The 60,948-nt window shown below is 61.0% G+C and overlaps 7 protein-coding genes across 14 annotated transcripts in view; 3 read left to right on the plus strand and 4 right to left on the minus strand.

Moving 5' to 3' along the window:
* Nucleotides 1-3,217, plus strand: part of LOC135457161 (gap junction beta-5 protein-like) — an 8,541-nt gene extending 5,324 nt beyond the window's left edge. The window contains exons 1-2 of one of the 3 annotated variants that reach the window (XM_064731556.1): nucleotides 485-571; nucleotides 1,790-3,217. In XM_064731556.1, coding sequence (XP_064587626.1) covers nucleotides 1,814-2,641 — 828 coding nt within the window. In that variant the 5' untranslated portion in view covers nucleotides 485-571; nucleotides 1,790-1,813 and the 3' untranslated portion in view covers nucleotides 2,642-3,217. Of the gene's footprint in view, nucleotides 1-484; nucleotides 572-1,223; nucleotides 1,325-1,789 lie in introns of those variants that run through there. The other 2 variants (XM_064731557.1, XM_064731558.1) reach the window with 2 other exon arrangements.
* Nucleotides 3,218-7,117: 3,900 nt separating this feature from the next.
* On the plus strand, nucleotides 7,118-11,837 carry GJB3 (gap junction protein beta 3). 3 transcript variants are annotated; one of them, XM_064731512.1, is made up of 4 exons: nucleotides 7,118-7,492; nucleotides 8,654-8,789; nucleotides 9,815-10,599; nucleotides 10,868-11,837. In XM_064731512.1, exons 3-4 carry the CDS (start codon nucleotides 9,845-9,847, stop codon nucleotides 10,881-10,883), a joined length of 771 nt encoding a protein of 256 aa, XP_064587582.1. In that variant the 5' UTR covers nucleotides 7,118-7,492; nucleotides 8,654-8,789; nucleotides 9,815-9,844; the 3' UTR covers nucleotides 10,884-11,837. The 3 variants fall into 3 exon arrangements, with proteins under 3 accessions (XP_064587582.1, XP_064587583.1, XP_064587581.1); XM_064731513.1 differs by lacking the exon at nucleotides 7,118-7,492 and adding an exon at nucleotides 7,927-8,165 and having other exon boundaries at nucleotides 10,868-11,546; XM_064731511.1 differs by lacking the exons at nucleotides 7,118-7,492; nucleotides 10,868-11,837 and having other exon boundaries at nucleotides 8,651-8,789; nucleotides 9,815-10,627.
* Nucleotides 11,838-12,776: 939 nt separating this feature from the next.
* Nucleotides 12,777-15,916, plus strand: GJA4 (gap junction protein alpha 4). Of its 2 annotated transcripts, none has more exons than XM_064731764.1 (2): nucleotides 12,777-12,941; nucleotides 13,758-15,916. In XM_064731764.1, exon 2 carries the CDS (start codon nucleotides 13,778-13,780, stop codon nucleotides 14,807-14,809), a length of 1,032 nt encoding a protein of 343 aa, XP_064587834.1. In that variant the 5' UTR covers nucleotides 12,777-12,941; nucleotides 13,758-13,777; the 3' UTR covers nucleotides 14,810-15,916. The 2 variants fall into 2 exon arrangements, with proteins under 2 accessions (XP_064587834.1, XP_064587835.1); XM_064731765.1 differs by lacking the exon at nucleotides 12,777-12,941 and adding an exon at nucleotides 13,094-13,176 and having other exon boundaries at nucleotides 13,758-15,910.
* Nucleotides 15,917-21,793: 5,877 nt separating this feature from the next.
* Nucleotides 21,794-22,807, minus strand: SMIM12 (small integral membrane protein 12). The gene is made up of 2 exons (XM_064731548.1): nucleotides 22,256-22,807; nucleotides 21,794-22,118 (listed from the first exon to the last, which is right to left on the minus strand). Exon 1 carries the CDS (start codon nucleotides 22,670-22,672, stop codon nucleotides 22,394-22,396), a length of 279 nt encoding a protein of 92 aa, XP_064587618.1. The 5' UTR covers nucleotides 22,673-22,807; the 3' UTR covers nucleotides 21,794-22,118; nucleotides 22,256-22,393.
* A 1,210-nt stretch (nucleotides 22,808-24,017) lies between these two features.
* Nucleotides 24,018-52,553, minus strand: DLGAP3 (DLG associated protein 3). Of its 3 annotated transcripts, none has more exons than XM_064731330.1 (12): nucleotides 52,274-52,553; nucleotides 36,496-36,577; nucleotides 32,824-33,898; nucleotides 31,684-31,886; nucleotides 31,062-31,128; nucleotides 30,729-30,963; nucleotides 29,908-30,248; nucleotides 29,716-29,801; nucleotides 27,236-27,660; nucleotides 26,696-26,787; nucleotides 26,359-26,502; nucleotides 24,018-26,024 (listed from the first exon to the last, which is right to left on the minus strand). In XM_064731330.1, the coding sequence occupies exons 3-12, from the start codon at nucleotides 33,841-33,843 to the stop codon at nucleotides 25,806-25,808; spliced, it is 2,832 nt and encodes a 943-aa protein (XP_064587400.1). In that variant the 5' UTR covers nucleotides 33,844-33,898; nucleotides 36,496-36,577; nucleotides 52,274-52,553; the 3' UTR covers nucleotides 24,018-25,805. The 3 variants fall into 3 exon arrangements, with proteins under 3 accessions (XP_064587400.1, XP_064587397.1, XP_064587398.1); XM_064731327.1 differs by having other exon boundaries at nucleotides 31,062-31,176; XM_064731328.1 differs by lacking the exon at nucleotides 52,274-52,553 and adding an exon at nucleotides 47,125-47,298 and having other exon boundaries at nucleotides 31,062-31,176.
* A 2,882-nt stretch (nucleotides 52,554-55,435) lies between these two features.
* LOC135457331 (platelet-activating factor receptor-like) lies at nucleotides 55,436-56,440 on the minus strand. The gene has a single exon (XM_064731862.1). It carries the CDS (start codon nucleotides 56,438-56,440, stop codon nucleotides 55,436-55,438), a length of 1,005 nt encoding a protein of 334 aa, XP_064587932.1.
* Nucleotides 56,441-58,328: 1,888 nt separating this feature from the next.
* Nucleotides 58,329-59,757, minus strand: TMEM35B (transmembrane protein 35B). The gene is made up of 3 exons (XM_064731576.1): nucleotides 59,566-59,757; nucleotides 58,890-59,070; nucleotides 58,329-58,799 (listed from the first exon to the last, which is right to left on the minus strand). The coding sequence occupies exons 1-3, from the start codon at nucleotides 59,737-59,739 to the stop codon at nucleotides 58,669-58,671; spliced, it is 486 nt and encodes a 161-aa protein (XP_064587646.1). The 5' UTR covers nucleotides 59,740-59,757; the 3' UTR covers nucleotides 58,329-58,668.
* Between the last annotated feature and the right edge of the window lie 1,191 nt (nucleotides 59,758-60,948).

The following is a 60,948-nucleotide window of genomic DNA, read 5'->3' on the forward strand; positions in this document are numbered from 1 at the left end:
AGGGGAGCCTCCCAGGGCTTTGACCACTTTGGAGGGAGGGGAGATGGGTGCAGGGAAGGCATGGAGGGACCCCAGGTAGTGCTTAATTAATTGCCAGTGAAATTATCAATTGCCACTCATTTAATAGAGGATGGCGAGAGATAAATACTAAGTTATGGCCATGGTGCAAAGTTTCAATAAAAAAGGATTATAAAGGCTGAGAGGGGAGCCTCCCAGGGCTTTGACCACTTTGGAGCGAGGGGAGATGGGTGCAGGGAAGGCATGGAGGGACCCCAGGTAGTGCTGAGCGTCCCTGCAGAAGCTGAGGACAGCCAGCCCTGAGCTCCCACCCCTTCCCGGCACGGCAGCGCTGCGGGGCCGCCCTTCGCCTGAGAAAATCTGGCTGGAAATCTTCCAAATCTTCCACGGGACACGTGGGGATCCTCCTGGAGCCTCGTCCCTTCCCCCGGGAATCTCCTCCTCGCTCCCAGGAGCGCGGGGGTGACTCATGGGCTGTCTCCGGTGCCGGGTGATGCTCTCCTGCCCTGGGCAGGCACCGACCTGCAGCAGCGCTGCCGAGGGACACCCGCAGGTGAGCGGCGTGGGGACCCCCTCTGCCGCGACCCCCGGCCCCGAGAGGGTGGGGAGGGCGCTGGGGAGGTGCCTGTGCCCAGCCTGGCACCAGGGCACAGGGAAGGAGGAATTTGGGGTGTGCGCGTTCCTCCAGGGAGGGATGAGAACCGGGAGTTCCGTGGCCACTCCAGTCCTGCAGGTGGGTGCATTGGAAGGGGATGTGTTCACCTCTCGGCGAGGGGGAATTTTATTATTTTATTGGTAGGCAAAATATTTAAGGAGATCCAGCGCCAAACGCAGCCCTGGCAGTCTTTGCAGGGCGCGTTTATCCGGCACATGCAAGCCGGGCTCAAATCGGCCACGCAGGTATCTGTGGCTGGTGAAAATCGGGATTTTTTGAATGCTCAGCCCCTCGGCATTGCAGGGGCTGTGCAGCCCCCCAGCCCAGCCCAGCCGCTGCCTCTGCCCTGCCGGGGGCTCCCCGGTGCCCCCTGGGAGCGGCAGCACCGGGCGGATTCCAGCGGTGGGAGAGGACAGCGCAGCGCGGTGAGTCACGCCCCGGCTGCTCCTATTTGTTGTCTGCCTGCGCCAGGCTTGGAGACGTAGGGGAAATTAATAACAAATACCTGGGCAACGAGGCGGGAGCTGGGGCGGGATGGGGGCTGAGCACCGGAGGTGGCTGGAGGATGCTGTGGATGTGGCAGAAACCTCGAGTGGTGTCAGGTGCCTAGAGTGGGGACGGTGCTTGGAGGAGACGTGTCACCTGGAGCAGGTCTGTGCTGTCAGTGGTGTCACCCGGAGCAGGTCTGTGCTGTCTGTGGTGTCCCTTCGTGCCAGCACAGGTCAGAGGTGGCCCCAGGAGCAGCGCTCAGTGCTTTGAGGCACACAGGGGCTCCTTTTGCTGCTGCTTCAGTGTCACTCTTGCACCGAGGTGAGAGGCAGGATTGTAGAAAAGGCAAAGAAGGCTTTATTCAAAAGAGTGGTATGATAGATTTTATTCTATTGGCTAACTAACAGAAACATCTTTCTTTACGCACTGTCTTTGAGAGGAACAGAAAAATAAAGTAGAAAAACACTACTTGCAAATTGTTTATAGTTAACAAGTTACCACATCTTTCTAGCTCCTTAAAACTTCTCACAAGCCGCTGTGAGAAGTTGTTGTTTCTCTCTTGCTGTTTCTCTCCCTCTGTCCCACGGCATCCACACTTCAGTGTCACGGTGTCTTCTCTCTCCCCAGGCTGCCTAACAGGATCGAGGAGCCATGAACTGGGGTTGGTTTGAGGGGCTGCTCCGTGCTGTCAATGTCTACTCCACAGCCTTCGGCCGCATCTGGCTCTCCCTGGTCTTCATCTTCCGCCTGCTGGTTTACGTGGTGGCAGCCGAGAAGGTCTGGAGCGATGACCACAAGGACTTTGACTGCAACACACGGCAGCCGGGCTGCACCAACGTGTGCTATGACCACTTCTTCCCCGTCTCCCACATCCGCCTCTGGGCCCTGCAGCTCATCCTGGTGACCTGCCCGTCCCTCCTGGTGCTCATGCACGTGGCCTACAGGGAGGCCAAGGAGGAGAGGCTCCGTGAGATCCAAGGGGACAATTATCGCCGCATCTACCCCAACCCCGGCAAGAAGCGGGGCGGGCTCTGGTGGACGTATCTGCTCAGCCTCCTCTTCAAGGCCTGCGTGGATCTGGTTTTCCTCTACGTCTTCTTCCACCTCTACAGGAACTACACCCTGCCGCGGGTGGTGAAGTGCAAGCTGCAGCCCTGCCCCAACATCGTGGACTGCTTCATCTCCCGGCCCACCGAGAAGAACATCTTCACCGTCTTCATGGTGGTCACCACCTGTGTCTGCGTGGTGCTGAACCTCATCGAGGCCACCTACTTGATTGGGAAGCGGTGCCATGAGTGCACGGAGATCGAAGGAGGGGACAGCAGGAGGAACAGCCATGACTACCCCATGTCCGGTGCCAACCCCGTGGGCACGGGCGGGCAGGTGTTCCATGGGGCTGACTACAAACCCCCCACGGCCACCACCCCGCTCACAGCCTCCTGTCCCAGCACGCTGCCCAAGGATGAGGCTGGTTCCTAGAGCTGCCCAGGAGAAAGCAGGAGCTGCTCACCTGGCCTGCAACTTCCTGGCTGCTCTTCTTCCTCTGTGCTCCAGGGTAGGAGCCCTGAGGGTGGCAGCACCCTGGAGTTGGGCTGTGCCCGAGGGGTCTCTGCCTCTCCTGTCCTGGGAAAGGCATTTACATCATCCTGCTGAATTTGGGGTAAAGCTGGGGCTGTAAAACACATTCTGTCCAAGGCAGTGACAGGCAGCTGTGAACTGACAGTGGTGCCCACACTCTGAGCCTGTACCAGCCAGGACAGACACCCTGATACCTCAGGAAACCCCTCTCCCTATCTCTCACCCCACATCAGCCACTCAGTGGGTGTCAGGGCCACCTCAGACTGATGCAATTGCCATTAATAACACTCATTAGTTGAGTGGGGACAAGAGCAGGTCCCGGGTACTGCAGCCACCTCAGGCGTGAGGATCCAGCCAGGCAGGATGGATCTGTGGGCTGCTGGATCATCCTGCCTGGCCAGGGCAAAATACCTGAGCAAAACAGCCAAACTCAGGAGAGGAAAACACCCCAAGCATTGATTAAACAATGACATTAAATGGCAGAATCTGATCTCGTTTGTTGTTGTAATCCATCGCGTTCGGCTGTGACACGGGCGGTGCTGCCACTTCCGAGGCCATCGGAGCAGCCGAGCATTAGCTGGCATGAATAATTAACAATAATTTCATGGCAAATGCACTCACAAGTAACATTAACACTGAACATGCAGCTCGATCTGTTACTGGTTTTGCTCTGCTCCGAGGGTGTGATAATTATTTTTTCCACGAGCAGTGACAGTGCCAGCGCTCCCTGGCTCTGTCCCAAAGGAAGTGGCACAGGGGGTGAGGGGACACTATCGCTGTGTCCTTTATGTGACTGAGGCCATTCTCAGTGACAGATCATTGCAGTGATCCAGCTGAGACCCTCCATGGGCAAAACTGAGCTCTTTCCCACAGCTGGATGGGGCTGCTGGGGACAGGCAGGGCTGAAGGGAAGCCAAGAGCAGGTGGGGCTGCAGCACTGCTGGGACTGAACCAGCCACTGGTGAGGATGAGGATGGTGGAGAAGCCCTGGGGGGATCCTGGCCACCAGCACTGATCCCTCTGAGCCCCTTGAGTTTGGGGACATTTGGGGTCAGAGACACAGATTGATGAAATACATCTGCATTATCAGATTACAAATCAAATACATCAACACAGATGATGAAATAAAGAAGTTTTTCCACTTCTCAGGGGAAGTTGTGCTGGCACTGCCTTGCTTCCATCCACTCCTGCTGCTGGATTATCCACCTGAAAGTTTTCTTTATGAAGTGCACAACGTCAGAGGACACAAGTTGTTCTTTGTGTGCGAGCCATTGCCCCGAATTAAAGAGCATGGGCTGGGCTGTTTGTTTTCCAGCAAGGTTGGCCACTCCTGCTCCAGGCTGGAGAGTGAAACCCCGAGGAGTTCCCCTCTGCAGGCACTAATGGGGACTGAAGTGAGCCCCAGAAAAACCTCCCTGTCCCACCTCTGCACACCAAAGCACAGCTGGAGGAGATCCAGTTGCTGGATCCAGTTGTGGATGTTGTTGTGCTGTTTTGTCATGCCCAGAGCAAACATTGCAGAGCTCTGAGTGTCTTGCACCATCCAGGCTTGGGATAAGCAGCAGTCCGCCAGAAAAAGGAGAGCATTCAGCTGCTTCTTTTGATATTGGTGCCAAAAATGGAGGTCTGGGTACTGGGATATCTCCTGGAATGCAGAGGCAGGACCAGAGTCAGCAAACCAGGGGGTGTGTCACAATAAAAGCTGAATATTTCCCAGATTTCGCGTCCTCACACAGGAAATTCCCTGTATTTGCTTGCGAGATCCCAGAAGACCTCTTAAATCTTGGGGTGGGGGAATTTTAAAGAAACTCAGCACTAACTGCAGCCCAGGCAGGGATGTAGAGGGGATTGAGTGCACAGGTCAGGGTAAATTGACCTCCCCAGCTTGGCCTTGTTTCTGCCCTGGCCAAAACCTGCCTGTTTGCTGGGAATTGAGGAGAATCTCTCTGATTTATGTGCAGCCCTGGCTGCCAGCTCCCAGGCCCCATGACTCCTCTGCCCCTGTTCTTGAGGGGGAGTCTCATCCCTGGGGATGTGGCTCTGGAGGGGGACAGCTGTTGGCAGGCAGAAAATCCTGCCATGCTCCATTTAAGACCCTTCTAAAAGGGTTTTATGTTTGAGCTTTTCCTGTTGGTTTGGCATCCACCAGCTCCACAGTTTGGGTTTTTCCTTTATGGAGGAGTCAAGGTTGGGCCTCCCTAAATCCCAGTGTTTACATCTGGCCCTGAGGCCTCTCAGCTGTCCCCCAGCTGTGTCGGAGCAGGGTGGCACCAGGGTGACATGTCCTAGGCAGAATTCTGCCACGCTCCATTTAAGACCCTTCTAAAAGGGTTTTATGTCTGACTTTTTCCTGCTGGTTTGGCATCCAGCTCCACTGTTTGGATTTTTCCTTCATGGAGGAGCCAAGGTTGGGCCTCCCTAAATCCCAGTGTTTACATGTGGCCCTGAGGCCTCTCAGCTGTGTTGGAGCAGGGTGGCACCAGGGTGACAAGTCCTGGGCATAGCCCTTAAGCTCCCAAGTGCTGAGATGTGCAGAACCACGCTGTCACCTTTTCCCTGTGCCCACACTGGCAGCGGGGGCGCAGGGATGTGCCCCTTGACGGATTTATGGATTCACCCAAACACCCAGCTCAGCATTTCCAGCCCTGCAAAGCGTGGAGCTGTTTCAGCTCCCCACCCAACTGCCTGAGGGAGATTTTCTGTCCATGCACCTGAACTCTCTCACTGTGACCACAAGGCCGCTCCAGAAATTCCAAAACTGCAGGCAAGAGGCTGCCCAGGGGGATCCAGCCCCTCTCTCCACCTGGCCCTTACAGGGTTTGGCCGTGGGGCAGGGAGCAGCTGCCTCTGCAAGGAGTCAGAGCTTCCAGTGCTTCTGGCACCTTCCCTCTCTCCAGGGTTTTCCAGCTCACAGCCCCCAGATTCCTGCTGAGCTCCTGCCACACCAGCTCTCTGCATAACATAGCTCAAATTCCTGATCCGGGCAGCTCCGGGGTCAAGGAACGTTCCAGAGCCCCTGCTTGGCTCTCATCTGATATTGGAGTGCCCATGGCTGTCCACTCCTCCAGGCTAAGCCCATCCTGCACCCCCAGGCTGCCACCTGCGTTTGCTTTGGGTCTCCTGGGCTCTCATTTCATTGTCCCCAGCCTGGCAAACCCTCAGTGGCAGTTTTTGCCCTCCTGGATACAAAAAGCCTCGGGGCAAGGGGCTCCTTGTCTGCCAGGAGAGCAGGGAGCGAATCCCTGCAGGCACCAAAGCACCCCGGGGCTCCTCAGCCGTGTCCCCATGGGAGGGGTGGCCCTGGCCGGGTGCCGAGGCGGCTCCGGCACGGCTGATCGGCCCCAGGGTGTGCCGGAGGATTCCAGGGAAGCCTCGGGGCACTCTAGAAACCAGGTGAGGGAAGGGAAGCAGCATTCCTGCCCGGCTACATCGGCACAGGCATCTACCCATGGGATATCCGGTGGGATGGGGCTGACTCAGCCTCCTGGAAGCCCCCGGTGCTCTGGGGAGTGGGACAGAGGGACAAACCCCTTAGGGACACCCTGCAGGTCCCATGGGGGTGCAGCATGTGAAAAATGCATGTATTTTATGATTGGCTTTTCGCAAACATTCAAGTGAATATTATATGTGTTGTGTTAGAAAGTAATGCCAGATTAATGCTCTGAAGTAGTGTGTTAAATATAGTTTTAGGTTATAAAAATTGTTAAAATAGAAACGATGCTATGTAAGATGCTTTGTTTAAAAGAAAGGACTCGCAGCGAGATAGCAGCCACAGGACACCTGAATCTTTCAGAGAAAAAGAATTTATTGCCCTCCTATCAGAAGAAACGAAATTCTTCCCACCTCGAAGGTGCTGTTAGGATTCGGAGGAAGAAGTTGATGATGACCAGACAGAATCCCGTGTTTGAATGGAATTTATGCATCATGTATGAAGTGTATGAATATGCAACAGGCTATTGCTTTTAAGGGTTAATCCTTTGTTAATTTTTCGGGCTCGTGATGCCCAGAAAAAGGTACCCGGACATCCGTAACTCTTTGTTTTTATTGTCTCATATTGTCCTAGTTCAATTTGTCCAAATTGTTATTACTCTAATTGTGTTACTATATTTTTTTAACCATTTTATTACGATTAAACTTTTAAAAATTTTAAAAACAAGCGATTGGCGTTTTTCCCAAGCATCAGGCAGCAGCAGAGCAGGGTCCGGCTGCACGGGGACCCTGGTGCCACCCTGCTCGATGGCAAAGGTCCCACCTGGCCACACCAGCCCCGCCAGGGCGGTGCCTGCAAGTTCCTGTAGGTTGGAGATACCGATGAGCTGTTGCAAAACTATTACTAAGGCAAAATCATTTCAAAAGTGGGTTGCAATTGCGTAATCTGGGACTCTCAGCCCTGTTTGCTGGTGGGCCCGCAGCTGGGGCGCAGAGCGGGGTCCCTGGCCTTGCTGCCAGGCTGCAGAGCCCTGCAGGGATGGGACATCACCTGGAAGGAGTTTCCTGCGGAGGAATGCGTCTGTGCCGATCTCGCTGCGGGATCTGACCTGCCTTTTGTTGTTGGAGCCGAGCGTGTGTGTGCATGTGCAGCCAGAGCCTCTCCGGAGCTGTTTGCCAGACTCACCCAGTTACTGGGAACCAAACCAACCACCCTTCCCCTCCCCTGCTCACACAAACCTGTGTGTGCAGGAGGGCTCAGGCTGGGAAGGAGCTTCCCTGATCCCATCCGGACACCTTCCTCTGGCTCTCCCACCTGGACAGGTACCTGCCGGGGCACTGGGTACTCTGGGGCTGCCAGGGTGGAGGGGGGACAGCCCTGCAGGGTAACGGGGGGCAGGTGGGAGCTGTGCTAAGGTGTAACGGGGTGCAGGTGGCTGCTGTGACAGTGGGGTCAGAAATGGGGATCCCAACATCACACAGTGCCGCACCGGGACCCCACAGGCCGTGCCAGGGGTGATGAAGGGGGATGGCACAGCGTGGCACCCCAAGGAGAGCAATGGCCACCCCATGGCCACCTCTGTCCCACTCCCAAAAGGGGCAGAGACCCCCTGAGAAAAGTGTTTCTGCTGAGTGTGCAGCCCAGGTGGGAGCAGGGCGCTGCCGGCTCCAACGCCCTGCGCCCACACGGGGCAGGACTGTGACGCAGTGGGTTGGCATCCCGGGGGCTGGCAAAGGTGCCGGGCTCTGCGGGAGGCAAACGGGCACTGCCGGCACAGCTGAGCACTCCTGAGAGCTGCCCCTGCTCTGCCTGGCTGCCACCCAGCACTGGGCAGCCCATGGGGGCTCACAGAGTGCTGGACTCACCCACTGCCACGGGGATTGGCACAGAGCTTGGCACAGAGATTGGCACGGAGATCTCAACCCCTTCCTGCCCCACGGCGGGTCCATGAGTGGAGCCAGCGCTGGGCTGAACTGGGCACACAGTGCTGGGCAGGTGGGTTATGGGCAGGTGGGCACTGGGTTGGTCTTGCTGGCACCAGGGTTGGGGTTGTGGGTGAATTGGCAGGCTGGCACTGGGGGCATGCAGAGTGTCCAGGTTCCATCAGCACCAGGTTTTGGGGGAAAACAGCAGCTCCCCTCTCCCAGTTTGAAAGGGTTGGGTGGGAACGCAGTGATTGCTCCCCACCCTGACTCCCGGCCAAGGGTTTGCCAGGGAGGAAGATCTGGTTCCAGATGGGGTGGTGAGTGAAGGTGTGTGGGCATGGGCAGAGGCACAGCCCTGGCACTTGGCACATGGGATCCCAGGGACCCCAGCCTGGGGCCACTCAGCCCAGCCACCCTTCCTGGTGCGTCCCTGGGCCAGAAGTGTGGGAGCACAGCCTCAGCTTCGGGGCTTGCTGCGGGGTGGCCCTGGCCAAGCACAGGCTCCCACAGTGTTCCATGGGCTCCGGGCAGTGCTCCAGGTTCTGTTCCACCCCACAGCCCTGGGACACCGCAGTGCAGTGGATGAGAGGACCCTGATCACCACTCTGCCACCGTGCCCTGGCTATGCCCCGTGCTGGACACTCCCCACCCCACAGCCCCCGGTGAGCGGGGAAGGAGCCTGAGCCTCCTCCAGGTACGTCTTGGAAGGCACTGGGTGGGCAAGAGGCAGCAGCAATTCCTTAAAAGTGTTCTGTGAATCCCTTTGCCAGGGCAGACACCTTCACAGCCCAGAGGGTTGTAAAAACCACCTGGGTTTGTAAATCCAGGTGCAGTAAAGCTCCGGGTCAGGCTTAGCATGTCTCCCGGCTCACTCAGGGCAGCCCCAGGCTGAGCTGCTGAGCCGGTTTGGCCGTCGGCACCTCCGGCATTTCTGCAGGAGCAGAGCACTGGCCAGGGTGACATGGTGGTGACACACACAGACTGTGACACACACGGACTGTGACACACACGGACTCTCACTTTCTGAAGCCCCACTGTCACCTCAGGTATTGCCTGTGAGACAGAAAACAGGTCCCTGGCATGTCCCAGCACACCAGCTGGGACAGGAGCAGCCATTTCCCCTTTGGCTGGTGATCCTGGCCTGCTCCAGCAGATCGTGCTGCCAGTTTGCACCAGCACACACAATCAGGCACGGAGCTGGTGGCAGGGACTTGGCCGGGTGGCTCATCCCTGACAGCAAAGGTTCTGTCAGAAGGAAGTGCAGAGGGATTGAGGAAGTGTAGAGAGATTATCACCAGGAGGGTGAGGATGGGCTTTACTGTCTGCAAGGGTGAAGAGCCCCCATCCTAGATGAGTGTAATGTGGTGAGGGAGAGGAATCACAGAATGGAGTACACTGCTAGGCTTGACATGGCCAGTAGGAAGAGTAGGCCTAGGTTAAGGTCTGCTAAGGAGAATGGTAGGGGTAGTGGGATTCAGATGGAGATTGCTAAAAGTAGGGCTAGTATCGGGGTTGCGATGAATAAGGCTGGGGAGGACGTTGATGGTCGGATGGGTTCTTTGATAAATAGTTTTACACCATCTGCTAGGGGTTGGAGGAGTCCGAATGGGCCAACGGTGTTTGGGCCCTTTTGGCCTTGTATGTATCTTGTATGTAAGTGAGAATTAGTGCAGCGAGAGATGTGCAGTGGGGTCTCCATTGCTCCCTCTGCCTCTCCAGGTTGGGTGACCCCGGTTTCCCTCAGCTGCCATGGATTGGAAAACGCTGCAGGGGCTGCTCAGCGGGGTCAACAAGTACTCCACAGCCTTCAGCCGCATCTGGCTCTCCATGGTCTTTGTCTTCCGAGTGCTGGTCTACGTGGTGGCGGCCGAGAAGGTCTGGGGCGACGAGCAGAAGGACTTTGACTGCAACACGCGGCAGCCGGGCTGCACCAACGTGTGCTATGACCACTTCTTCCCCATCTCCCACATCCGCCTCTGGGCCCTGCAGCTCATCTTTGTCACTTGTCCTTCCCTCCTGGTCATCATGCACGTGGCCTACCGGGAGGACCGCGAGAGGAAGAACCGGGAGAAGAACGGAGAGAACTGCCCCAAGCTCTACAGCAACACGGGCAAGAAGCATGGCGGGCTGTGGTGGACCTACCTGTTCAGCCTCTTCTTCAAGCTTGTCATAGAGATCCTGTTCCTCTACCTCCTCCACAAGATGTGGGACAGCTTCGATTTGCCACGGCTGGTCCAGTGCACCAACGTGGATCCCTGTCCCAACACCGTGGACTGCTACATCGCTCGGCCAACCGAGAAAAGGGTCTTCACCTATTTCATGGTTGGAGCCTCCTCCATCTGCATCGTCCTCACCGTCTGTGAGATCTTCTACCTCATCTTCAAGAGAGTTGTCCAGAGGACAAGGAGGTGGAGGAAATCCAAGCGCTCTGTCAGCTACAGCAAGGCCTCCGCCTGCCACTGCCATGTCAAGTCAGAGGAGAAGGACAGCAAGTCCCAGCCGAGGTGTGTGGCAGCCCTGACTGCTCTCTGAGGGGTGCAGGGGAGGGTGGTGGGGGAAGAATGTCCTGGTTTGTGCCAGGGATGGTTGGCACCACGGGTGACCACCAGACTCTTCAACCAGGACCTCGGTGGCTGTAAGGGGAGGGGGACACATCCAAGGGAACTCTCCTGCTTGGGACCACGGGCACATCCCTGGCTGTCCCAGTGGTGTGGACACGCTTGCTGGCAGGTTGGTGCTGGCCATGCCTGAGTGTGTCTGTTCTTCCCACAGAGGAGAAGAGCTGTGACCTCACATCCATCCCAGCCGGTTCACATTCCCCTCAACTTGGCTTTTCCAGCCTGGCAAATCCCTGAACCCTCAAGAGTCGACCTGTGTGAAAAATTACTAAACCCAACAAAGTAATGTCCCTGGAGAGAGACCCACGGGTGCCTGAGCAGACACAGGTAAGGTAAGGGACACCTGGAGCTCTGCAGGTGGCAGTGCCACAAGCATGGACATCACAGCAGCACACAGATCTTTGTGTCCAGAGCTTCTCTTGGGTCCTGCTGCTCCCATGCTGGGTGTGAGTGCCCCCAGCTGGTGCCCAGCCAGGGCTGGTGTCACCCAGTGTGTGCCAGTCCTCCCAGCTTACTGTGCCTCACTCATGCACTGCTTTCTTTTGTACCAAGAAACCAAAGGAATTCTGGGCTCCGTGGCCAAATCTCTCTTCGTGCACCCAAAGCAATGACAGAGGACCAGGGCTCCAGTCTGTTGGCAACTGTTCTGCTGGCCCAGTTTGTCCAGTTTGCTATTTCTCCCCCCTGGCTCACACAAGCACCAAGCCATGTCTTGCCCAAAAGCTCTGCTGCTTCCCTTGGTGCCTCTGTGTTCCCCCTCACCTCAGATGCACATCACACCCAGCACAAGCTACAGATCCAAAAGTCCAATAAATGTCGTTTTTGGAGACACCAAAATCTGCTCTGCACGCTGGAAACTGGGGGACTGGTGAGGGCAGAAGACATGGATCTGCAGAGGTTCCTCAGGAGCCTGCAGCCAGGTCCTTCTCATCCGCCTGAGCTGGGCATTGGCCGAGCCACAGCCGAGCTCACGTCCGCCCGTTCCGCCTCTCCCAGCTTGTCACGCGTCGTTAAACTTTAATTCAGCAGAACCTCACGCTGGCCCCCAAGGAAATCAAGGAGGGATGAGCATCAATTATTTACTAAACCTTGATAAATATTACAATAAATAGAAATTATTTCCATTTAATCTCTCCTTAAGCAGCACTAGCGGAGGGTCGGCTGTTCCCAGCCCCGCTCAGCCCGCCCGCGTTTCACAGCCCCACTGGGCTGTGCTGAGACCCCCGAGAGCAAAACTCCGTCTGGAACTTGAGCGGGGACTTCCCGGCCGGGCTCTGGTGTGGTTCATCCCGAGAACCAGTGGGACGCGGGATCGCAGCTGGGCTCTGATGGGGCTCAGCCCGGGAGCCTGCGGGAAATGGGATAGGGGCCAGGAACGGGTTGGATTCATCCCGAGAACCGGCGGGATGCGGGATCATAACTGGGCTGTGATGGGGCTCAGCCCCGGGAGCCTGCGGATTACGGGATAGGGGCCACGAACCAGTGAGGTTCATCCGAGGAACCGACGGAATCGCAGCTGGGCACTGATGGGGCTCAGCCCGGGACCTTTCGGGATACGGGATGGGGGCCAGGCACAGTGAAGTTTATCCCGGGGCCCATCCCGGGAACCCGGGATGCGGGACTCCGGTGGGGCTGGGCTCCGGTGGGGTTCAGCCCGGGAGCCTGCAGGGTAAGGGATAGGGGCCAGGAACGGGTTGGGTTCATCCCAGGAACCGGCGGGATGCGGGATCACAGCCGGGCTCCGATGAGGCTCCAGCACCACCCAGCGCCCGCCGCGCCGCACGGACCCTCGGGGGCAAACCATGAGCGCCGCAGCCGCGGTCCGGGCGGGTCGGGCAAGGACGGAACATCCCCGGGACACCGGCGGGGATCGGACGGAGCATCCCGGGGTCTCTGGCTCAGCGGTTTGCCCGGTGGCGGACACACAGCCGTAGATGAAAGTGTGAGAGGCACCCGAGCTTCCCACTGTTCCCCCCCAGCTTCGGCCCCGACGGCTCCGGCCGCCCCCGCCCCGCCCGCCGGGGCCGCCCCCTGCTCCGGGGGCCGCGGGAGGGGGCGGCCCCGCACACCTGCAGCTCGGCCCGGCCCGGTGCTAAGCCCCGGCCCCCGGTTTCCTGCCCACGCTCCTCCTCCGGCTTCCCCGGGCCCCGAATAAGCGGAGGCACCCGGCCCGACCCCGCACACTGAGCGCGGCCCGAGCCCCGCGGGACGTGCCCGGCGCGGCGGAGGTGAGTGCGGGCACCGCCGGGACACCGGCACCGCTCGGGGACACCGTGCTGGGGACAGGGCACCCCACCGCTGCCTGGGGTTCCTCTAACGGCACAGCCGGCACTTCTGTGCTTAATTAGCAGCCGTTAATGAGGAGCCGGGGCTGCGGCCGCTCTGTCCCGCTCTCACAGCCGGGCTGAGCGCCCGCGGGGTGCGGGCTTGGCTCCCCAGAATGCCGGGAGTGGCAGCAGGGTGGTGAGCGGTGCTGGGGATCCCCTGGCCATGGGAGGGGACTGGGGCTGGGCGTCCATGGCCCCGCAGCATGGGGGGCTGTCCGTTCAGTTTGGGGTGAGGCCTGAATAGGCATGGGGTGGCAGCTGTACCCCAAGGGATACAGGTCCCTGGCATGTGCTTCCCCTCTAGACCATCCTGCTCTCTGCTTTTTGGGAAAGCCAGGGCAGCAGCAAATTTGTGAGGCCCCACAGTGCCTCCTCTCCAGGTGCCCTGAGCTCCCTGGGCAGCCCCAAAACCTCACTGGCTGTGGGCCGTCCCCAGAGTGACCAGGAGAGCCACGATCTGTGGGTGCCTCTGGGAGGAGAGAATCCCGGTCTCTCCCAGCTCTCTGTTCCTGCGCTGTGTAGGAGGAGCCCTCTGGGACTCCTAAACGCTGCCTGGAACCCTCCCTCCCTCAGAAGTGGGATGTTCCTCAGAGGGTTTGCTGGGACACTCTGCAGAGCAGCCATATCCTGAAAAAGCAGGGTTTGGGTGGTCACATCTGTGCTCCCCAGCATGGAAACAGGGCACTGACGTGGCCGCTGTCTTCTCTCTGCTGGCAGAGGCAAAGGGTTCCTAGAAGATGGGTGACTGGGAATTCCTGCAGAAACTGCTGGACCAAGTCCAGGAGCATTCGACGGTGATCGGGAAGATCTGGCTCACCGTGCTCTTCATCTTCCGCATCCTCATCCTGGGCCTGGCCGGGGAGTCTGTGTGGGGGGACGAGCAGTCGGATTTCGTGTGTAACACCAAGCAGCCGGGCTGCACCAACGTCTGCTATGACAAAGCCTTCCCCATCTCCCACATCCGCTACTGGGTGCTCCAGTTCCTCTTCGTCAGCACCCCGACCCTGATTTACCTGGGCCACGTTGTCTACCTCTCCCGCAAGGAGGAGAAGCTGAAGAGGCAGGAGAGCGAGCTTCGGGCTGTGCACAGCAAGGACCCCAAGATCGAGCAGGCCCTGGCAGCCCTGGAGAAGAAGATGTCCAAGATCTACATGACAGAGAGCGGGCGGCTCAAGATCCGAGGGGCTCTGATGTGGACCTACATCACCAGCGTCATCTGCAAGAGCATCTTTGAGGCCGGTTTCCTCGTGGGCCAGTGGTACCTGTATGGCTTCTCCATGGTGCCCCGCTACGTGTGCAAGAGGGACCCCTGCCCCCATCAGGTGGACTGCTTCATCTCCCGCCCCACCGAGAAGAGCATCTTCATCATCTTCATGCTGGTGATGGGCCTGATCTCCTTAATCCTGAACCTCCTGGAGCTCTTCCACCTCTGCTGCAAGAGCCTGCTTAGCAACATCAAGAAAGTGTCAGGGCCAGCTGTGCCGAGCCAGGACACCTTTGTGGATGACATGGTCACCAGTCCCTACTCTCCCAAGCACTATCCCTTCCTGCCCATGGCTGAGAGCCACGCACCCTCCTACCAGACCTACAACAAGCTCTCCAGCGAGCAGAACTGGGCCAACTACCGCAACGAGGAGAACCTGGCCCTGGGCGGTGGCAGCAGACCCCTGTCGGACCCCTACGCCCCCGGGGCTGCTGAAGCCTCCGCCCCGGAGGAGAAACCGGGCAGCCGGCCGGGCAGCTCAGCCTCCAAAAAGCAATATGTGTAGTGCCGGGCTGGCCCCGGCCTGCAGGGGGACATTCCTCGCTCCCTTGTGCCTGCAAAGGTGCTGGCTGTGGGCAGGCAGCTGCCTCCTGCCCGGTTCTGTGCTGTACACATTCCCCTCTGGAGGCTCCGGAGACCTGCCCGCCCTGGGATTGGGATGGGATGCTCAGGCCGTGGAGCTCTCGCCGGTTTTCCCCACAGACCCTGCGAGGAAGGAAACTGCACAAAGTTCCCCGGGACAGCGTGTCCTGTGTGCCTTGCCGTGGGAAAGGGAGAAAGCCCTGGAGCCACGGCGTGGAACAGGCTGTCCCCAAGGCATGGCTGGAGGCTGCTGGCCATTGGGAGCTGCGGTTCAGCCAGACCCCAGAGCCAGGAGTGCAGCCGTGGGAAGCTGCTGCTCTGCAGCCTCCACATGGAGCAGGCTGAGCTGGGACTGCCAGGAAAAGCTGGGCTGGGGCAGCACTGACTGATCCTGGCCACCAGCCCCATCCCATTCCAGTGGCCCTGGCACCTGCCCAGGATTTGCTGCAGAGCTGCCTCCTCCCCATGGGACATGAGGGGTTAAGCCAGCTCTGTTGTCACCAGCAGATCCCTGGGTCACTGTGGGTGACCCAGGAGTGTGAGTTCCTCCCCTCCCAGCCCTGGGCTCTTTCCCATGGGATGTGTGCCTTTAAGTTATTTTTAACCTGCTGGGCTGAGCATGGAGTTTCTGCCTTAAAGGTGCAGTTTGCAGGGACTTTGGGGAGCTGTGTCCAGCCTGGCCGTGTGCCTTGGAGCCCCGTGGGGTTTAGGGAGGAATCAGCCCAGCACCTGATAGTTTGGGGGTTTTGGGGTTTTTATTACTTTGCACTAGTCATCTCCTGCTGTGGGCTGAGGGGCTGGGGAGGGGGGGCTGGAAGGACAAATTTGTCACAGGAGCTGTCACCCTGATTTCCCCAGCCCACTGATGCTGTGAGAGGGGATTGTCCTGCTGTGAGCAAGGGGCTGCAGGTCCTGTGTGACCCAGGTGTGAGGGTGGGGTGTGGGCACTGCCCTCAGCACTGTGTCCCTTCCCCTGGCAGATTCTGTGTTGCATTCTTGTTGAATAAAGTTGGATGAATGAGAAAAGGTGAAGGAGGTGTGACTGTGCTTCCTGCAGCCTCCAGCTGCCTCTGGGAGGGCAGGTGAGGGTTTGGGGCTGAGGGAGGGGGAAATGCTGTGCTCTGGGAAGGGAAAAGTGAACACCCAGCTGTGCTGTGGGTGCCACTCACCCACTGAAAGCACAACCCTCCCTGCTGTGGCCTCCTGTCCCCCTGAGGCCAGCCTCAACTCACGGTTTTGACAGAACTGTCACGTCCCAGGCTCGTGGTGGCCCAAAGCAGAGCTCAGCCCCTCTCCCTCCACTGCAGATAAACCCAGCAGAGGCCATGGAGCTGCTCGTGGCTGCATAATAGGTGGAAATGAGCCACAGATAAAGGCACACAATGTGGCTGGGGCTGTTGTTTAGTTTCCCCAGCCAAGCCAGGCCAGAGCAGAGCCTGCTCTGTATCAAGGGCCTCTCTAGTAAGGGTGGGACAGGCTAAAAATACCCTGGAGAAAATGAAATATGGGTGATATGGGGCAGTATCGCTGCCATCGGCCACTGGAGGAAATGAGCTGGGAGGCACCCAGCTGAGCTGCCCTTGGGCTGGGAGCCGAGCCCACCCTTGGCTTCCTCCCTGCTGAGGGTGAGGGGGGTGAAACCCCTTGGGGTGGGGGTCTGGGCACATCAACAGCTCCCAGCTCTTCCCTGTGCCCTCCTGGAGGAGGCTGGGGTGGATCTGCTGTGGGAGGACCCTGCCCTGCAGTTTGCAGGGACTTTGTGGAGTCATGTGCCTTGGAGCCCTGTGGGGTTTAGGGAGGAATCAGCCCAGCACCTGATAGTTTGGGGGTTTTTGGGGTTTTTATTACTTTGCACTAGTCATCTCCTGCTGTGGGCTGAGGGGCTCTGGAGGGACCTTGCCCTGTTGCCCATTTGGGACCTGCCAGGCCACCCCAGCACAATGGGGGCCACATCCCAATGCTCCCCAGGTATCAGCAGAGCTCTGGGGGGAGCAGCCTGGGTGCTGGGTCAGGAGGAAAGGGAGTGAAAGGGAATGGAGCAGCCATGCCATGTTTACCCACCACAGTGTCCCCAGGTCACCTCCCCTCTCCCGGACTCCTATTTTTGTTGGCACAAAGGGAGCATCACGCTTTTCCTAGCGACCCTGCAAGGTGAAAAACAAGACAGCCGAGACCCCCCCTTTCCCTTGCCTGGATTTGCAGTGCCCAGGCGCTGCACAAACACAGCTCCGTGTCCCACCATTGTTCCCGTGTTGTGACAAAGTGCCTCGGGGCAGCTGCAGTGACCCCCCAGCCGCCGGGACGTGCTGCCAACAACAACAGCCAGGGGTTTACCTGCGGGCCGGGCTGGGGAGGGGGCAGCGGCGGGGCTGCGGTTGGCAGCAGCCTTGCAGAAGGTGGGCGGGCAGCCCTTAGGCAAATAAAAGTTTGGAGCTGATAAGAGGCCAGGCTGAGCGCTTTGGCACAGCCCGGGGACAGACAGTGGCCAGACAGGCATTTCTCACACCTCCACACTCCCTCCTGAGTAAACAGCTCCCTCCGGTCCCTTGTGGGAACGGCACTCGCTCCCCCAACACCCGGCCCTGGATGATGATGCTGAGCCCCATGTTGGCACAGTGAGGGGCTCCCATGGGCACCCCCAGAGTTAGGAAACACTTTGAGGCAGCTCTGCCAGTTCTCTCCCCAGAACCCCAATTCCTGCTGGGGATGTTGGTCTAACACCAGTCACAGTCCCCAGGAGCCCTGGGGCTCCTCTGCAGGGAGGTTTCTGACCAGGTTTCTGACCAGTCCATGCCAGGCAACCTGCTCAGCTCTGCCATGCCTGGGACAGAGGGCTGCCCTGCCTGAGGTGCTGGCCAAGCACCAAGGAGTTTATTTTTAACCTTTCCCAGCATGCAGCAAACAGCAAGTGTCTAAATGTGACCCACTCAGGAAGAGCCGAGGTGGGAGCAGAATCACAGCTGAGGGGGAAGAAGGGCAGAGAGCAGGGCAGGAGGGTGCCAGGCAGGGCCACAGCATGGCCACACGTGCCCAGAGGGCCCTGTCACTGTCCAGGTGTGTCCTCAGGGGGAGTGGGAGCAGTCAGGAGCATCCTCCCAGGCCAGGCACAGAGCCCTGACCCCAGCACTCTGTGCCCACCACTGGGACAACCCCAAACCAGGAATAATCCTGCCCTTTCCAATGGTGCACAGTGAAGGAAAAGCAAACCCCACGGTGCTCCCTTCCTCCCTGGGGTTATATTTAGCCCTCCACTAGGGTCCCTCCATGCACGGGCATGGCAGACAATGCAGCCCTGTGTGAGAACTGCAGGAGGGAGGAAATGCACTCAATAGCTGCATCCTGACATTGTCGCTCACCCCCAGCCATTTCCTCGTGTGGAGGCACCAGGACTGCAGTGCCCAGCACCCTGTGCCCACCCTGGCATGGCTCCTAACCCTGCCAGCAGCTCAGGGCATCATCCTGATGCAACACCAGGCAAGCAGAGGCTGCTGCCTGCAGAGCCAGGGGCTTTTTGTGGTATGGGAACATCCATGTGGCCTAAAAACAAGGACCCACAGTGCTCTTGGAGTGCTGGGGTTAGGGAACCAAGCCTGAGCTGTACGTGCAGGAAGATCCATTGATCCCCTCGTTGGGGATTGATGGGAAGGGAAAAGGAAGGGAATGGGAAGGGAATGGGAAAGGAATGGGAAGGGAACACGTTCCCCTATGCTGAATGGGAAGGGAACACGTTCCCCTGTAGCTGTCCCCAGCTAGGGCTCGAGGGATGTGACTTGCTGTAGAGCAGAGCTGCTCCTCTCCCACGGCACTTCAGGCCCTTTCTGGCCACAGAAGGAGCCTCCAGGAGCAGCATGGAGGGAGCCATAGCAGGAAGCGAGACGTGGAGGCTGGGAAAGACTTGGCTGCTCTCAGGAAAAGGGCAAATCCAGAGCCTGGGAAAAGCCTGGGCTGGGAGGGAGCAGAAGTCTCCAGGGGTTGTGGGACACACGCTGAGGGATGCTTTATTTGCTCTCCAGGACAGTTGGGGTGAGCACCCGCCGTGCCCCGGGGCTGTGGGGACACCGTGCTGTGGGAAGATCTGGGTGTCCCAGGGTCACCCCATTGGGGACAGGTCCAGGGTGTCCTGGGGTCACTACACTGCACCCGGATGGGACAGCAGAGTTTGAGTCCCTGCCAGCCCTGCTCCCACCCTGCTCCTCTCCTCCCAAAGCATCATCACTGCAGGCCTTGCAGGAAGGGCCCAGATGGCCTTGGGACATCCCTGTCAGAGACATCTTTTATGGAAAATCCTTTCCTTAGGATTTTTCCTCCTGAGAAGCTGAGAGGCCTCAAGAACAAAATGTAAACAATGATTATCTGCTGCTGTGGAATGCAACAGGTGCATCTGTGATTGGTCTCATGTGGTTGTTTCTAATTAATGGCCAATCACAGTTAGTTGGCTCGGACAGAGAGCCCAAGCCACAAACCTTTGTTATTCATTCCTTCTTTTTCTATTCTTAGCCAGCCTTCTGATGAAATCCTTTCTTCTATTCTTTTAGTATAGTTTTAATATAATATATATCATAAAATAATCAATCAAGCCTTCTGAAACATGGAGTCAGATCCTCGTCTCCTCCCTCATCCTCAGACCCTTGTGAACACCGTCACACATCCCTGTGCCAGCACAGGGTCACCTCATCCCCAGCTGGATCCCTGCTCTGATCTAACCGGACATCCAGAGCAGCCATCCAGGTGTGCCGGATGGCCAGGGGGATGTCACTGTCCCCCAGGCACAGCAGCTGTCCCAGTCCCCTCAGTGAGCTGGGGCACAGCTTGCTGCCAGCATCCTGCCTGAGGAAACCACCTCTCCTCCTCTCATGAGCTGTTCACGATGGATTCCAGGAGCAATGCAGGACCTGGGCAGGACAGAGGGTCCATCAGGAAGATGCAGCTGCCCTCAGGCCATGCCAAGAGCACTGCAGTCAGCCTGACCCCCCTGGTTGTAGACGATAATGATTGCTATTCAGCCTAGGCAGGAGATGGAAGAACAGGCTAGGATTTCTCAGATTTTTGTTTGGTTGAGTCCCATCCATCCTCCCAGGGCTGCTGAGAGGATAGCTAGGATAGTTAGGAGCCTGAGGCACAGCCACCACAGGCTGGGCTGGGATTTGGAGTACTTGTGGCTGCTGGATTCAACCCCTGATCCATGGAACAGTGCAGTCATGGATGCAGGGGCATCCCTGAAGCTGGACAAGCCTGGAGGATGCTCTCATACCAAACACTGACCTCTTGGCCAGGTGTGGGACTCCTTGCCTGTGGACAGGCTCACTGCAGACAGGGCTTCCACAGCAGCTTGGACCACAAACCCCCTGCACCAGACCGAGCATTTGCACCTGAGTGGCTGTGAGCAGGGTTTTACCATAATGGCTTATTCAGCAAAACTTCCTCTGGCTCTTCGTGAGCCGCCACGATTTCTCGCCCTAGCCCTCAGAGCTGCCCACTCCTATTCTTGTCCCGCCGGCACTTCCCAAGCGGCACATTGTTGGGATTCAATGGGAGGAAGGGTGGGTTTACAGCATTGAAGGCTTAGGAGAAAAGGCAGCGAGTCTGGGAAGCTGCTTCACCCCTGTCCCAGCGCCTGCGGGAACGCACAGAGCTGCAGCGGGATGGACGGGAGCCCCCAGACACACGGAAAACAGCTGGAGTGCCACAGGCAGGGATGGGAGCAGGGCAGGGGCTGCCGGCCAGGTGCCACCAATGCCCAAGCTGTCACCGTCAGCGCTCAGTCCTTCCCCTGAGCTGGAGCAGCCTCCCCACCGACACTGCATGGGGCAGGAAATGGGGCAGCGAGGCCCCCCCAAAGGCCGATTGTGCCCCGGCCCTGGGAACGAGGGGATCAATGGGCTGTAAACAGCCGGGGGAGCCGCTCCGGCGCGGGGTGAACAAAGGCATTTCACAGACAGCTTCCGAGCTGGTCCCAGCTGGGAGAAGGAGCAGGAGCATTCCCACCGCAGCACACAATAGGGAACAGCCGTCACCCCACAGCCCGGCTGGGAAAGCAGGAGACAAAGGGGAAGGGGCTACTTCAGGGAACAGTGCCAGCCTGCCAGGGGGACAACGTGGTGGGCTCTGGCGGGAGGTGGCAGTGACACAGGGCTGGGACAGGCTCTAAATCACACCCAGGCTCCTCCTGCACCTTCTGCCGAGGCTCAGCAGCCCTCGCAGCAAAGGTCAGAGTGCAGTGTTCCCGGTGGTGACAGGCCATAAGCCCAGCCGAGGGCAGCAGTCCAGGCCAGGCCACCAGCTCGGGCAGCAAACAGAGTCGGGAGCAGGGCAGTAAAGCTGTCAGCGGGGCAGGAACGGCCCCGGGCACGGCACAGCGCGGTGTGAACGCTGACTGCCTGCTGACCCCGGCTCTCGCACCGGCACGGCAGATTTATCGTCCCCGGGAGGGGAAGGCCGGGCCGGGGCAGAGCCGGGGCCTTGCTCAGGCACCACGGGAAAAAACAAAGCAGGAGGCAGCGATAACCCCGGCCCTGGCCCTGCTCAGGCAGCTCTGGCTGCGGTCTGTTTTTTTGGATGGGACACCAGCCAGTGCCTGCTACCAGCCTGTCCCTGCTCAAACCCCAGTGGGACCCCCGTCCCCTGGGACCCCACCCTGTGCTGTCACAGCCCTTCTCCTCCAGATAAAGAGGTCAAACGGAAGCAGATGACGCAGCTGGGGGAGCTGGGAGGGCGGCACAGCCACAGCACAGGCTGGGAATTGGGTGCCTCCTTCTCCTCCCTGCCCACCGCCCTGCTGCCAGTGCCCGGCCAGGCACAGCAATGGCATTTGTCCCACTGCAGCAGCTGTTTTTGAACACACAGGGAGCAGACACATTCCCTGAGACAGGGCTGGGGCTGTGCTGATGCAGGAGACACAGAGGCCCGAGAACTGACAGAAGTTTATTGTGCAGAGGCAGAGATCTCCCCATTCCCAACACATCGCCACGCTCAGAGCACCACAAGGGAGCAGGACCAAGACTTTCAGCTCCCCCTGTCACCGTTCCTGGGTGGGATGATGCAGGAGGGGATCTCCAGAGAGCTCCATGGCTGCTGTAGTGCATTGTGGTGTGGGGCTGTGTTGGGGCCCATCAAGAGCCACAGGGGATCTGGAAGCAGGGCAGCAGTTCTTCCTCTCACTGGCAGTCAGCCTGACCTCATCCCGTGGCACTCAGGTCCAAACTTCTACTTTCACACCATGGAAGAAATCAAACCTGAGGAGACACAGATGAAACCAGGCCGAGAGTGTTTTGTGGTGCAGGAGCCAGGCCTGGCGAGAGCTGAGGAGTTTCAGCCTCTCTCCATCTCCACACACGGCTCCCTGCCCGCTCTGCCACCGAGCTCTGGGTACCTTGAGCAAATCCATGGGGTGGCAAACCTGACCCTCCGGTGAGGAGCAGCAGGTGCAGGAGGGAGGCTGGTGGAAGCAGTGCAGGTGTCAGGGGAGTCCCCAGCTCCAGGGCACCGCCTTTGCCCAAATCACCCTTTATTAACTCTTTTCGGCCCGGTTCCTGTTGAGCACGGCCCGAGGGGCGAACTCCAGCTTGTCCTTCAGGCTCACCACCTTGGTCAGGTCCTCGCCCACGATCTCCTGCAGCTTGCGGTCCTCCCGCTGCTCCGAGATGCTCTTCTCCTCCTGGGCCGTGGCCGGGGGGTCTCCGCGCAGGAACCACTCCAGCTGGGAGCCCACCAGCCCCACCACGAAGGCCACCGGGAAGGTGACGTACGGGGCCTTGGAGCGCACGGCCGCCCACAGCACGGACCACATGCCTGCCGGCGGCAGTTACCGGCCGGCCTTCAGCAATGGCCGCAGGGAATGGGGACCCGCGTGGGCCGCGCAGGGACCCCCGCCCGGGTCCGCAGGGACCCCCGCCCGGCCCCGCTCAGCCGGGCCCAGCCCCGGTCCCGGTCCCGCTCACCCGGGCCCGGCCCCGCCCGTTCCGGTCACGGCCGTGAAGAGGGCGGCGGGGCGGGGCTGCCCCCTGGCGGACAGCGAGGGAAACGCAGCGCTGGAGGAGCGACAGCGGCTGGGGACACGGGGGGGACATGAATGGGACACGGGGGAGAGACAGAAGCTGCGGACACGGGGGGACACGGTGGGGAATCATGGGGGGACACGGCGGGGGACACCGGGGGACATAAGGGGACACAGGGGGGATACGGGGGAGAATCATGGGGGACACAGGAGGACACGGGGGAGACATCGAGGGGGGAATCATGGGGGGACACGGAGGAGACATGAGGGGGACTCGGGAGGGAGGACACGAGGGACTCGGTGGGGGAATCATGGGGGACACGGGGGGACAATGGAGGGGGCATGAGGGGACACGGGGGGACACAGGCAGGGGACACCCAGGGGGGGATACGGGGGGAATGGGGGCGGACACGAGGGGGACACCGAGGTGGAATCATGTGGGACACGTGGGGGACACCAAGGGAGACACTGGGGGGAAAATGATTGAGGGACGCAGAGGGGCACGAGGAGCAGTCATGGGGAATATGTGGGGGGACAGCGAGGGGGAATCATGAGGGGACATGGGGGCACACAGTGGGGGAGCGTGGAGGGGACATGATGGGGAGTCATCAGGGGAGAAGGAGGAATACACGGGGGAGGACAAGGGGGGAACATGGAGGGGAGCTATGCAGGCGACAAGGGGTGTCACGGGGAGACACCCACAGGGTGAGACCCCCAGGGACAATCACGGCGTGTCACCCATGGGGGACACACAGAGAGGAGCCCCAGGGGAGACGCGGGGACGATTCAGGGAGAGACGAGCACAAATCACAGAGGGTGTCTTGGCCACGGGGAGATGGAGTCATGCAGGAGTCACGAGGAGTGTCACAGCGAGACACCCACGGGGGTGTCACAGGGGAGACTCACGTGGGGAGTCACAGGGAGAGAAAAACCCACAGGGAGAGAAACACCCACAGGGGGACATCCATGGGGACAGACTCAGAAGCAGAGACCCTGCTGGGAGAGACCCGTGGGAGATTTCCATGGGGAGATCCACGAGGAGACCTGCAAAAACCCCTCTCCCACCCCACGGTCACCAATTTCCCGCACCACACACATGCATTTCCCATCCCTCGGACACAAAAGGAGGGGAGACAGCTGAAAGGCGAGCCCGGTGCCGGCCATGTCCCCGCAGGGAAGTGGCCGCTGGCCCGGAGTAACCAAAGTCATCTTTATTAATTGCGGCGGTTCGTTACAATAAAAAGGGAGCCACGTGTCACGGTCACTGCACGGCGCTGGCCGGGGCGGGGGCCGGGGGGCCCTTCCCAGGCACATCCCTAAATTGGGGGTGCAGGGGGAGTGGGGTGGGGTGGGGAAGGGCTTTGTGGGTGCTGCCGTCACGGAGGTGTTTAGCACCGACGGACCCCCAGGAGCGAGGGACCCCAGCCAGGCGTCCCCCGGCTGCCTGTGTCCCCGCCGCCCTGCCTGAGGGCCTGGGCGAGGCTTGGCCCCAGATTTCGGGAGGTTTGGCCCCAGATTTCGGGAGCTACCTGGCACCCACTGGCCCTGCCCTGGGGGTGGCTGGTGATGCTGCGTGGGGCTGCTGGCGCGGCAGAGGGAGGGACAGAGGTGGGATCCTCCCCCCTCTGCCACCTAAAGGGACACTGAGGGAGGACAGGATTGTGGGGGACGGGGTTAAGGACAGGGATGAGGCAGATGCAGCCTCCTGCCCCACCACGCTGCTCTGCCCTGGAGGGAGCTCTCCACCCTGATCCTGGCTCTGTGCACAGTGATGGGGAGCTGGGAACAGCCACATCCCAGGGTGTCCCTTGGCCCTGAGAGGCATCAGGTAGGTGACAGCCCTATCCTGGGGTGTCCCACCCCACAGGGCTCTGGGAGCTCAGGAGGAAGGGGTGTCCCCCTGAGGGTGTCTGTAGCTCCACACTCAAGGGACAGCTGCTGGCCATGTCCACACCCCGGTGCCACCCACTGGTGCCAAGCCCAGCGTGGTCCTTGTCACTGCAGGTGGGCTCACTGAGGAGCATCTCCCACCTGCAGCAAGGCACGGCAGGGGGGACTATTGCCTGTCCCTGGCTAGTGCCACATCGCAGAGGTGCTCCTGGCCTCCAGGCTGGCGGGAGGGAAGGACGGACAGATGAGGGATGGGCTGAGGGGGAGGAGGGCTGAGCGGGAAGGGGAGAAGCGCGTGTGGCGATGCTCCGTGCGAGGGAAGCGGGGCGGCTCGCCGTGACCGGGGGGCCTCTGCTGCTCTGGCCCGTCCCACCAGGCAGGACACAGCGCTGGTCACGTGTAGATTCTGGTTTATTCCTTGGGTTATATTTATATATGTATATAGGGGAGGGAGCCCTGGGTCCCCAGGGCACCTGAGCCGCGGGCTGGGGGGAGCAGCGAGGGGACCCCTTTGTCCCCAGCACGTCCCAAAGCCTCGTCCGGCAGGGCAGGGCTGGGGGGCTGTGGCCGGGGTCAGGGGCTGGGGGCCCGTCCCAGCACACACCAGGGGATTGCACTGAGTACAGAGAGGCGGGGGGGCCTGCCTGCAGCCCCCTCCCCTCCAGCCCGGCGGGGCCGGGCGCTGGAGGTCACCTCTCTTTGGGTTGGGATGCAGGGGCGGCTGTGCAGAAGGGCTTGGGGAGAGGGAAGGGGACAGAAAGCTGGGACACAGCCCCAGGAAGGGCAGAGGGAGGGAAGGAGGGAGAGCCCCGGACCCCAGGAGAGGCTGGCAGGGGCATGCGGGCAGTGGGGGGCAAGGGGACGGGGCAGAACCGGGCTTTGCGTTCGCCCGCCGTCGGATCCACGAAAGGGCTAAGATAGAAAAGAGAGAAGCTGTGAGTGGGGCCAAGAGGTGCCCCAGGGTGTCCCCGCGGCCCCCCATCACAGTGAGCTACGGCCGCGCCGTCCAGTCCGGGTAGAAAAGCGGAGGCTGCGGTCACAGCCGGGTCTGCGCCTCGGGGATGTAGATCTCGATGCTGTCCGCGCTCTCGGTGGCCGAGCTCTGGCGGAAGGACGCGGCTCGCTTGGCTGCCAGGAGCCGCTTGCGGGCCTCCTGCCGCTGCCGGTCCACCGAGTCCAGGGAGCGCTCCTTCACCGGGTGCACCTTGGAGCGCGGCGGCTTCTTTGGTATCGGGGGAGGCACCTTCTTCTCCTCCTGCACAGACAACAGGGGCGTCAGGCTGGGACCTCCCAGGAATTGGCATCCCAGAGCTCAAGCCATGCTGGGGGGCTCCACAGACCCTCCCACAGGCTGCAAGGCAGGGCTGCACATCCCTTTATCCATCCTGTGCCGGGACCCTGCCTGGCCCTTTGCAGTGGGAGAACAGCCCTTCTCTACCCTCACTTTTTCCCAGCTCTGTTTTTCAAGGGTTTGCTAAAAGCAGCCACCAGTGGGAGCCCAGCAGTGGTTTGGGTTCAGATGTGCTTGGGGATGAGGAGGGAGGAAGAGGTGACAGGTACAAGTGGCAGTGACAGAGCTCTGCCCTCACCTTGGGCTCCATGATCTTCCACCCATTGGCCTTGAGCTGCTGGAGCTCCCCAAACTTCATGCTGACATCCTCAATGGAGAGCTGCAGGAGGTCCCAGAAGCCAGCCAGGTCTTGGAAGGTGGGCACAGGGAATGCGTTGGGATCCTGTGGGGACAGAGGGACAGAGTGCCACCCTCACCCATCAGTGGGATGTTGGCTCTGCTGGCCATGGGGCCATCCCAGCTCCCTGTGCTGGCTCTGTGTCCAGCTCTCCTCCATGGTGGTCCATGGCTGAGAGTATGAGACACCCCCTCCCCAGCACAGCTGACCCCTGGCACGCTGCCCTGCCCACACTCACCATGTTCTGCTGGCAGAGGCGGTAGAACTGCTGCACCTTCTGAGACATGAGGAGCTGGGCACTGCCCACCGCGCTCCGGATCTTCTCCAGGACTGGGGGGGAGAGCAGACAGTCACAGGCAGCTCAGAGCCCTCCAACACACCGTGTCTCTCCTCTCCTTCATAGCCCCAGAGGGTTTCCCAGTGTTTCTTGCCCTCATCCAACCCTTTCAACCTTGGCAGGGAAGATGCTCCAAGGTGGGAGCACTGCAGGACAATGACTGCGCCCACCCAGCTCTGCAGGATCAACCTTGGCAGGGAAGATGCTCCAAGGTCGGAGCACTGCAGGACAATGACTGCGCCCCCCCATCTCTGCAGGATCAGCCTTGGCAGGGAAGATGCTCCAAGGTGGGAGCACTGCAAGACAATGACTGCGCCCACCCAGCTCTGCAGGATCAACCTTGGCAGGGAAGATGCTCCAAGGTCGGAGCACTGCAGGACAGTGACTGCGCCCACCCATCTCTGCAGGATCCCCTTTGCTGTGACACCCCACCCGACTCACTCTCCTCGGGCAGGTCATAGTCCTCCGCCTCCCTCTCCATCTGCTGGCACCATCCCTCCATCTTCTCCACCTCAGCCTGCAGCAGTTTGATGAACCACTCCCCGTCGCGGTGGCACGGGGAGGCGCGGCCGGAGTCGGGGAGGCTGCGGGAGCCCCGCTCGATCCAGGCATCCCTCCGGGGCACCTCCACCGTGTCGTACTGCAGCTGGTAATCCTCGCGGTACGCCCACTGCCCCTGCGTGTGCACCGTCTTGTACACGGCGTACTGCCGGCCCGACTCGGGCTCCGAGGAGTGCCGCTGGAAGGGCCGCCCGAACTGCAGCGCTTTGTCCTCGGTGGCCACGGCCAGCCCGGTGAAGCCCTCGAGCTCCAGGTCCGCCTGCACGCCCGCTGTGACGCTGTTGGAGCGCTTGAAGCGCGCTCGCCTGCGGAGACAGGGAGAGTGTGGGGACCTCGCAGCCAGCAGGGATTGTCCTGTCCTTCTGAGACAAAAACTTTAAGGAATTTAGAGGTTTTAGAGGAGCTAAGATTTTATTGGAGTTGATTAAAATAAATGGGTAAGCCCCGATGAAGTTAAGAGTTAGTAGTTGCTGTGACACAGTTGGAGTGCTTGAAACGGAGACAGGGAGAGCGTGGGGACCTTCACTGCCAGTCCCTCACTGTCCCATCCCCTTGAGACATAAAGGAATTTAGAGGTTTTAGAGGAGCTAAAATTTTATTGGAGTTGATTAAAATAAATGGATAAGCCCTGATGAAGTTAAGAGTTGGTAGTCGCTGTGACGCTGTTGGAGCGCTTGAAGCGCGCTCACCTGCAGAGACAGGGAGAATGTGCGGACCCTCACTGCCAGCAGGGATTGTCCCGTCCCCCTGAGACATAAACTTTAAGGAATTTAGAGGTTTTAGAGGAGCTAAGATTTTATTGGAGTTGATTAAAATAAATGGGTAAGCCCCGATGAAGTTAAGAGTTAGTAGTCACTGTAATGCTGTTGGAGCGCTTGAAGAGGAGACAGGGAGAGTGTGGGGACCTTCACTGCCAGTCCCTCACTGTCCCATCCCCTTGAGACATAAACTTTAAGGATTTTAGAGGTTTTAGAGGAGCTAAGATTTGCATCAGGTAAGCCCTGATGAAGTTAAGAGTTAGTAGTTGCTGTGACGCTGTTGGAGCGCTTGAAGCGCGCTCGCCTGTAGAGACAAGGAGAGTGTGGGGACCCTCACTTCCAGCAGGTATTGTCCCATCCCCCTGAGACATAAACTTTAAGGATTTTAGAGGTTTTAGAGGAGCTAAGACTTCATTTGAGTTGATTAAAACAAATGGGTAGGCCCTGATGAAGTTAAGAGTTGGTAGTTAACTGATAATTGATTGCTTGTCAGCACAATGTTTGGTTAGCTGGGTTTATGATGAAGAATATAGAAATTAATAAATAGCTTTTAGGAACATAAGACAATTGTGGCCTCCTCTGTTCTGAAACCAATTGAAGATGGGAAATGCGAGTCCTACCAAGGGTTCATTTGTCATATTTGCATTCAAAAGGTAGAAAGGTCAGAATGAGGAAGACTTCATTTACTTCCTCATTTTGGGACCCCTCCCTATGAAAAGGACCAGCGACTCATTTCAAGGAACAAACTATGCATGGTTAAAAGCTTTTGAACTAATTACCATACAAAGCAGGGAAGGGGATATACCAAAGTTATGAATATGTATTTGTATTTTGGGTATTCAATACTTGCATAGATAAAAGGACTCTGCAATCACGTGTAAATTGTGGTGTGTATTTGGGAGCTATCCCACAATAAACACACACTTTCTAACTCTAAAGTGTTAGAGAGCTTTTGTCCATCACAGTAGGATATCGGTACTAGATCAACATCCATATTTTTTAAATAAATTCCCCCTGTCAGGTATGACAGTGGCAGGGGCAGGGTGAGGGACACCCATGGGTAGGATGGGGCTGGGAATGCTGAGGTGGATCCCAGAGCATTCAAGGCCACAGGCACAACCCTGAGCAGCTGCGATCTGCCAGTCCCTCATCTCCTCTGCTCTCAGCCTGTTTCCATGGCTACCAGTGCTGGACCAGGGATGGAGAGGAGCACCAGGCTGCATGGGCACCATGCCAGAGCTCCCCTCCCGCAGGCCATGCAGGTTCTGACACACCTGGCCTTCCCATCCCAGCCAAAATGTCATGGTTAGCTACAGAAATGCCCAAAGGTTCATCTGCACCTGGCGTGGGCTCAAAGCTAAGGGCTGAGCCCAGCAGAGGAGACAGGAATAGGGCAGGAATAGGGCAGAACCTTCTCTGGGCAGCAGAGAGGACAAAGGAAAGGCCAAATCCTGCTCCAGGTGGGGGCAGCTAGCCTGGGATGGGGATGGTGCTGAACTCTGGATTTTCAACCAGAGAGGAGAGGGAGAAGATGCTGTGGGGTAGCAGTGGTGTGCAGGAAGCCCTCAGGAACCCAATGCCTCAGTGCAGGAAGTGTGGTACCTTTTGTCCTCCTCCACCTGCACCCCGATGGAGTGGAACTCCCTCTGGCTCCGGCTCTCCGTATCCGAGTCAGAGACGGCCTCAACCTGCCGAGGGGCAGAGAGAGCGTTGGAGGGAACCCCCAAAACACAGCGTGGCAGCTCAGCACAGCCCACACCACCGGGGCAGCCCGCAGGGAGGAGCAGAGCCCACCTGCACGCCGATGGACGGACGCCACTTCCTCTGGCGAGCCAAACTCCGCAGCTCCTCCCGGCCTGGGATGGCCTTGATGATGAGGGTGGAGGGCTTGGGAGCGGCACGGGGCTGGACTGGGGGCAGGTCCAGGGCCACGGCCGTCACCTTGGAGCTCTCCAGGCTCTCGGCAGAGTTGCAGCGGGCCGCGGCATCTTTGGACCAGGCGGGGCTGCGGGCGACCTCGCTGGGCAGGTAACTCTCGTGGGTGGACTCGGTGCTGCTCTGCGCCGTGACGGAGATGAGAGGTTTGGCTTTGGTTCCTGGAGGGATGGGAGGTGGAGCTTTTCTGTAACTGAAGGCTGTTGTGGATGAAGGCAGGATGAAAAGGCACGTGAAAACACAGACATTTGTTCATTTCCCGCCACGAACAGGGGCCCCGGGGAATTCTGCCCATCTCCTCCCACAGCATGGGGATCATGGCCCCACAGGGTTTGCCCCTAAGCTGGGTTAGATATGGGCCAGAGTTCAGGGGGACTGTTGGACCAGTTTTTGGGATTGGAAAGCACCCCAGACCCACCCTGGCCACATTGCTGCAGCACCCAGCAAGGGGCATAGATGGGGACAGAAGGAGGGGACGGCAAATGGCTGCTGGGGACACAGAGCACCCCCCTGCCTGGGACTGGGTGACAAACAGGATGCTCACACCCTGTCCTGGGCACTACAGGAGTGAAGGGCCAGGAGGAGGGCAGCAGCAGCCCTTGGCAGATGCCCAGGTGAGCAGGCAGGGAGGTGTGGGGTTCCCTCACATGGCCAAACCCTCACCACCCCATAGGACTCACAAGTGCTGGGCTTCAGGATGCTGCTGGTGATGGGCGGCCCAGGAGGGGCCGACATGGAGAAGAGTGAGAGACAGTCGTCGTCCTGGGAGCAGCCTGCCTGGATGGCCCGCAGGTAGCTGTGGCTCCGCATGCGGAAGCAGCCGGGCAGGTCCAGCGCCTCCACGGCCTGCGACTCCACCTCACCAAACACCGACTCGCAGACGGCCTCAAACTGGTGGTTGAGCTCGTCGTTGATCTGGGGAGAGCGGTGGGTGAGGCTGAGGCAGGGCAGGGGATGCCCAGAGTGATGCCCACCACATCCCTGCCCCGTGGAACCCGAGCCACAGAACGTACCTGGCCGGTGGTGAAGGAGCGCCCGTAGCTCTGTCCCCGCGGGAGCATTCGCGGTGGCGTGCAGCAGCTGGGACAGTTACAGATATATGAATCAGAATAGTGCCTACTTGCAAACCTAATGAGAGACAGTGGGAATAGAAGGGATCGCACCAAAAGCAACACATTCCAGCAGAGCATTGGGAAACGCAGCCGCAGCGATCCTCCCGCTGGCCACTGCTGCTGTCCCCACTCCTTACTGCCCCCAAAATTGTCACCTAGTGGGACTGGAGCACATCTCACTCATCCCCCTTTGAACATGCCTCTTCTCCCCACAATCTACATGTGGCTGCAGCAGCAGGTCCCCCCCAAAAGCCCAGCATAGCCATGTCCCCCCCAGTGCCCTGACACTGAGCAGGGACAGGGCTGAGTGCTGCTGTGCTGGGGAGTGCAGCTGTGAGCAGGGATGGTGCTGTGAGCAGGGAGAGTGCTGTGAGTGGGGACAATGCCGTGAGCAGGGAGAGTGCTGTGAGAGGGGACAATGCCGTGAGCAGGGACATGCCACTCGTCCTCCCAGGGAGCCCTGGCCCATGGCCCCGCTGCTGCCTGCAGAGCTGGGACGGGGCTGGGAGGCAGCAGCCCTTACTTGGTCCTGGCCTGGTCGGCGCTGGAGGAGCGGCGGTAGCTGTCTCGCCGCGTGGCCGCCCTGGGCAGCACTTTGGAGCTGATGTCCGAGTCGGCGCTGTCCTCGTCGCCCATGGCCTTGATGTAGCTGCCGCTGCGCATCCGCCGGCACGGGATCTCCCCGTCCTTGCCCGCCGGGTACCCGCTCCACTCGTCCTGCGGCACCTGGAGCAGGAGGCAAATGTGGGAGGATGTGGTGGCCGGGGTCCCACAGGTGGGATGCAGAGCCAGGCCAAATCCAGCCCAAATCCAGCATGTGTGCCTGGTTCCCCTGTCCTCCCCATGCACCCCAGAAGGGACAGACCCTGGGGGCTCTGACCCTTTTGGAAAGCCCCAAAAGGGACAGACCCCAGGGGCTCTGACCCTTTTGGAAAGCCCCAAAATCCAGGAGAGCTGATCCCTCCTAACAGGCACAGCTCCCCATTCCCACAGCGCGGGGCAGCGCAGCAGCTCCCACCTCACAGCCCCTCTGGCAGGAGCGTCTGGGCCAAATCCCACCCATGCCAGCGCAGCACCCGGCTGACGTATCGGGCACCAGGGCCACCACGTGCTGCTGACGCCAGCACCACGGGGTCCTTATAGGGCAGTGGCAGGGGGACAGTGTCCCCTGGGGCCCCCAGCCAGGGTGATGGGGCCAGCACCCTGCCCCAATGCCCCTGCTGCTAGTGGGACAGGCCCCCACCACCCCCACCACCGGCCAGCACAGCATTGCTGCTCCCTGTCTCCTTCCCCCAGGAAAGGGAGAGAAGAGTTAATTAGCTTTTAATTGGAAGGGGGGTGACCTAGAAGGGAGCCCAGTGATGAGGCAGGCAGTGGCACCCAGCCAGACACACTGGCAGGATAAAAGCAGTGAGAAGGGAGCAGACACAGGACTGCTGGTGGCCCTGAGCTGACAGAGCTGTCTGACCCCAAATGCAGCACAGGGCAGGAGGCAGCAGATGGACTTCAAGGGGACATCGGGGCCATGGGAATGGGGCACAGGTGCTGGGGACACAGAGCAGAGCTGGAGCATCCCCACAGCACCCCAGGCTGCTGGATGGAGGGTCCCAGCTCAGGCTCGCCTCACAGTCACCCCAATCCCTTCATCCTGCCAGCCCCTCACCTGCAGGTACTGGTACGCTCTGTCTTTGGCCTTTGCTTCCTGAAGCATCAAGGTCTTCTCGGTGCCGCCGGCGCTGGGATAGGCTTCACGGGCCTGGCTGACGGTCATGGTGTGCCAGGCACTCCTCTTGAGCGTCTGGCCGTCCAGAGACATGGACATGCCGGCACAGGCCAGGCATTTTCCTTCCCCGCCGCCCTTTAGACTCTTCAAGGTCAAGTCTCTGAAGGCACTTTCGGGAGCGTCCACGCAGTACTGGGTGCCCTGGTCGGCGGCGTGCCGGCCGGACACCATGTAGCTGCTGTCGCTGTCCAGGTTGTCGTCGGAGCTCCACCAGCCCAACATCTTGGACCGGTGCCGGGAGTCCACCTTACGGTCCTTGCTCTTGCTGCGCTTGCCGTGGCGGGACTGGTGGTGGTGGTGGTGATGGTGGTGGTGGTGGTGGTGGTGGTAGCCGTCCCCGCGGCCGTCCATCTTGGCGCCGTTGTAGTCCCGCTTGGCCGGCGCCTCCAGGGAGTGGGACTTGGCGAAGAGCTTCTGGACGGAGTGGACGAGGTGGCGGATGCGGCTGGGGCTCTCGCTGCGGGGCTCGGCGCCGCCGGCCCGGGGGTACTGCAGCGTGTGGAAGCCGTCGTGGTGCAGCGGCAGCTGCTTCTCGAACTGGTCCAGCAGCGTGGGGGGCAGGCGGTTGATCTTGCTGGCGGGGTGGGCGGTCGCCATGCATTCGTCGCAGGAGTCGTAGTGCTGCTGCTGCTGCTGCTGCTGCGCGTGATGCATCCTCGGGAAGGTGCTGCTGGCGCTGGCGGAGGGCGGCTCGCTCAGGGGCCCGCCCGGGCACTCGCTGCCCGCGCCGGGGCAGTAGGGATGCTCCAGGGAACACGGCTCGCTGGGGCTGGGCAGGTAGGGCGGCCGGCCCTCGGGGATGCAGTCGGCGGGATGCTCGCAGTTGTCAGGGATGCAGCGGCAGCGGTGGCCGGAGGAGGGCTGTGTCTGGCTACGCTCCCCATGGTAGCCCTTCATCATTTCAGCACCCACCCCATAGCCTCGGCATCTTGCCGGGATGCCCCTGCGGGCTCATCTGCAGGGACAGGGACAAGAACAGTGTCAAGATCCCCTCTGCACACCCACAACCAGCAGAACATTGGGGGCTATCTTACAGGAACCAGCTGAGAAGGTTGGGAAGCTTCTGTGAAATGCCAGAATCCTGGCTTTCCATGTGGTGACAGGAGCACAGTGCCCACACCAGGTACCTGGGGTTACCCCCAGCCCGGGTGCTTGGAGGGGGCAATGGCAAGGAGAAGGTGCTGCCAGCAGCCATGCAGGCAGCAGGGCCTGCAGACGGCGAGGGAGGACATGCTGCCATCAGCAGATCCTTGTTTTCTTCTGCAACACCAAATATTATGAAGTGTTTCTCCATTAGAAAGCGGCTCTGGCTGAGTTTTTCAGCCGTTGCGTTTCACAGCGCCGCTAATGAGCTGCCGCGGGGTGCAGGGGGGGCCCAGCTCTGATGTCTCCATCCAGCCCCACATGGAGACCCACGATCCAGGGTTCTCCTACCCTACAAACCCTCTGGATGGGGAGCCAGGAGCAGAGGTGGCTGTGCTGCGTGAGGGCAGCCCCAGGGGAAAGCAGGAGGATGGACAGCGGCGTTGAGCCAGGCTGAGCCTGTGCCAGCCAAGGCTGAGCTGCCTGCACCCATCGAGGATTGTGTGCCTTGCAGCCCCTCAAAGGCTCTGTCTTTGGTTGGACTGTAAATGAGGAAATTACTTATTCTCCAGAGTATCTCTGCTAATTAACAGGCATCGTTAACGCTCTTGTTGTCATATTTGAGCAGGGTGCTGCAGGCAGCACGTCTCCCAGACTGGCTGCAGGGAAAGGTGACCGTGGGATGCCCCCTGTGGCACGTGGGGATTTGACCATGGAGACTGGAAACGGGGGACACTGGGAGAGCTGGTGGGACGGGGTTGTGCCCCCAAGCAGCCCTGGAGGAGAGAGCGAATTGGGGTCCCCAAGGGATGTAGGAGTGGGCAGTGATGGCGTTTTGGTCCTGAGCAGCAGACAGGGCCCTGGGAACACATCTACCCTAAGCCACCACCGCCTTCCTTCCCAGCTGTTTTGAGGCTGGATTGCTCCATCCTGCGCCGCTCCCCATCCTCAGATCCCGCTCCTGCTCTAACAAGGCTCCCTAATTGCTGAGCGGAAGGTGCAGCTGGTGCAGATGAATCCTCTCCCCTCCCCAGACAGCTGCTGCGGGGAGCAGGAGCAGCAGCGTGGGATGAAGCTGCCTCCCTGGCCTGGGATCGAGCAGCAGCACGGAAGGACAGACAGACAAACAGGCTCCCAGCCCAGCTCTGCCTCCGCGGGCTGAGCTATCATCTCCTGCTCGGGGAGGGAAGCTCTCAGCTGATCCAAATATTGCTGCCGCGGCTGCGAGAAGGAGTCAAAATATCTGCGGAGCCTGTCAGCACGAGCCCGCCGGGCTTTTGTGCTCGGCAGGTGCAGGAATTCAACAGAGCCGGAACCGCGGGCGAGGCGAGGCAGCGCCGCCGCTCCCCCGCACCTGCGGAGCGCCGGCAGCGGGTGGGGACACGCCGGGCTGGAGCATCCGCGTCCCAGCTCAGCAAGGCGACACAGGCGTCTGTGCCCTGCCCAGGGACCTGCCGGGATCCCTGAGGGCAGCCTCGGGATGGAGAAAGGGTTGGGAGAGACCTTGTGGGGCTCAGAATGGGTGGCACAGCGCCCAATGGCCTCATGCCATGATGAGAGACCCCACTGCTGTCCCCTGTGCCAGGAGGGCAGTGTGGGCAGGCTGGCAGTGCCACTGGGGCAGGCTCATGGGCACACGGCCGGGAGCTGGAGCTGTGTCCCTCCAAATGCACTGAGCACCTCTTGGCATGGAGGGATTTGTGCCGCCAAAGCGCAGATTTAAGTCAAGGGGGAAAAACCCAGCCCAGCTGAATTTTGTGCCATTTAACACCAGGGTAATTACCACCAGTGGGAACCTACCGCCCACACAATTATGTGCTAGGATAAACTGGAAGAGCATAATTACCATTACAAATAACTCACTCCTCGCCTTTATTGCTTCCAGCCTGGAGAAACTCCCACCAGTGGCTCCCCATCACCACCTCCCTCTGATGTCTCCCCATTTCGAGGGTCAGCACAGGGAAGAGAGGAGCTTGAGGGTCAGCACAGGGAGGAGAGGGGCTCGGAGTCCCTGGTGCTCCAGGCCATCCTGAAATTCATTCTCCTGCTTAATTTCCCATGGCAGCACTTGGCAGAGGCAGCTCCACTTCCCAGCAGCTGCCCCATGAGATCCCTGCTTTGGAGGCAGCTCCATGCTGAGCCCCAGGGCTGCAGGGATTCAGGGCAGACCCACCAGGAGCCTGAGCTTCCCTGGGACCCCACAGCACCCAGGAACCTCCCATCCTTCCTCCAGCTCCAGGAACACCAGCGGGGATGTGAGAGGACAACAAAACCCCACCACAATGTCTGGGTCTGGCAAACCACCCTGACACAGGGCAAGAGTGGGTTTTCAACAATTCCACGTCTAACCCCAAGAGCTGGGGTTGATGGCCTTGCATTCAGGGGGTCCTGGCCCCCTGTCCTTCCCCAGCAGCCCCACCATGGGCAGCCCATGCTGGTGTCCCAGTGACGGCTGCTGGTGGCACTCACCGCCCGGCGCTCAGGGGGATGCTGTCCTCATGGCCTCACCAGCAGCAGCTCCTCCACGCTGGGAATCCCTGGGCCAGCAGCTCTGGGGGAGGAACAGGACGGGGATGAAGCCAGAGCAAAGGTGTTCCCCCCCAAAACCAGCCTGAGCCACCTCCCCGTGTATTTTTTATCAGCCCAGATTTCCATTCTCCCCTGAGGCCGCCCCACACCAGCGCAGCAACGGGGACAGCTCCGCACGGCCAAGGACACGTGTTTCACCCAGTTTAGCCCCAAAACCATCCCCAGTCCCATCCTGTTATGCAATCTCCTGCCAGCGGGTGCCAGAGCCGGCCCAGCGGCCACCTCGCCACCGACTTTCATTCGCTCCGGCTCCGGCCGCCCGCTCCACAAAGCCTCCTCCTGCCACCCCGCCTTCCCAGCGCCACCAAAGGGGCTTTATTTCCACCTTCCAGCCCGGGAGAAGTGCGAGCTAGGCCCGTTCTGCAAATTAATGCGAGGTTCTGCCAGCTTGGGTCCTGCTGGGGACCTTTACGGCTTGGGATGAAAGCGGGAGAGAACAAACACGCAGCTTGAGCGAGCTGGAGCCGGGAAAAAAAAATAAAATAGTGGTTTTCCCACTTAGGGGCTGAACAAATTTGATCTATGGTCGTCGGAAGAAAATAAATATGGAATACAGCCAGGTCGTTTCCACCGTGCTTTTAATCTATTTACTCTTTCCCTGCTCGTTGTAAGTGAGAAGGATTGTGGAAAGCAAACATTTTATTTTATTACTAATTGCTCTGTTATTTTATGAGTCTGAATTAGTAAAATTTACACTGTCTGGAGGAAAAAAAGAGGGGCTTAGTAAGAGATCACCTAATTTAGAAGACAAAGGGGAAAGGTGACGAAAGGGAAAGGGAATAGGAAAGGAAAGGGGAAAAAAGAGACGAAAAGGAAAGAGAAAAGGGGGAAGGGGAAAGAGGAGAAGGGAAAGAGGAGAAGGGAAAGAGGAGAACAGTGTGAGCAGGATGCAAAGATCACAGAAATACACTGGCTGCAATCAGGAAATCAAAACCAATTACTGTTAATAAAAGAAAGCAGAGCAGCTGCAGGCAGGCGCTGCCTGCAGAGGGCTGTGAGGGGCAGGATCCAACCGAGCACCGCTGGAAAAAAGGGATGAGGCAAGATTTGTTAAAAGTCATGAAAGATGAACACAAGCTGAGGATTTGCAAATATGAGTGGAGCAGGAGGTGTTTACTGAGGCCACTGGGAAGGCCACAAAAGCCAGCACAGATGGCTGGGACCCCAGCAGGGCTGGGGGTATCTAGCACCCCAAAAACCTGGAAGATCCTGACATCCTGACATAACTGGGGGGCTCTGGCACCCCAAAGTCGGGGGCATCTCCCCTGGTTCAGCCCTGCTCTGACACATCCCTTCTCACCTAGAATGGGCACTTCCCAGCACCAACCCCAAATCCATGAAGCCCCAGGTCCCCAGCCCAGCACAGTCACCCTGCTCCAGAGCCTGGAGGCTGAGGACAGGCCGTTCGACGGGCTGGGCACGTTATTAAGCACATGATTAATTTTGGCACCAGCCCCAGCTGCCTGACAGCTCCTTCTCCAGGGCTGGGAGAGCGAGCGCGAGAGGTGCTGCCTCTGCTGATGCAGCGGTTGGTGGGATGAAAAATCCTGCAATGCAGCACTGCTTCTTAATGAGCCATTTGTCTTTGAGTCTTCTTCACTCATTACCATGCCGGGAGAGGGATGGGAGTTGCCCCACGTCCCCGTCTGAGCAATTACTCCTGGAGCAGAGCGAGGAAATACGGCCACGAGGTGCCCACAGCTGCCAGGGATCCCGCACGGCCGCCAGCGCGGGGACTCCCCGCCACAACGGCACTGACTGTGCCTGCTGCCACCTCGGGGGGACAGGAACCCCCTCCCTGCACTGCACACACGGCCCAGGACCACCCAGCCCGGCCCCAGACCTGATTCTCTGGGGGCAGGAGCTGCTTTGCTGGGTGTGCAAGGGAGCTGGAGCATCCTGGAGCCGCCAAGGCAAGGAAAGGAGTTTGGCGTTCCATCCCTGCAAAGCCCAAAGCAGATCTTGGTGGAAGAGACACATCTTCAAAAGATCTTTAGGATGGGGGACATCTGGACCTAGCAGCAAGGTGCCAGGAAGATGGTTGAGAAGTGAAGAGGTGGCACAGGGAATGGGCCATGGCAGCTGGTTGAGAAGGAAAGAGGTGGCACAAGGAATGGGAAGATGGTACAGAAGGAAAGAGGTGGCACAAGGAATGGGAAGCTGGTACAGAAGGAAAGAGGTGGCACAGGGAATGGGAAGCTGGTACAGAAGGAAAGAGGTGGCACAGGGAATGGGAAGGTGGATGAGAAGGAAAGAGGTGGCACAGGGAATGGGAAGTTGGTACAGAAGAGGTGGCACAAGGAATGGGAAGATGGTACAGAAGGAAAGAGGTGGCACAAGGAATGGGAAGTTGGTACAGAAGGAAAGAGGTGGCACAGGGAATGGGAAGGTGGATGAGAAGAAAAGAGGTGGCACAGGGAATGAGCCATGGGAAGCTGGATGAGAAGGAAGAGGTGGCCCAGGGAATGGGCCATGGCAGCATGCACTGGAAGGGCTGGCAGGCCTGAGAAGCCAGCAGCCCCATGGCACAGGCACCTCCAACCCCCACAGCAGTTCTCATCCTGCCCACAGGAGCCAGGACATGGCACACAGGGCATCGACTGCCAGAGGTGGGACCCCACATCCAGAGCATCAGGAGCACAGCCAACAGAGCTGGGAGACCCCCATGGAGGGACCCCCAGGCCAGGCAGGGCTCCAGGGACCCCAGCCCCAGCTGGCACAGGGATTGTGGGCACAGAGGCACACGGATGGGCACCCATCAGCAGTGATGCCCACGGACAGCTCCCCTCCCATGGACACACTGACATCTGCCCACACTGCCTGGGGCAGTCAGCAGCTCCTGTGGTGCCTCCAGGGCTTGCTGGGAAGGGGGGACAGGGAGGTGACACCAGGGAGAGGCCACAGCCTGCTGCTCACCTGCAGAGAAGGGAAGGGACAAGCAGGGACATCCCCTGTGCTGTGCTCACCCTGGGGCTCTGCCCATACTGCCATGGGCACATCCAGCAGTGCCCCAGGTGGGCTCCAGCATCTCCCAGGGGTTAAATCTGCCTGTGCCAGAGGCACTGGGGGCCATGGCAGCTCCCTCAGGCCCAGTAACTGTGCCAGGGAGCCCAGCTGGCAACGGTGCTGGATGAACCCCATTTCCCCATCACCCCCATTTTCCCTCCCACCCACGTAGAGCCAACAGTCAGGCCCCAAGGTTTTAAGAGCCACTTACTCCCCAGCTATGCTGTGTAATGACTTAAGCCAGGGATCACTCCAGAGCCTCTTTGGTGAGCTGGGGGCAGCACAGCCTGAGCACTGAGCGTGGCAGCAGTGCCAGCTCTGACCATCTCCTGCCCATTTCCTCCAAGCCCCTGGGCAGGCTGCCCCTTCCATGCCCAGCTCCAGTGCCACTGAGCCCCCAGCAGGCTGGCACTGCCATCCCTGCTCTGCTCTCACCTGTCACCAGCCTTGCTCCTCATCCCGCTTTCCCCAGCTCGAGGAACACTCTGCTCCACCCCAAATGACACCAATCCCAAATAACACCAATCCCAAACAACACCAATCCCAGCTGGTTCCCCTCAGGGCACCACACCCCTCCCAAGGGCCCCGAGTTTCCAGGAACGGGGAGGAAGCAGAGCCCTGATCCCATCCAGCAGGGATGCTCGGGGCCATCACGTCCCATTCCCAGGCTGCATCCCCTGGGGCCAGGGCTGGGATGAGCAGAGCCAGCCCGAGGCTTGGCACAGCCCAGCTTGCCAGCAGAGGACCCAAACTGCCGCTTTAATGGATGGGCTTAATTTGCAAAGCTGATGAAAACCTAAATATTTAAATACATAATTCTGCACAATGCTCTTAGCTCGGGTACAGAGCACGGGGAGGGGGGCACGGCTGGTGAGTGAGGACACAGCAGGCGTGGGGGATGCTCTGGTGGGACCACCTGGATCACCTGGGCCAAGAGCACCTCCATCACCATTTGGGGACCATGCACAGCCTTGTCCCCAAAGCCAGCAGCACCCACAGAATGGGTGCCATGGGGAGCTCTGCTGTTGGCACTGGAGACCTGCTCCACCATCCAGAAGCATCCCAGAGAGAAATGTGGGGAAAAGGGAGCGTGGTCCAAGCCAGGGAGCTGTGAAGGGCAGTGGGATGAGCCCCCATGCAGATTACACCACCGATATTCCTGCTACAACAGCTTAGAGATAAAAGAGATTTGCAGGATTTACCAGCAATACAAATTGAATATTTAATTTTAGCTGCAGGGGAGGAGCGGGGGCTCATCCCAGGGGTGCACGGAGGTGTGCAGGTGGTGGGGTGGGCCTGGAGAGATGTTTCCAGCTCCTGAGGGGAAAACTGGTGTCAGAGCCATCCCCACGAGCCAGAGGGGCTGGGCATTGTCATGGCAGTGGGGCTGGGCACCTCTGCCCAACCTGCCCCTAATGCCACCAGCCAACGGCACAGCACAGCCTCTGCCAGCACATGGAGCTCCTGCAGGATCATCCTTGGATGAACCACGTGTGTGGGTCCAGCACCAGCTCTGGGGGTGCTCAGGAGGGGTCTTAACCCCACACGCTCCCCTGGGCCAATGCATGGATGCTCTGCTGTGCTCCTGACCAGGATGTACCCAAGGAGGCTGTGCCTGGCTGAGGATGCCCCTGGATGGGGCATTTGCCACCCAGGGCATGGATTTTGCAGGGAATGGGGCTGGAGGCAGAGAGAGGAGACACATCTGAGTATCCTGTGGGATGAGGTGGAGAAACCCTCAAGGAGACCCAGCCACCCTCTACCAAACCAGAGCAGGAGCAGCAACAGCTGTGAGAATGGGGCTGCTGCCTGTCCCCAAGGCCAGCACAGGGTCCCCAGGGTGCCACCGAGGCAGGTGCCCATCCTGGCTCACCCCTCCATGGCCTGTGTGCTGTGCTGGCACAGGTGCCAGCGCAGGGAGGGCTGGGGGAGGACGGCAGAAGATGAATGAGGGAGTCGGGAGGCTAATGGCATTGTCTGGAAAGTAGGTCGTGTGCTGAGCAAAAAGATATTTATATCAAAGCTCGTTCCCCCGCAGAAGCTCCCGAGCTGGGTACAGGCAGCACCACGAGCCCATGGCCGTGCTCTGCACCCCCGTGACACCCGTGTGGCACCTCATGGCACTCCACACCCCCTCCATGCCCAGCTCCATGCCCAGCTCTGCCACCCTGGGTCCCCCCCCGCCCTGCTCAGGGGTGGCAGTGCTGGAGGTGAGGTCATCCCGATGGAATGGGAGCCACAGCATCTTTGCCTTTTTCTGACCTGGCTGCAGGCGCTGGGCACTGAACGGCACCGAGTTATTTTTGTTTTAATGCAGCCTTTGCCAAGGTGTGATGCTGCCCTGGATGCTCCTCAGACGGGCACAGGATGGCCATGGAGGGTCCTGCCCAGCCTCAGCTGTGCCACCCTGGCCTCTGCCAACACTCAGCTCTGCCCATGCTCCTCACACCCTGCATCACCCCTGACCTGAGCTTGGGCCAGGTCTCAGCCTTGTTGCAAAGCTCAGCCACCTCCTTTCCTGCTGTGCCCCAGGATCCCTCCCTCACACCTCCATTCTTCCCAGAAAAGCCAAGAAATCACCCCAGAGATGAAATCAAGGGGTTTTGCCCCCTCTGGCCTTGCTGCCCCAGCTGTGGACACGGCCCAGCAGCAGCACGGGGTTATCCAGCCCTGCTCTCCATCCCCATCCCACACCTGGCAGCCAGCACGGGAGCAGGTTCATTTCCCATAATAGCTGTGTCGGCTGAATTTACAGCCTGGCTCCAAGTTATTAATAATAATGGCCTCACTCTTAAGTAGGGCTTTTCATCTGCCTCAGAGCCCTTTCCAGAGGACGTCTGCAGCATTATCACCATTTTATTCTCGTTTCAGTGGGCACAAGTGAGTGAGATGGAGAAGGGGCAGCTGATCTGTGGTGTGCAGTGCATGGTCCCGTGGGGAGCCCAGCAATAAAACCCCCAGGGATGCAGGAATGCCGAGGATGCAGCCACATCCCCGAGGCTCCTGCCAGCGGTGATTTACACCAGCAGCCAGCCCGGGCCCTGCCGCACGGATAAATCCACTTCAGGCAGCAATAAACCAGCGTCACCACATCGGTAATCCGCAGCGCTGCCACCGCCGTGAGGAATCCAGGGGCAACGCACATGTGCCGATAAATCCCGGGTTTGTCTCGGCGGGGAGGTCCCTGCGCTGGAATCCCCGCTGGAGCCGCGGCCGGAGGGGTGGGAGCAGCCAGGGAGATGCACCCAGGATGGATCCAGCACAGGGGGACTCGCAGCGGCCACGTGGGAGCGGGGACATCCCCGGAACGCCCCCCCCGTGTCCCCCCAGTGATGCCCACCCACCCCGGGTGTCTCCCTGCCGTGCTCCGCTCGATGGGCAGATTTATTCCCCTGTAAGAGAGCTTTGATCTGAAGTTATTTTTTGTTTACTAGCAACAAGGTATTGTAAATACATCTTTGCCGATAATTATAGAGTCTGGGCGCACACCTTAATCTCCATAAAATATCAGATGCTACAATTTGCCTGATTTAATGAGATTGGAGGCTGATAAGCCGCTGAGCTAAGCTGTAAACTTGGGGGGGAGGAGGGAAATGATTGCAAATGTGCTAAACCGCCTTCGTCCTCCTCCTCCTCCTCCTGCTGCTGCCACGTGCCCAGCCCGGGAGCGTGTGCCCAGCCCCGGAGCCCCCTGCCCAGCTCCAGGGGTGTGCCCGGGCTGTGCTGCAGCAGCTTCACGCAGGGATGGGCATTTAGGGCAAACGGAGCTTTTTATACAATTTACCTCATTAAAACTCCAGGAGCTAAGCACGGCGCCGGGCTGTGGCCGCGGGCTGTGCCTTGGCACACTCTGCTCCCTGTGCCCTGCCAGGGGGCAGCCAGCACAGCCCCGGTGCCAGGCTGGGTCCATGTGCCAGCTGAGGTGTCAGGACAGGGTCCCCAAGGGGCACAAGGGCATGGCTGGGCTGCATGGGCAGGTCAGGATGGATGTGTGTCCATGTGTCCATGTGGGTCCAGCTGTGTCCAGCTGTGTCCAGCTGTGTCCAGGCATGCCAAACCCTACCTGGCACCCCCAGCCATGCCAAGGGCAAGCTGGGCTGAGGGGTCCATGCCACCCAATGCCACCCTCCTGCAGGTGCACAGCCACGTCCTTGTCACATCCCTCACACACGGGGGGGGTTTGTGCAGCGCCAGGTGCCCGGGGTGGGGATCCCCTCCTGCAGGGATGGGGGCCCTGCCTGGAAAGCAGGAGGCTCCTCCTGGTAACGAGCAGCCCCGTTTCCACAGCAACCTTAAAGGCCCACAGGTGCTGCCTCACCAGCGGCTCTGGCATTTCTGGGGGACACTCAGCCCCCTGCACCCCGTCCCCCCAGCCCATCTCCCCCAGGAACCACCTGGGCTCACCCACAGCCCCCTCCCTGCATTGCAACCCCCAAAGGTGCAGACCCCCTGTAGCAAGAGAGATGGGACACCCCCAAATTAGCCCTGTGCCCACCCCAAAACACCCCTGTGCCCACCCCGACATCCTGAGGAGCCAGTGCTGACCTACAAATGTCAGGCTGACAGGTTAATTACTCTCCCTCTTCCTCGGGCCGTTATCAGATGGAATCAGACGTCACCTGAGACTGTTAATTGGGCTAATTATTCCAGTTTCAGATTTTAAATAATTAGTTACTGTTGACTCCAGCCTGACTTCCGCAGTTTTCTATAAAAAGGTCAAATGGTTCCTGGAGCCCAAAACCCAGGAGATGGGGTGGAGGGGCTGCAGCAGAGGCCAAGCACACCGAGACCCCTGAGCTGGCTGGGGACACTGGGGACAGTGTGGTTCCCACCAGTGCCATGTGCTTTTACTGGAGCTGGCAGGAGAGGGACATCAATGGCAACAGAGGGAAATCAGGAGAGGGAGGGAGGTGTGGAAGCACAGAGTGAAGGGTGAGGGGTGGGAGGGAGCCCCTTCCTCCCTCCCTCCCACCCCCAGCATGGTGAGAGCTGCCCCAGGCTGAGCTCCTGCCCAGGCTGAGCCACAGAACCCCCCCAGCAGAGGTCAGGTCCCCTCATCTCTCCTGAAATCTCAGCCCAGAGGTTTCAGCAGCTGTGATTGTCCCTCTGGGTTTCCCTGTGGACGCTGGGCAGTGGGCACAGGAGCAGCACTCGCCCTTCAAAGGGTTTGGTGGCCTAAGCCAGCCCTGGTGCCCACGGGCTCCCTGCAGGGAGTACCTGTCACCTGCCCAGGCATTGCAGAGGGACACGCTGGGCAGAGGGACAAGCAGAACCAGCTCATCCCCAGGCTCGTTCCCTCAGGAACACCAAGCTTTCTCCCAGCCTCATCCCCGCTATTAATAGCCTTCACTAGCCTCCTCGGGAGCCATTTGCATATTTGATTGCAACTCCGGGGCGGGGCAGGGCCCTTCAATCAGCCGCTCCCGCAGTCTCATTTGCATGGCTTGACATTTTGTTCTGGGAGCAGTGACACCGGCACTGCGGTTGGGGACACGGTGCTGGGGGGCCGAGGTGAGCCCGGTGTCACCAACCAGCAGCGCTGCTCCGGCCACATCAGCCAACCTGTGCGAGCACCTAGCAGGGCCGGCAGCCCCTCGCTGGCTGTCCCAAAGCCGGCAGGGAGTGCTGGAGCCTTGGTGGCCGTGTCCCCACACGCCCTGCCCTGCCCTGTCCCGCTCTCCAGCCCGTCCCTGCCCGACCTGCCCGGCGGGACGAGCAGAGCGCCCGTGGAGGGGCGGCCGTGCCCAGCCCGGCGGGCAGGGTGTGGGCGCCGGGCACAGCGCTGGGGTGAGGGCACAGAGCTCTGAGCGGTTCCCGTCCCACCAGCCCTGTCTGGAGCTGCGCACATCAAAGGGCAGGGGCGGGCGGGATGTCCCCAGGGAAGGGGGGGACCCCGAGCCTCGGTGTGCCCGTGGGTACCCCCGGGGGAGCGAGGGTCGGGATCGCTCCCGGTTCGTGCTGCGGGTCGGACTCGCAGCGAGGGGCCGGGATCAGCACCGCGGACAGCGCCCGGCTCCGGCACGGCCACCATGGCCAGCGCCACCAGCGCCACCAGCACGGCCACCACTGTCATCAGCACGGCCACCACTGTCACTATGGCCACCATGGCCACCAGTGTGGCCACCACTGCCACCATGGCCACCACTGTCACTGTGGCCACCATGGCCAGCGCCACCAGCGCCACCAGCACGGCCACCACTGTCACTGTGGCCACCATGGCCAGCGCCACCAGCATGGCCACCACTGTCACTGTGGCCACCATGGCCAGCGCCACCAGCACGGCCACCACTGTCACTGCGGCCACACTGCCATGGCCATGGCACCACCACCACCACAGCCTCCACTATAAACTCCTATCATGATAAACTCCCACCACAAGCAGCACTGCCAGGGCCACTACAGACACCACTGTCACCACGGCCACCATGGCCACTACAGCCACCATTAGCTCCGCTGCCACCACAGCCACCACTGCCACCAGTGTCACCACAGTGCCCAACACGTGCCACTGGTGTCCCCGGCAGCAGCCCCTGTGGCAGCCCCAGGGCAGGGCTGTGCCAGACAGCGGCAGGAGGAGCTGGGCGGCTCCAGGGCAGACACAGCCCAGAGCTGTGTCCCAGGACGCCCTCGCTCCCCCCCCGGCTCTTGGCAGCGCTTGGCAGGAAAAAACAAGCCAGGGTGAGGCGTGGGATCAAGCCTCAGGATGACAGGGATGTGGAGAGGGCTCTGCTGATTCCCTCCCTCCTGCCTCAGTTTCCCCTCCGAGGAAGCACAGCAGAGATTCAGGTTTGTGTCACGGAGAGGCAGGGTGATGGGGGAATCACGGAGAGGTACAGAGGGACCCAACTGCCACTGTGACTGTGCCAAGGAGCCGACTGAAGACAGGCAGGGCTCGAAGCACAGATGTCAGCACCGGCTGTGCCGCTCCCCGGCAGCGGGGCCGTCTGGCAGGCAGAGCTGGGGCTCCCCAGCTCCATCCCCGGACCGACACACAGACACACAGACACACAGACACACACAGAGGGGACCCTGTCCCTCGCATACACAGAGGGGCGGCCCTGCCCTGCTCCCCACAGCCCCCACTCAGCACATCCCCTCCCCCAGTGCTCATGGTTCCCAACCCCCAGCCCCATCACACACCCCCTGCAGCACAGACAGCCCCCAGCCCCAGCACACACAGCCTCCAGCCCAGCTCTGCAGGGAACAGGAGCAGAGACCTCGGGGCTGGGATCTCCCCATCCCGGTCGGGCGAGCTTCAAGGCTCTGCCGAGGCTCGTCTGAGCGAGGGCTGGCCGGGAGCCACAGGCTGCACACCGAGGAGAGAACGTGGCTGCCAGGGAGGAGGATCTGGCCACGAAAGGGTTAGGGCTGTGGGCTGCCCGGGCCGGGGGATCTCGCTGAACTGAGCACAAAGCAGGGCTCTCCCAGGACTGGGGCTGTGCCAGGCACGGAGCCCCCTGCACGCAGCCAGGCCCTCTCCCCTCCCACCAGCACCGCACTCACCCTCCGCCGCTGCTAAGCCATGAAGTTGCCGGCCTGGGCTGGGCAGGAGCCGGACGATGGATTCCCTGCGATCCTGCAAATTCCCCGCGGGCCGCCCATGCCGCGGCCAGGCCGCGCAGCGAGGCCGGAGGCGTCCCCGGGGTCACGGCCACCCCCGGCAGCGGCGGCGGTGGCGGCGGCGGCGGGCACGCTCCGGGTGCCGACACCGGCACCGGCACCTCGCAGCCGGAGAGAGGCGGTGGCGGAGCCGTCGCCCCCGCGCGCTGGGGACACACCCACGCGCGCTCCCCGGCGCGCTCGGCCACCCCCGCGCACCGACAGCACCCCCGGCAAGGGGCTGCCCACGCCCGCAGCGCCGCGCGCCCACGCACGGCCCCGCACGGACAGACCGACACACAGCCAGACCGACACACAGCCCCGCACGGACAGACCGACACACAGCCCTGCATGGACAGACCGACACACAGCCCCGCACAGACAGACGGACACACAGCCCCGCACGGACAGACCGACACACAGCCAGACCGACACACAGCCCCGCACGGACAGACCGACACACAGCCCCGCACGGACAGACCGACACACGGCCCTGCACAGACTAATGGACACACAGCCCTGCACGGACAGACCAACACACGGCCCCGCACAGACAGACTGACACACAGCTCCACACGGCCAGACCGACACACAGCCCCGCACGGACAGACGGACACACAGCCCTGCACAGACTGATGGACACACAGCCCCACTCGGACAGATGGACACACAGCCCCGCACAGACAGACGGACACACAGCCCCACAGGCCGGCGGATGGACGGACACCCGGCACAGCCAGATGGACACATGGCCTGATGGATGGACAGACACAGGGCCCTGCACACACAGATGGACACACAGACCCACACACTGATGGATGAATGGATGCATGGATGGATGGATGGATGGATGGATGGATGGATGGATGGATGGATGGACGGACAGGACCCCAGACACACAGATGGACACTCAGCAGCTCTGTATCACTGCACATGGCCACGTGCACCCGGCTGCTCCCACTCACAGCATCCCACGTGCCCCACCCCACACACTGCTGTGCACTCACAGGCACCCGAGTGCTGCCCTCGCTCCCCACACACCCCGGCTGCAGGGGAACCATGTAGTTCCCCCACCATGGGGCTGTCCCCAGTGTACCCCCACCCAGAGACGGCCCAGGGGAGCCTGGGGCAGGTGGGTGTCATGACACAAAACATGAGAGCTGAGGCCATCCCTCAGCTCAGCTGCACGGATGGCACCGACCTGGGGTGCATCAAAGGGGTCTCACCCCAGCCCCACGTCTGGGGACACCAACCACAGCAGGGACAGCCACTTCCAAGGCATTCAGTGTTTCCCCAGTACCAACCATTCACCATCCCCAAACAAGTGCCCAGCACCCACTGTGCCACCACAGCACCTGCATCCCTTTGGGAAGATGAGAGGTTCCCAACGAATGGGAAATCAGCAGGTCCTGTTGTGACAGGACTCGATACCTTCAGCTTTTGTAGTCCTCTCACTCCAACACAGCACCCCTCATGCCCACACACAGGCTGTTCTCCCCCTTCCCTCTGCCCACCAAAACTTCAGCTGATTCCCAGCCCAAACATCTCCTGATCCTCCTGCAGGAGAGGGCCAGGCAGGCAGTGAGGCCCCGTCACCACCCGCTGCCCAGAGCTGCCAATTTAGGGCCAAGCAGGCTCCTGGTGAAACACTGAGCTCTGGCAGCCACGCCACAAACATCTGCTCTTCCAACAGCACCGTGATTCACAGGCTATTAATTGGGGCATGGCAGCTCTGGGAATTGTTTGCATCCCCTGGCTTTGCTCAGAGCCACAACTCGCTGCTGACAGGATCTGGGTGCTGGAGGCAGAGCCAAACCTGGCACGGCACTGGCTGCAGAGGAGCCACACTGGGACCAGCCGTGGGGCACCGTGCCCAGCTCCCACACTGGAGTGATGCAGAATGAACCCCAGGAAAGCACAGCAGTGGTGCCCAGTGCTGGGCAGAGCCACAATGCCCGCTGGATGCCTCTCTGATGGGGTTGGCAGGTGTTCCTCAAGTTGCTGTCACCAAACATGTGCGTGTGTCCAAGGGTGTCCCAGCTGCTGAGCCACCGCTCACAGGGCTCCCAGACCCTGCTCAGGCAGCACCAAGCAAAGGCTGAGAGGAGCCTCCAACACCAGCCGAGAGGAATCTGAATTCAGAAGCTGATTAGAAACCATGTCATGGCTTCTTCTTCCTGCTCCAGCATTTTGGGGAGGAGTGAGCTGGGGGGCGACGTGGAAAATCTAATTAAGATTGAGGGCAGGTTGCAGAGGCACTGACACAGGCACTGCAGGAGCACAGCTGCCTGTGGGAGGGGGACAGGGGGTGCTGCAGCACCCCTGGCCCTGCAGAAATTAATTCTCCTCAACCCCATGGGCACTTGCTCCACTGCCACGTGCTGTGGCGGCTGACAGAGCTCAGCTTTTGGACCTGTGGTGGCCTGGCCCTCTCTGTCCCCTGCCAGTGACACTGTGCAGCCCTGGGAATGAGCTGCTGGGCAGGACAGGGCAGAATGGGCTCAATCCTGCCTGGTTTGGGGCAGGTGAGTGTGGGGTGCTGAGCTGCTGCCCTGTCCATGGATTTCCACGTGGCTCCCACCCCGTGCTGCTGCTCATAGAGGGACCAAGCATGACAGGACCATTGAGATGGCCAAGATCTGAATGCCACTTTATCAGAGCAAGCTCTACACCTGGTTCTTGGGGATGGCAAAGCTCAAAGGCCAGGCTGAAGGGGCAATACCCAGTCTGCAGCACCAAGCACCAAGCACTCTCCACATCCCCTTGCCCTGTGCCACCTGCATCACAGGGATGTCCTCCCGCTGGGAGGAGCTGCCACCCCACGGCCGGGGTGTCCCCCAGGGCACGTCCAGCCGCAGCCCCGGCCCCCGCCCGGCCCAGAGTCCCCCTCTGCTGGCACGTCTCGCCTGCTATTCTTAGCTCTCCAGCAGCGCTGCGCTCTCCCGGCAATGGCACCGTATATTACTATTATTGCTGGCTGCCAACGTCTTGAAGCAGGCAGCCAGGATCGTGATGGGGCTTCCACACCCCTGGTGACCTGTCATTCGGTCCCTGCTGGGCTCTGGTCTTCAACAGGCTATTTCAGGAAATCCAATGTGATGGCCAGAAGGAGCACAAGCCACACGTTCAGCCCCTGCGCTGGATCCAGGCTCCTCCTGTTTCTGCTCAGATCCAGATTTTAGCTTCGCCCGTGTTGGCAATAAGGGCCAAGAGTCACCTTTGGCTCCAGATCCAAATTTCTGGCTGGGTGGGATCCAGGGTTTCGGCTCAGCTTGCCGGAGAGATGCGAGCGTCTGCAAAACCTGGATCTGGAGCCCCAGCCCCCACCGCAGCAGCTCCACCTGGCCATGAGACCCCAGCACGGGCCCTGATCCTGCCCCTGAGCGTGGGCAGAGCTGGGGAGACCCACACCAGCTCAGCCACCAGCCACCCACGCAGGCTCTGCATCCCACAGCTCCTGGCACTGCTCTGCCTCTGAGCTGCTGATGGGGAGGCTGAAGGAGGGGCCCCCCAAACACCCCCAGCCTGGGCTTCCCAACACCCTTCACTCATCCCGTGCCTTGCCCAAGCTGCTGGGTGGGAGCCAGGCCCAGCAGGAGGATTGAAGGGACTGGGGGCTGCTCCTCCAAGCCCACGTGGCACAAGCCTTGGCACTCAGGAGGGAGATTTGGGCACCAAGCTCAGCACCACCTCAGCCAGGCTTGGAGGGGGACACCACGGTTTTGTCACCCTGTTCACCACAGCAGGGATGGCTGGAGCTGGTCCTGGTGCTCAGTGGGGTGACAACACCCAGGGTAGCCCCAAAGCTGGCTCACACCAACATCTCCCCACGTCAGTGCTCCCACACTGCCACAGCCAAAAGGGGCCCCTCCAGGCTCGGATGTTCCACGGTCACTTTGATGGCTATTTTTGCATTCCCAGCCCTGCCGGCGCTGTACTAATGCTTGAAAGGGCTGACATGCTCCTTGCAGCCATGCCCAGCTCCCAGTGGCCTTCCCCTGCTCCATCCCTGCACACACAGAGTCCTCAAGGGCTGCGAGCCATGGATGCATTCGGGGGGGAACAGAGGAGCATGGGGGTGAGAAACTGAGAAAGACCAAAAATTCCATCCATTTCCTAAAGGAGAATCTGCACTGCTGACCGGATCCTGCTCCCATTTACACCAAGCAAGGCTGCCTGGATTCCCACAGGGATAACCAGCCCCACCAGCCGGGCTCTGTCCCCTCTTCCTGCCCAGGGGACAGGCAAGGATCGGCTGTGAGCGAGGGAGGTGACATGAGGGGCTGGATGTCACAGGATGGAGACACACCAGCGGTCCCAGCACCAACTTGCTCTGCAGATTTGGCACAGGATGGAGGGACCAGACCGACTCCTCCAAGAGACCCCAACAGTCTGGGGGAAGGAAGGCAGCAGCAAGAGGGAGCAGCCAGACAGGGGCCCCCGAAGCTCTGCTTGCCTGTCAGGCTGGCTGGGACCATGGCTGCACGGTGATGGGCACAGCTCAGCACTCAGCCGGGCACGGTCCTCACCACCCCCTCGGCAGGATGGGGAGGGGGAGCCTCTGGATGAGGAGGGGTCCTGGGCCTGCCCCGAGCCCTCCGCAGCAGCGGGAGAACGCAGGATGGCTGGCGCCGCCATCCAGGGGAGGCTGGAGGGGCTGCGGGCTGCGCCGCTCTCCCCAGCGCCTCGGGCAGCCGGAGATGGGGATGCCCGCTGGGAGATGGGGACCCCCTCTCCCCCACCCACCGGGGAATCCTGGCGGAGCCGAGCGCCGCGGCACCGCTGAGACGCCCCCGGCCATCCCCCGGCTCCTTCCTCCCCGGTTCACCCCCGGACACCGCTCGGTGATGCCGGATGGGTCCGCAGGTGCCACGTCCCGTTCCCGCGGGGCCGGTTCCGCACGGCTCCGGTGCCTCGTTGGTGAGAGCCCCCCCTCCGCACCGAGCATCCCCGGGATCCCTTCCCGCACCCCCCCGCGCTGGGCACGGCCGAGCCCGGGCACCGACCCCCGCTCTGCGCTGGGCACCCCCGGGGCCGCCCCCGCCGCTCTTACCCCGCTGCCGCCTCCTACATCCTCCGGCGGCTCCCGGGCGGTTCCCCGACGGCCCGGCTCGGCCGCCCCCGGCCCGGCTGCTCCCGGCGCGGCTCGGTTGGGCTCGGCTGGTCCCGGCTCGGCCCGGGCCGGCGCCCCGCGCGTGGGAGCGCGGCGGGCGGCAGCATGCGAGTGGCGGCGGCCCCGCAGTGCAGCGCGGGCGGGCGCGGAGCGGCGGGAGCGGAGCGGGGCCGCCGCGGCGCCGCCAAGACACGGCGGTGGATTTTCCCCGGGAGCCAGAGCGGGCGGCGGCGGCGCAAAATGGCTCCGGTGCGGCTCTGCCGCCGCCTCCCGGCGCCCCGGGACCCCCGGGCGGGGAGAGCGGGGGCAGCGGCACGTGGGGCCGGGGAGATGCTGTGGGGGCGAGATGAGTGGTACCCACCCGTGGGCATTCCTGCAGAGCCAGACTGGCACTCAGACAAGGGGTACCCACCCGTGGGCATCCCATGAGGCGCCCTGCAGAGCCGGACTGGCACCGAGATCAGGGGTACCCAACCGTGGGCATTCCTGGAGAGCCAGACTGGCACTGAGACAAGGGGTACCCACCCGTGGGCATTCCTGCAGAGCCGGACTGGCACCGAGATAAGGAGTACCCACCCGTGGGCATTCCTGCAGAGCCGGACTGGCACCGAGATCAGGGGTACCCACCCGTGGGCATCCCCTGAAGCGCCCTGCAGAGCCAGACTGGCACCGAGACAAGGGGTACCCACCCGTGGGCATTCCTGCAGAGCCGGACTGGCACCGAGATAAGGGGTACCCACCCGTGGGCATCCCCTGGATCACCCCAGCGAGCTGAGGGCACCCCGGGACTGTCACCCACGCCTGTCCACGGGCACACAGCCTGCCAGGGAGGGGACAGAGAGCAGGGACAGCCCTGGGGTACTGAGACAGCCTTGGGGTAGTCCCTGAGTGCCAGAACAGGCCCGGAGTGCCAGGACAGCCCCGGGGTGCCAGGACAGCCCCAGGAAGGGTGCAGGGACAGCCCCGGGCAGGGTGCAGCCCCCGAGGCCCAGCCTTCCCCCAGCAGACCCAGGGCCACCCCGCTGCTGCCTGCCCGCTGAGCCACTCACACCACACCCTGTAATTTGATCATAATTATAATAATAATAATTACAGCGAGCGCGGGCTGGAAGTGCAGGAACAATAACCTGGGTAACGCCCTGCACGGTGGCGGGAGCAGCGTGGTGGCACAAGCTCCATCCTGGTGCCAAGCTGAGCCCAGAACACCTCACCAGGCCCTGCCCTGTGCGTGGGGGGACATGACCCAAACAAGTGCCCTACGTGTGTTTTCTATCAGTGCTGTCCATGTCCCAGTGCTGTGATTCAAGTACCAAGGTTTTCCCACTGAACAGGGCACCCTGGCAGAGCCAGAGCTGGAGCTGGGGCTGTCCCCACTCCTGGTGTGCAGAGAGCCCCCCAAAAGTCCTGGTGCCCCCAGGAAGGGATCTCCAGTCCCAAGCCCACCAGGCCCTGCAGCATCCTGCATTGCCGACACGGCTGCTCCTGCTGCAGGCGGGGAGCAGAGCTCTGCCCCCTCCTTCAGCAGTTATATAAAAGGATTAAAATTTAATAGGAACTTCAAAAGGGGAAGAACTGGGTGGTCGAAGGCAGCTGGCCTGGGGCCGGGTGTGGAGCTGAGGCACCTTGGGACACGTCCCAGCTCTGCTGAGCAGCAGCACTGCGGCACATGGAGGCATCACCCAGCCCAGCCATGGGGGCAGAGTGCCCAGGCAGCACGGGCAGCACGGGCACCCCATGAACCCACACTGGCTTCACTGAGCCATGCTGTCCCTGGGTCACAGTGGGCACAGAGTCCCCATTCCCCAGGGTCAGGCCTTGCCCAGCACCCCCACCTCTCTGCTGGCATCCAGGCAGCCTTTAATGATTGACCACCCACAGGCACAGCATCACCCACCCGTCCTGGTGCCCACTGCCGCCCTGCCCATCCCATCCCATGCCAGCTATCCCCAGGCATCACATCCCCTCACATTTCCTTCCATGCACGTGGGTTGCAGTGTGCTGGAGAGCAACACCCCGAGCTGGGGGGCAGCTGATGCACCCCTGGCCCCCAGCACACCCAGAACCCCCCTGACTGCACAGCAGCGGCTCTGCCCTCCCGCCGGTGCAGCACCGGGGCTGTGCTGGCAGCAGGAACGAGCCAGGGCTGGGAAAACACCATCTCCCGCCCACACACCGCCTACGGCCGGCCCCGAGCCCGCTCCGCCGCCCCCGCCGCGCCGGGGCTCACGGAACGGGGGCGGAGGGTGCGGGGTGGGGGCAGCGCCCAGCACGGCCACCCCCGCATGGGCAGGGGATGGGGCTGGGAATGGGGCAGGGGGCGCGGATCAGCAGCCCCCGGTGCAATATCCACCCTGGGACAGGGTCCTGCTGCAGGAGCAGGGCTGGGCTGAGGGCCAGCGTTACCCCATATCCAGCCCTCCCCGGGGCACAGAAACTTCGCGGCGAGGGGCCAGCCAAGAAGCCTTTGGTTCGTTCATTTTTAATCCTGGCCAAGAGCAGGAGGGGCGCAGGCATGAGGTTTAGGGACATTGCAGGACAGGATAGGGGGACTCAAACAGACCCTTCCACAGCCCAGCTGATGCCATGGGGGTCTTGGGTCATGCATGTCCCTGCAGGATGGAGACCCCTGGGAGATGACAGCAACCACTGAGCATCCTTCACCATTCTGCCTTCCCACACCCCTCTGTGGCTCAGCTCCCATTGCTGGGTGAGTCCCTCTTGCAGTGCCAGTGCCACTGTCCCAGTGCCAGTGACACCCTTCCAGTGCCAGTGCCAGTGCCACTCTCCCAGTGCGAGTGATGCTCTCCCAGTGCCAGTGCCACTCTCCCAGTGCCAGTGCCGCTCTCCCAGTGCCATTGCCACACTCCCAGTGCCAGTGCCACCCTGCCGGTGCCTGCAATGCGGGGGGCAGGATCTGTGCTGGAGCAGGAGCTGCCGGAGCGTGGGAACGCACAGGGAGCAGAGCGGGGTGGGAGGAGGGGAGCGCACGAAGCCGGAGCTCCCCCCACGCTGCTCCCGATCCCTCACCTGGCAACAGGGACCGGGTCCCAGCGGGAATGTGGCACCGGGGCAGGCGGGGGCAGGACGCTGGTGCCCACCCCGCTAGGAGGAGGTGAAGGAGGATGCTCGGGCACCGGGAGCTGGCCCAGGCGGGGCCGGCGGGGGCAGGGGGAAGCACCGGCCGATCTTGCGCAGGGTGCGGTGCAGGTCAGCGCGGAAACGCCGGATGGAGAAGCAGTAAATGACGGGGTCCAGGCAGCTGTTGAGGCTGAGCAGGGCCACACTCAGCGTGTGCAGCACATCCAGGGTGTCCGGGGGAGCACAGAGAGGGGCAGAGGGCCGGCTCCCCACCCAAGGGGCCAGTGTCAGGTGGTAGGGGGCTACACAGACCACAAAGACCAGCAGCATCCCCAGCACCATGGCACGGGCCTGCTGCCGGTGCGAGCCTGGCGAGGCAGCAGCGGGCACCGAGAGCGCCCTGGCGATGGAGGCGTAGGTGCCCAGCACCACCAGGAAGGCAACAGAGAAAAACCCCACCATGGCGTAGGCATAGCCCCGCTGCCGCCCGTGCTGCTCGAAGCAGGCGGTGGTCCCGGCGGCCGTGGGGAAGGTCTGGTGGGTGGCCAGGGTGGGCACGGCACAGCCCAGCCCCAGCAGCCAGGCCAGGGCACAGGCCAGGGCGGCACCGCGGGGCCCCGGCAGCGGCAGCACCCGGCGCGCCGCCCGCACGGCGCAGAAGCGGTTAAAGCTGATCAGAGCCATGAAGGTGATGGCGCTGTAGGTCGCCAGGTAGTAGGCAGCCCCTGCCAGGCGACAGGTGGCTTCCGAGAGGAGCCAGTCCCCCCCAGCCAGGTAGTAGTGGATCCAGAGGGGAAGGGTGAGGTTGAAGAGGATATCAGCCAGCGTGAGGTTGATGAGGTAGATGCGGATGGCCTTCCTCACCTTGCCGCTCTGCAGGAAGACCAGCAACGCCACCAGGTTGCCCGGCAGCCCCACACACAGCACCAGGCAGTAGGTGATGGGCACCAGCAGGAACTGCACCGGGTTGCTGGGCACACACTCGCCAGGGTGTTCCACCAGCAGCGTTCCTGGCACTGAGCTGTTCATCCCGGGCTCCTGCAAAGATGGAGACAGTCTGTGGCAACCCTTGGGGACAGGGGAGGGATGTTGGCCTGGACAGGGCAACCTCTCTGGCTGGCACTGCTGGGCACTGAAGGCAGAGCCCTGCAGAGATGCCATCATCTGCCAGAAGGGCTCAGCTCACACAGGAGAGGAGGAGACCCCAGCTCTGTCCCCCCACACAACAAGGGAGCCTAGAGGCCGCTGTCAACTGCCCATCCAGAGCTCCCAGGGAGTGGCAGGCACAGCTGCAGCACGGCCAGGGGACAGAGCTGCAGCCCGAGGCACCCGAAGGTGCCACACTGGCTCCAGTCAGCAGCTGCAGGGCTTAACACCTCCCACACAGCACGTGCCTGTGGGGCCACCCACCCCAGCCCTCTCCCAGCACCCCAAATGCCCCATGGAGCCAGCCATGAGGAAGTCACTGACTGGCTAAGCAAGCTGCAGAGTGCAGAAACCCAGGTAGGGACAGGGGGTACAAACACAGGGCCAGAATCCCCCCAGGCCCCCCAGTCCTGCACAGCGGGGTCTGCCTCTGGTCCTGGCCATGGGAAAGCACACCGTGCTGCAGTGGCTGTATCCAGGGCTGCAGTTACTTCACCTCCCATCACTGCCTGCCCACACCTCGCCAACAAAGGCACTGAGTCACCAGCTGGTGTTTTCCAGCACAGCAGGGCTGGATTCGGCACGCACAGCACCCAGCCCCGGGCTGAGGCACGGAGAGCACGAGCTGCTGAGCCTGGGGGACCTGAGTCTGAATCCCTCAGGGGTCCCCTTTCCCTCCTCCTTCCCCATCACACACACAGGGAATGCTCCATCTCACCCACACCACGATTGTTACTCACCTCGTCGGGTCAGGCAGGAGCGGTTCTGTCCCCTCTGGCTGCTCCTCACTGTGACCCAGCCAGGCTGGGGATGGCTTTAAGTGCTGGGGAGGCAGGGGCTGCCTGACCCCCACCCACCATCCCAAACCCCCCTGTGTTAGTGCCTGTGGCACAGCAGCTGGAGTGGGGAGAGCACCTGTGTGTGTATGTAATGGGGAATTCCCTGCTGGAGCCACCCTAAGACCCCCCTGCGCCGGCTGACGGGGCTGGGGGCATGTGGGAGTGGCCAGAACTGGCCTGGCTGGCCCCCCCTGTGTGCCCCCAGCCTCATCTAATTCCAGTTCCCAGGGCCCTTCTCCCACCCACGCCTGCATGAAAGCAGCAGAGGGTCAAGTTTCTGCAGCCAGCAGCTGGGGAGAAGAGGGATGCCCCAAAGGGATCAAAGCAGGAATCTGCCTCCTCCTGCCTCTTTTGTTGGCTTCAAAGCTGGTTTTAAGGGGAGCAGCCCTGCAGGCCCCCCCAAGATCTGTGAGCGTCTGAGTCGCTGCTTTGTGTGGCCCTGAAGTTTGTGTGTGCTCCTTTGGGACACCAAAGATGTCACCCTGAGGTAGGTGACACTTAAATTCAGGGGTACAGGGGTGTCTTACACACCCCTTGTTCATCCCAACAGCCAGACTCCCCACAGAGCCCCCTTGTTGGGAGACATTTCAGGTGAGCTGTGGTTCATCCTGAGCATGCTGTGCCCATCGGGGTGGCAGAGGGCGGCTCCCTGTGGGAGCAAGATCCACAAAAAGCACATGCCTGCCTGGGCACTCACTCCTGTCACTGCCTGGGTGTGCAGCAAGGGGCCTGACACACTGTTGGGGGGCTGTGGGATCCCACCCCAGATGGGCTCTCCCCTCTGTGCCATCTCCTGCACCAGCTCCCACATGTCCCCAGGCCTTCTGTTCAGGCATTGTCCCCAGGGACTGGGTCCTCCAGCCCCAGGACATCCCCTCAGCCCCTGAGGCTTAACATGGGGGCAAGGCAGAAATAAACAGGGAGGCAAAACATGAAAAACAAGAGGTTTTATTCCAAAATTTGAAAGAGAGCAGAGCCAGCCCCTGCTTAGTGTGGCCAAACACTGGAAAGAACTGGACAGCTCGTGCGAGTTCAGCAGTGCCATGGCAGTGTCACAGCAGTGTCACCATGGTGCCATGGCCACCGTCCCACAGCACCAGCCCAGGTCCCACAGTTTGGGGACAACCAGCACCAGCGTCACAGGCAGAGGCAGGAGAGGACACACTGTGTCTCATCAGCAGGGATGCAACGTCGTCCCTGAAAACACCATAAAGGCGTTGCTCCCCAGCAGCCGCGCCGTCTGTCCTTCCTGTCTGTCCTTCCCGTCTCTCGTCACTCGAACTTGGGCCGGGGGGCAGCTGGGTACCCGCGGATGTTGAGCAGCAGGAGGAGGCCGAGGGACAGGGTGGCCGGGGCACACATGGCCAGCGGCTCCTGCAGCGCCAGCAGCGTGTAGATGGCACCTGGGCAAGGAGCAGAGTGTGGGAATGGGGGTCTCTGGCCAAGGGCGTCCCCAGACCCCACCATGGCAGTGGGTGCCCGCTGGCTCTCACCGATCATGACGACGCTGAGGATGAAGTTGCTGATCTCCTGCAGCAGCTGGGGCCCAAATGCCAGCAACAGCCCGGCCGTCACCTCCACCCAGCCCACGGCCGCCAGGTACCTGCCCGGCTCCGGCACAAAGCCCAGGTCCTTCAGGGGAAACACCTTGGCAAAACGCACGAACTCCGATGCCTGAGAAGGGTGGGAGAGGGGTGAGGCAGCCCTGAGCCTGGGGCTGGGGAAATACAACCCCATCCAGTGTGTCTGCTCTGCCCTGCCCTGCCTTCCTAAGGGGATCAGCTCTGCATCCTAAATAACTTAACCACACAGCCTAAGGGGATCAGCCCTGCACTCCAAGGGATTCTGGGCTGACTCACAATGAAAGGTTCAGCCTTGCACCCAAAGTGCTCCACCCTGAAGCCCTGTAGTCACGACCTGCTCATTCTTACCCAAGGCTCAGCCCCGCACCACAACAGGATCAGCCCTGAAGGTTTCCCCTGGAGCTCAGCCCTGCACCCCAACCTGTTCCTTTCCTTTTCCCCTGGAGCTCAGCCCTGCACCCCAACCTGTTCCTTTCCTTTCCCCGAGGCTCAGCCCTGCACACCGAAGTGCTCTTTGCTCTGCCCCCATCCTGCTCATTCCCCCCGGCCTCGACCCTGCGGCCCCCGAGGCCGCGGCCGCGCTCACCATGTGCCGGTGCAGGTCGGCAGAGGGCCAGTCCGAGACCTTCAGGACGCCCGTGAGGAAGAAGAAGACCCCAAGCAGGACACGGAGGGCGGTGAAGGCCGCCGCCATGGCGGGACGGGCGGGCCCGGGGGCGGAGCGGGGCGGAGCTGCCCGGCCCCGTTCCCAGCCTGGCATCGATCCCAATCCGGCCCCGTTCCCAGCCCGGCCCCGCTTCGTTCTGCTTGCTCCCTGCCCGCTTGAGCCCGGCCCAGCCCCGCAGGTTCAGGGACCCCCTCACCCTGGAGTGCTGCGGGGGCAGGGGGTGCTCAGATGTGCAGCGTCACCTCCCAAGCTGTAACAAATCCTCCCGCAGAAACAGAGCTGGAGGAAAAAGGGAACCCCCCCACCCCACAACAAATCCCACAGCTTGGGTTCGTGGGCTCTGTGAGCAGCTGTGATCCATGGCAGCACCTGGGTGCGAGGGGCTGCGGGGACCGATGGCAGGGAGGGCGCGGGCAGTGCTGGGCACAGCTACGGAGCGGGCAGGAGCGGATGGAGCGGGCAGCCCATGGAGCGGGCAGCAGCCCCTGGAGCGGGCAGCCCATGGAGCGGGCAGCAGCCCATGGAGCGGGCAGGAGCGGATGGAGCGGGCAGCCCCTGGAGCGGGCAGAAGCCCATGGAGCGGGCAGCAGCCCATGGAGCGGGCAGCAGCCCCTGGAGCGGGCAGCCCATGGAGCGGGCAGCAGCCCCTGGAGCGGGCAGGAGCCCCTGGAGCGGGCAGCAGCCCCTGGAGCGGGCAGCAGCCCCTGGAGCGGGCAGGAGCGGGCAGCAGCCCCTGGAGCGGGCAGCAGCCCATGGAGCGGGCAGCAGCCCCTGGAGCGGGCAGCAGCCCCTGGAGCGGGCAGCGGCAGCAGAAGATGCCCCGGCCTCGGCGGGACGGAGGCGGCCGCGCTCCCCCGGCTCTGCGTCACCGCCCGCGCAGCTCCAGCCCCGGCACAGGCCGAGCTCGGAACTGACGAGCCGGGCCCCAGGGGAGCCGCGGGCGCTGACGTTTGTGTAATTCAAGTGGAAATATTTTTTTAATGCCAATAAATCATGAGAGCCTGAAGTGTTTTCCAGGCACAGAAAGCACGGCCAGCCTGGTCCTGCACCGGCCCCAGCTCGGCCACCAGGTTGCAGGGGCTGCCACAGGCACTGCTTGGACAGGGGCCAGGGGCAGTGACACTATTTTTAATCCTGGCAGCACATGATTCTTCAGCTGCTCAACATGATTTGGAGCTGGGGTTGGCACACCACGCAATGACAGCAACAGGCCAGGGCAGGCTCCAGGCCTTCACGGCTTGGAAAGCTCTTTGGTTAGAAAGGAACTAAAAAATAAACATCAAAACCTGAAAAAGTGAGTGC

The sequence above is a fragment of the Zonotrichia leucophrys genome, chromosome 23 (assembly GCF_028769735.1).
Source record: "Zonotrichia leucophrys gambelii isolate GWCS_2022_RI chromosome 23, RI_Zleu_2.0, whole genome shotgun sequence".
NCBI classification, from domain to species: Eukaryota; Metazoa; Chordata; class Aves; order Passeriformes; family Passerellidae; genus Zonotrichia; species Zonotrichia leucophrys.

Coding starts and splice junctions, on each gene's coding strand:
- TMEM35B (XM_064731576.1), bottom strand. CDS start 59,739: ATGCCAGGCTGGGAACGGGGCCGGGCAGCTCCGCCCCGCTCCGCCCCC. Junction 59,071..59,565: donor CCGACCTGCACCGGCACATG/GTGAGCGCGGCC, acceptor CACCCTTCTCAG/GCATCGGAGTTCGTGCGTTT. Junction 58,800..58,889: donor CCTCAGCGTCGTCATGATCG/GTGAGAGCCAGC, acceptor CTCCTTGCCCAG/GTGCCATCTACACGCTGCTG.
- DLGAP3 (XM_064731327.1), bottom strand. CDS start 33,843: ATGATGAAGGGCTACCATGGGGAGCGTAGCCAGACACAGCCCTCCTCC. Junction 27,661..29,715: donor CAGGTGGAGGAGGACAAAAG/GTACCACACTTC, acceptor CTGTCTCCGCAG/GCGAGCGCGCTTCAAGCGCT. Junction 26,025..26,358: donor GGAAGATCATGGAGCCCAAG/GTGAGGGCAGAG, acceptor TTGTCTGTGCAG/GAGGAGAAGAAGGTGCCTCC.
- LOC135457331 (XM_064731862.1), bottom strand. CDS start 56,440: ATGAACAGCTCAGTGCCAGGAACGCTGCTGGTGGAACACCCTGGCGAG.
- GJA4 (XM_064731764.1), top strand. CDS start 13,778: ATGGGTGACTGGGAATTCCTGCAGAAACTGCTGGACCAAGTCCAGGAG.
- SMIM12 (XM_064731548.1), bottom strand. CDS start 22,672: ATGTGGTCCGTGCTGTGGGCGGCCGTGCGCTCCAAGGCCCCGTACGTC.
- GJB3 (XM_064731511.1), top strand. CDS start 9,845: ATGGATTGGAAAACGCTGCAGGGGCTGCTCAGCGGGGTCAACAAGTAC.